The 72,089-nt window shown below is 35.1% G+C and overlaps 4 protein-coding genes across 5 annotated transcripts in view; 2 read left to right on the forward strand and 2 right to left on the reverse strand.

The window, feature by feature from the left end:
- Nucleotides 1–11,208: 11,208 nt before the first annotated feature.
- Nucleotides 11,209–33,723, reverse strand: LOC108989707. 2 transcript variants are annotated; one of them, XM_018963423.2, is made up of 13 exons: nt 33,553–33,723; nt 32,874–33,045; nt 32,706–32,768; nt 32,466–32,571; nt 32,229–32,333; nt 32,075–32,151; nt 31,835–31,940; nt 18,684–18,756; nt 18,319–18,510; nt 13,657–13,777; nt 12,551–12,775; nt 12,424–12,475; nt 11,209–11,506 (listed from the first exon to the last, which is right to left on the reverse strand). In XM_018963423.2, exons 1-12 carry the CDS (start codon nt 33,618–33,620, stop codon nt 12,428–12,430), a joined length of 1,356 nt encoding a protein of 451 aa, XP_018818968.1. In that variant the 5' UTR covers nt 33,621–33,723; the 3' UTR covers nt 11,209–11,506; nt 12,424–12,427. The 2 variants fall into 2 exon arrangements, with proteins under 2 accessions (XP_018818968.1, XP_018818967.1); XM_018963422.2 differs by having other exon boundaries at nt 12,386–12,475; nt 33,553–33,722.
- Nucleotides 33,724–38,410: 4,687 nt separating this feature from the next.
- LOC108989685 lies at nt 38,411–39,397 on the forward strand. The gene has a single exon (XM_018963382.1). The coding sequence runs from the start codon at nt 38,411–38,413 to the stop codon at nt 39,395–39,397; it is 987 nt and encodes a 328-aa protein (XP_018818927.1).
- A 15,579-nt stretch (nt 39,398–54,976) lies between these two features.
- On the reverse strand, nt 54,977–57,244 carry LOC108989701 (protein NUCLEAR FUSION DEFECTIVE 4). Its single transcript, XM_018963414.2, has one exon. The coding sequence runs from the start codon at nt 56,860–56,862 to the stop codon at nt 55,105–55,107; it is 1,758 nt and encodes a 585-aa protein (XP_018818959.1). The 5' UTR covers nt 56,863–57,244; the 3' UTR covers nt 54,977–55,104.
- A 13,776-nt stretch (nt 57,245–71,020) lies between these two features.
- LOC108989698 (probable glucuronoxylan glucuronosyltransferase IRX7) overlaps nt 71,021–72,089 on the forward strand; it is a 2,303-nt gene continuing 1,234 nt past the window's right edge. The window contains exons 1-2 of the mRNA XM_018963407.2: nt 71,021–71,620; nt 71,710–72,074. Of these exons, the coding sequence (XP_018818952.1) occupies nt 71,320–71,620; nt 71,710–72,074 (666 nt within the window). The 5' untranslated portion in view covers nt 71,021–71,319. The remainder of the gene's footprint in view (nt 71,621–71,709; nt 72,075–72,089) is intronic.

Raw genomic sequence — 72,089 nt, forward strand, 5'->3', positions numbered from 1 at the left:
AAATAAAAAATCATGCTCTATGCTTAAGCTTGAAAATAAATCTTCACAAAATGATTCCGCTCAACTACTCCACCAAGATGCTCAGTTTTCACAAAATACTAGAAATAGAGTGTGTCAATCATATGTGTATCAATGCACATCACATTAATGCAAATTTTTTGTTTTTTATTTTTTATTTTTTATTTTTTGTTTTTGTTTTTTATTTTTTAATTCTGTGCACACACGCTACCCCCAACTAGTGAGAGACATGGTCCTCAATGAATCGAACAAAAGAAAACAAAGTGCATAGGAATAAGCAAGCAAAACAAAAAAATCAACATGAATATAAAATCAAAGCAAAACAACAAATAAAAAAAAAAAACAAAATGCAGGTAAAGAAAGTTGTAAAGAGTGAAAAGATCAAAACACTCCCCTGGAATCTTGCACAAGCAAGATCTCTTCGTGTGGATCAAAGACCTTCAGAAACGGCTTTAGATGTTGTCCATTGACAGTGAAGCAATTGCCATTCTTCAGATTGACAATGTCTACTGCGTCATGTTGATGAACCTCTTTTACAATATACGACCCCTTCCATCAAGATTTCGGTTTCCTCAGAAAAGGATGCAGTCTTGAATTGTAGATGAGCACTTTCTGATCAGGGACAAGATGTTTGTCTTGAATCTTCTTGTCATGCAAGGCCTTCATTCGCTCCTTCGCCAAGCAGGAATTATCATAGGCCTCTCTCTTTATTTCTTCAAGTTCTGAAATCACTTCAACAGCATCACCTCTGACTCGTCGCAATCACCAGGCATCTTGCAAATATTGAACACATTTATTTCCAATGTCATATTCCCGAATATGAGTTTCAGCACTCCACTTCGACAATTTATCAGTGCATTGGAGGTAGCGAGGAATGGGCACCCAAGGATGACAAGGGTCTGGTAAATAGTAGTGTCTGGCTGCTGCATATCAAGAACTACAAAATCCACTGGGTAGTAAAATTTGTCCACCTGAACTAGCACATTCTCAACAATACCCCTCGGCACCTTGATTGATCTGTCAGCTAACTATAGCTTGATGGAGGTCTTTTTTAGCTCATCTAATCCCAACTGCTCATACACTGAGAACGGTAACAAGTTCACACTACTCCCCAAATCAAGTAGAGCTCTCCCAATGCGTGACTCACCAATCATAATAGAAATGTGGGGAGAGCTGGGATCTCTAAACTTCTGAGGAGTCTCGTTCAATATCAATGCGCTGACTTGCTCCGTTAGGAAAGCTTTCTTCTTTACATTCAGCTTCATCTTCACTGTACACAAGTCCTTCAAAAATTTTGCATACGAAAGAACTTGTTGTATGACATCCAAGAGTGGAATATTAATCTTTACTTGCTTGAAAATCTCTTGAATCTCAGTGTGGTATTTGTTCTTTTGGCCAGCTGTCAATCTCTGAGGATAGGGAACCACAGGTTGGTACTCCTTACTAGTTTCAGCATCTGCACTCACAGGCTTCTTCAGCTCTGGTCTCACTACATCTGGTTCTTTTTCAGCTTCATCAGTCTCAGTTACATCTTTAGGTGTAGGAGCAACTACCTGTCTGTCAATGGTCATATCTGGTTGGAGAACTTTCTTTCCACTTCTCAAAGTAAGAACGGTCTTCACTATCTCAAAAACCTCCCCTGAGACATTATGCACTTGTTGTTGTTGTTGGTATACTTGAGGATTAGGTTGAGGTTGTGCTGAAAATTTTCCTTTCTCTTGAGTGCTCAATGTTATGTTTATTTTATTGATGGTGCCCAGCAAGTCATTTATGGCCTGAGTGTTCTGATTGTTTGTGGTGGCCTGAATCTGCATGGATTGCTGAAGTGTATTGGCCATTTGCGCTATACTGTCATCTAGAGACTTCTTCGCAGATGCTGGCTGCGAATTTTGTGCAGCTACATGAGGCTAAAATCTTGGAGGTGCTACAAAATGATAGCTATGAGAACTCTGATATGGCTGATACTGGTGCTGAAGAGCAGCCTGATGAAATAGTTGCTGAGAAGGTGGTGGAGACCGGCCATGCTGATCATTCCTCCATGAGAAATTTGGGTGATTCCTCAACCCTAGATTATATGTATTGGAGAAAGGCTAATTTTGTGTTCTGTTAACCCCGTTTGCTGATTGCATCTACTCAGAGCCACTCTCCTGAAATACCGGCATAATCGGGCAATCTTGGGTCTTGTGGTTTGAATCAACGCATATAGAGCATGTCTCTACTATTTTCACGGCCTTCACCTTTTCCATCTCCATGACCTCTAATCTTCTAGTCAATGCAGCTATTCGGGCTTGAACGTCAGTGTCCTCCTTAACCTCATATCTGCCCCCACTAGCAATAGCCCTCAGTGGCTGTGCTGTCAATGAAACTCAATCAGTGCGAGTGTTCCATTGTTGTGCGCTCTCAGCAAGATTGTCAAAAAATTACAATGCTTCATCAGGTTCATTGCTAAAGAATTCTCCATTGCATACAGTTTGAACAAACTGCTTACATTGTGGAGTGACACCAGTATGAAAATAATTTACCAACCTCCACGATTCAAAACCGTGATGTGGACAGATGTTCACCAGATCCTTAAACCTTTCCCAGCTGGCCTGGAAAGTCTAGTCAGATTTTTGATTGAATTGGCTAATCTGCTCTTGTAAATACTGAGTTCTCTGAAAATGAAAAAAATTGTGTGAGAACTCACGCTGCATATCAGACCAACTAGAGATCGAATTTGGCCTCAAAGAAGTAAACAAAATCTTCGTTTTATCCTTCAAAGAGAAAGGAAATAAACGAAGTCTAATAAATTCATTAGTAGTGGCTCTATTGATAAAAGTAGTACAGACCAACTCAAAATCTGTCAAGTGCTGATAAGGACTCTCAGAATCCATCTCGTGGAACTGAGGTATCACTGACATCATGCCATGCTTAATGGAAAAATTAGGTACATCATCATGTAAAATAATGCATTATGGTGTAATGGTGCGAGTGGGCTGCAAATAATCCCTAAGAGTGCGTGGTGCAGGTGTAGCCATAGTTTGTTCAATTTCAATGTCCTCGTCTGTAGAAAAAACAGAAGAGCTATCTATCTCTGGGTTGTGTATACTACTCTCAGTGCTCGATGTAACTCTAACCAACCTATTTGAATTGTACCTCATCCATAACATGAAACATCAGTCCAAATAGCACAAGTAAAGTTCAAGTGACTGAGTAGTAGGCGACAAGTGAAACATGTAATCAGATATAAGATAGTGACAGAAACATTTGAGATAAAAAAAAATAAAAAAAATAACGAGTCTAAATTTACGTCAAGCAACTATTCCCCCGCAACGATGCCAAAAACTTGACTCACTAAAAAATGAGTAGCACAAAGGCTATCCCAAGTGCAGGAGGATCTCGCGTAATAATTAAGAATAAATTCCTAGATCGTCTCCTCAGGAAAAGTTACTTAAAATCAAACCCGTCTAAAATGGTGAAAATATTCACAAAGAGAAAATAAAAATGATGATATGTGCAATGGATGGAAGAGTGCAACAATAATGAAAAGGGCACTAGTCATGGACTAGATTCATATTTTTAAATTTTTGAGTGTCGAATTGGAATGTAAAAGACTAACAAATTGAAATTAACAATCAAAGAATGAACTAAACTGAACAATCTTAATTAATCTGAAAATTAAACAATAAAACTAAAATTATTTAAGTCCTACTTAAACTTTAATCAATCTAATATGCAATGGAACTAAGAGATTAATAAAACTAAGCTAAGAATTAAACTAGATTAGAAAGTAATTGACAAAATACGAACTGAAAATTGAAAAGCTCCAAAATCAAGAATCTAGGGTTTGTCCTTGTATTTAAATCACAAATTCTCAAAATTAATCCATAGCAATTGTAATCACTGTTCAATGAAAGGTTAAAAAATTAAGAAAAATAAATAACACAAAGTAAATAAACAGCAAATAAAATACCCAAAATTCTAAGCCAAATATCTCAAAAATATTCCATAAACTTTAAAGTGAAATTAAATAAAAAGTAGGGAATGAAAAGAACAAGCCAAATGAATGGAGATGGAGGTGGTAGGTAATGGAGGAGGCGGCTGGAGCGGCAATTGGACCCTGGAAGAGTTCTTCAAATGCGCGGCCTTGCTCTGCAAAAGTCCCCAATATCGTGCTAATGATTTGCTTAAATATGGTAGAAAAGAAACCCTAAGGTCTTCATATTCCCGCACACAAAATCACTTAAATTTTAGAACTCAACTTGGCAGTCACGTACGCACTTCAGGAGTTCAAATTTGGAAATCCTTATTAAAGACAACTTTGTAGCCCTTTAAAATAGCTTTCCAACAGATCAAGAATCATATCAATCCGAGTGGAAAGTTATGATTAAAATACTAAAGTATGTCCATTCTGTCTCCTAACGCATTTTGGACTCTGATCCGAATTACTCTCAAACCCCATCATTTTCCTTATTTGAAGAGTCCTACACTCGTTGAAAGTTCTTAGGTTGTTCCAACGTCTTACCCACTTGAAAGTCTTTTCAATTTGAAATTAGAAATAAAATAATAGAAATTAGAAATAAAATAAAATAAGAATAATAGAATATTAAAAATATGTTGTGCATGTGAACGAATATTGTCCAATTAAATCACAAGTTATAAAATTAAGCATAAATCATGCTATTAACCAATTTAAATTAGAACTCGGATTTATTCATCTTAACCATTTTTTCATCTAAAACTAATAATAATATAATGAAATAAATAAAATATATTGGTTCTAAATGTATAAAATATACAAGAATTCAGCTCAATCACCTCCTACCTTTGTGTGAATCTTGTTGTTGACTGTTGACCGCTTATGTTAGCCCTAGCACTGAGCTTTCCGTAAACACTCAGCTTAGGTTCGGTGGGAGAAGGACTTGATCGCACGGGCAAGGATCGACACCCATAAGGAAGTGGTGTCATCTGTGGAGATTAGTTGGGTACGAGTGTAGTGTCCACTCAACTTAGATTCGGCGGGAGACAGACTTGACTACAATGGTGAGGATCAACACCCTTAAGAAAGTAGTGTCTGTGGAGATTCACCGGGTGTGAGTATAGCGACTACTCAGCTTAGATTCACTAGGAGATAGACTCGACCGAACTGGTGAGGATCAACACTCTTAAGAAAGTGGTGTCATCTTTGGAGATCCACCGAGTGCGAGTTTAGCAACCACTCGGCTTAGGTTTAATGGGAGACAGACTTGACCACACTTACGAGGACCGACACCCTTAAGAAATTGGTGTCATCTGTGGAGATTCATTTGGTGCGAGAGTAGTGACCACTCAGCTTAGATTGGGCGGGAGACAAACTCAACCGCATTGGCAAGGATTGACACCCTTAAAAAAGTGGTTTCATCCAAAGAGAATCTCCAAATGCAAGTGTAGCGACCACTCGGTTTAAATTTAGCAAGAGTAGGCATCCATGAAACTTAACATTCAGTAGAATTGACTATCAACTCACTGCAGAGTAGAGGGAAGTTGTCCTTTGAGCATGCTTTGTTTAGATCGGTGAAGTCGATGGACATCCTCCATTTTTCAGTTGATTTCTTCACTAGGACAACATTGGAAAGTCATTTTGGGATGTGGGCCTCCCTGATGAACTCTGCAGTCAAGAGGCGTTCGACCTCTTTTGTTATTGCTTCGTATTTCTTTATAGGGGTGGGCAGCGGGTCACTGCCCCCGCTGCCCCGCTCCGCTTCCGCCTCGCCCCCGCTTGGCGGGGCGGGCAACCCCTCTCCGCCCATGCAGGGGCAGGGCCCCCCGCCCCGCATCTAGGACCTCTAGCGGGGGCGGGTGGCGGAGAGGGCCCAACCCCGCCCAGCGTTTCCCCCACCCCGCCCCCACCCCCATTTTTTTTATATATATATTATTAAATATATATTTATATTTTAAAAATTGTGTATATATAAATATATATTACAATTTGTTAGACTTTTTTACGAAATATGTATTGACAAATTTAAAAACTACTTAGTTTAAAAATTAATACACTACAATTTACACAAAATATGTATTGAAAAATTTAAAAACTACCTAGTTTAAAAATTAATATAATACAATTTACACAAAATATGCATTAGCAAATTTAAAAATTACATAGTTTTTAAATTATAGTCATATTTACAAAATTTAAATTTATAATTTGGATCTAAAAATGTATTTTTAATTACTTTTGCACTTATAAATAATTTTTAAATAAAATAAAAAGTGTTTTTTTAAAATGAAAAGAGGCGGGGCGGATTGGGAATCCGCCCCGCACCCCGACCCTGCATCCCGGGGGCAGGGGACGGGGGTAAAAACCCCACCCCCAGCCCCATGCGGGGCGGGGTACGGGGAAGGGGTGCCCTCGCCCCGTAGGGGGCGGGTAGCACCCCTATTTCTTTATGCTAAAGCACTTTTGCTTCTTCAAACCTTCTTGGCCTTTGGGACAACACAGAGGCTATGCTCGATGATTTCGACGTCAATGCCAGGTATATCCTCATGATTCCATGTGAAGACATCCTTGTGCTTGACTAAGAATTGCTTTAGTCAGCACCTAACTTCAACCTTCATTCTTGTTCCTATTCTTGTTGTTGGGGCTGCGTCCAGGTGTATGATCGGTCTCCAAGTGCTCATCGACTCCTCCCTACATTATTTTGTTCATCTCACACCTTAACCTCCTGCTCAATAAGTTCGAGGATGGTGGTCGTATAATCTCTCCAATTCTTGCTCTCGTCACCATCTCTGCCACGTGCATCTCCTTTCCTCCATCCTTAAGTTCTTGCACGTAACACTTGTGTGCCAGTGCCTGCTGTCCACAAACTTCGCCGATGCCAACCTTTGTCTTGAACTTCATTTTTAAATGCTAGGTGGAGGTGAAGGCTTTCAAACCATTCAAATCCGATCTCCCTATATTCGCGTTGCAGGAGGAATAGGTCTTAACCACCACAAAGTTCGCCATGATGGTGCCTACGCATGGCTTTGTGTCCCAAGGATAGTGGTAGGGCAATAGCTCCTATGGGTTGAACCATATCTCATGATAAACCCTTTAATGGCTTGGGCAACAGGTGTGAACAACCTAGTTCAATTCCCATTTTTGCAAAAACGCCTAAGAATAGGACGTCGGCTGAGCTCCTGTTGTCGATTAGAATCCTACGTGTGGTGTAGTTAGCAACCAATATCGACACCACCAAGGCATCTTCATTCGAGTACTATATTCCCACACAGTCTTCATTGTTGAAAGAGAAGGCGATGAGTCTCCGATCTTTTGTTTGCCCCGATGGTTTCTCAAAGGTGAAGATTTCTTCGTATCTTGCCCTTTAAGCGTACACCTTTCTGCTGGAGGATTTTTTCCCACCCCTGACAAACCCTCAAGCTATCGCTTGAATCTCGCTGTGAGGCGTGAGGTTCTGGTTGGGTCTTTGGCTTGTATTCCTTCCAGCGTTTCCCGTATTATCTTCCTTTGATTTGGACTTTTGCTTCTCTGGGATTCCTAAGCCCGTCTTGACCATTTGACTGCTGGTTGTCCCGAGAGTGAGGCTTTTCAAGTGACCAACTATTCTAGTTCCCCACTCTCCTGCATTGCCTCTACCCTTCGCTTGAGGTAGATGCAATCTTCAGTCTTGTGCCCCTCCTCATTGTGATAGGCACAAAAGCGGGGAAGTCTCCCATTATACTCGTTTTGTTCACGAACCCTTCGTGGGCGTTCTCTATTTACCGCCTGCATGTTCAAGCTAGGTTGCGCTGGGGCCTCACCCCCAGGAGGTCACTTCCCTTTCTTTCCCCCCTTCGTATGGATATTTCCTTGCCTTTCACTCCTTCCCGCGGTTCTTGTTGCCTTTTGGAACTCGCTTAGGGTACTTAGGAATTTTAGGGTGTCCTCTACATTGACAAAGTCATCAGCCTAGCCCTATCCATGAATTCTTGCAACGTTGTTGGAGTTCTCCTTACTAACTTTGCCATGAATGGACTCCTGGCCAGATGCCTCCTAGAAGTGCTGCCAGCGTAATCTTCTCATCTTGATCATCTGCTATCATACACTCCTATTGAACCTAGTAAGGTACACCTTAAGACTTTCATTCTCCCACTTCTTCACCGTAAGGAGATAGGTAGCTGGTTGTCTCCTTCGCCTGCTCGCCATGCATTTGGTTACAAAGTTTTGAACTAGTTCTTCAAAGTTGTCGATGGAATTCGATTGAAAACCTCCAAACCAATCTCTTGCCACTCCCTTGAGGATCAAGGGGAAAGTCAGGCATGCGATTTCTCTTCAAAAATCGTGGAGTGTCATGTGTGCCTTAAACGTCTCCAAGTGCTCGACAAGATCCCAAGACTCTTCATGGCTCAATTTGGGGAACCTTGAACTTAGGCAGGGTGTCGTCCTGATGTCTACGCTATAGGGCAAGTACGTTGTACAGAGTAAGTGTTCAACTGGCGAGAATGAGCCTATCCTTCTAGCCATCTCCTCATACTTACCCATGAGGATTGTAATTCTCTTCATCAGTGAAGGTGGGTCTACCTAGACCCTAGGACTGTGCTTCATTCTTCCTTTACAAGTAAACCCCACATCTTTCCATTTTAAAGCCTAGTTATCCTTCCGAAGGTTCTCCATTTCTAAGGCCATCATTCTTAGCCTCTTGTCCATCTTTGCAAACCTCCTGTCCATGTTGTCGTTCGTTTGCTCGACCCCAACAACAGTTTGCTGATCGTGGGTTGCTTGAGAGTGAGTCGTCACAGGCATGCGAAAGGCATGTTGAAATTCTCCCTATCCCACAGACGGTGCCAAATTGTTAAGGACGTGTTTCACACCCCCACGACTGCTCCACTCTGTTCTAGCCACCTGTCCACTCTTGAAATTAAGAAGCCTAGCTTGCCTCTCTGATCGGGGGATACCTACGAAGCCTAAGTTAGTACGTATTAGATGTGTGGTAATCGATTACGCAAAAAAGAGAAAAGCAACAGATATTAGTCAACATACCTCTTCTTCCCCTTTTTGTTTAGTATTTTTATCTCTCTCCTAGGGGGGATCTCATCTCTTGTTGGTCAATAGTTCGATGGTTGATCATTTCTAGAGGGGACATAGCTCCAAGACCATTCTGATCTATCTTGGGCTAGTTCTCCTACAGGTCCTTCCCTGACGGAAGTGCTACTGCATTTAATGCCTCTTGCCCTTTAAGGATCTTGATGGGGTAGGTTTGGTTTGCAAGTTGGCCAGGGCACTCCTCTCGCCGTGGGCTTTCGTTTGCCCTCGGTGGTCTCGTCCTCCTTGTCGAATGACAAACCCTCTGGCCCTTTGCCAGACTAGGCCTTTGTAGGGCTCAGCCTGGTGGGCTTGTTTAGTAGGTTGGGCCCTTATTTCTAGGGGTACATCTTGGATTCAACAAAGAAGATCAAACCAGTCTTAGCCTCGACGATGGCCTCGTGGAAGACGACCATGATGACCACCTCCTCTCCAGATTGCTCTCTCAAGTTAATTTCCTCTTTCTCAATTAATTGATGAATTTAATCGAACCACATTATCGCTATAGAAAGATGATGGCTGGAAGCCGTAATATCGCTACAAAATCCATCATTAATGTTGTCCAAAGGAAATGGATTGGTGGATGGCAGGTTTGCTCTGTTATGGCTTAAAGTGACCCAAGAATTTGCACAAATTATTTGAGAATGCAAGAATTTATTTGAAGTACAAGAAAAATGAATAAGCTGTGTTAACATTTTTATTCTTTCAAAAGTGGTAGCAGTCGATCGAAAATAAGGAGTAAGAAACCCAACTTGTATCTTGTTCTCTACATCCATATAGGCATTACTGTAATATTGCTGAAGAGTTCTGAAGAATTCTTGAGACTGCGTTGTTGCTTTCCACTAACCCTTTCTCTCGGAGAATATCTATGGTGTCAGAAGTTGAAGAGTTAACAAATGAAGCAGGATAGTAAAAATCTAGATGATTAGATAGGCAACATAGTGGGAGAGGAGAAGAAGCTGCATCTTCTATTCAGCAATGGAAGTCATATGCTCTGCCTAACACCCATAGGAGTTGTCAATGGGTCGATTAAATAACACCGCAACCATATCAAATAACACTGCATAGTTCACCACCAAACCCCCAAAAGCTAATGTTTCAGTCTAAATTTAATTTAAACTTACAAGGAGCATGGCTATTAGTGTTATATGTGCGCACCCGTGTCCTAACTTCCTAACAGCTCATGCATGCTTTTGTGACTAATAGTTTGCCATCATATCGTAGTTTAGTTATTCTTTGGTTTTGAAGTCTTGGACCTTCCTTCAATAACTTCTTCTGTTTTACACATGCAACACCACATTCAATTTAAATTTTGATAGTCTAGTTATAGTCTACTGACTCATGTTTTGAAGTATTTGCTTTTCATGTTATTCATTGAGGATTTACTTCCTTTAATTTTGTTTCTCTCACTTATTTTTGTAAGGGTGCTTTTTTTAATGCAGATTCGGCTGAGGAACGGCTCTCGATCATTTGCTGAAGCTCGTGCTGCAGGAATCACTGAGGAGACAATCTAGGTGATATTTGGAAAACTGTAGCAGGCATCTTGTGTTGTTACTTCTATCCGATGCAGCACAGGAGAGAGCACAAAGCATAGCATTTTCATTTGGCTTTATATAATGGCCATTGATCATATAATAGCATAGCATTTATGGCTCCCAGTGTTTGAAAAGTGCAGAATCCATTTTGGTATTTTAGTCATAGCTAAGAATTACTTGTTCAGTATCATGCAAGTTTTCGGATGTAAGAGTGAAATTCTCTTGCAAGTTTATCTATTTGAAATTTTGAATTGTTTTCCATAGGTGCATGGCTATCATACATAGAGGTTTAATTGAGATCGCTTTCATGAACACGTTTTGCCCTTCAAAGAGGGCCACTTGCAATAAGCTTGTAAACATGGGTTCGTTACTAGACGTAATGGAGCTCTCAATTGCTTTCCAATTGGAGTTGCGTCTGGATAGCTTAATTTCTAGCCCACAAACAGCATGCTAATTTAGCTTGATAGTTGCTCGGAACAAGCAAATTCATTGGTTAACAGGTATGTAGCCTTAGTGAAAACTCACTACTGTTTATTATTTTATTATTATTTTTCAATACTATTCAATATTTTATCATTATTTTTTTTATTATTTTTTCACTACTATTCATAGAATACTTGAGAATACCTCATTACCGAAACGCAACCTTAGAAGTAGATTCTTTGTGAAGCAAAAAGCAGAAAAAGCAAGAGAGAGAGAGCATGCGTAGATATTAACAGGTATACACATCAAGTAGCTTCTGATTATACATTAACAGGTACAAATACAGCATCCCCTTCAAAATTCCAACACCATTAGAAGTGGAACTTCAACATTCTTCAAAACTGTCTACGAAAGAATATCGCCAACTCTTGCTATCCAAAAGAGAGAAAATTTCAACCCATCACAAAACTTTCATCTAGTGGATTCAAAATATTCACCCATCTGAAACTTCCTGCAAAAACCAAATCCAATAGTTAGCCAATTGTACATCGGTATAATGCAAGCAATGGGATGTTAACCAAAGGCAAAATTCAGTTATCGTTAGTGTTATTCAATACTCAAAAGTAATATAAAATATCAGAATGGCCCATAAACACAACCGATTAGATGGTAACCCCTGGTTCACCACCCGCAAGGCAATAAATTTATCCATAAAGATATGCATGCTCCATTTGATTCGACATTAAATGGAGAAAATAGCAATATTTTTGGTTTGAAATATTTTCTAGGAAACCCACCTGTTTACCATTGTTTGGTAAAACAATATCAAAAACTTTTTCAGATGTTTGGTTGGCATGAAAAATCCTTATATCCCAATGCCAATACCCATCCAATTTGGCAAAAAAACAACATATTGAAAAGTGTTGGTGTTTGCGACTTTGTTACGGGGGTTGAGGTGGGGGATTTTTGGGTGCTGTGGTAGGGAGCTAGCAGCAGTAAAAAGGAGGGAAAAGAGGCCGGGAGGCAACCGGGCTAATAGCCAAAAGAACACAATCTAGATTATGTCATACTCCCGAATAAAAGCCCACACTTGCTTTGTCAATGCAAATTGTTTAAAAGCATGGCACAATTATTGGATCGAACTTCCCCAGTCATTGCTCTACGTATTTCATAGCAGACTTACTCAATATGTCAATGATTAATGTCACATACAATAGAAAAAGTGCTCCTGAATTTAGCAACCGACTATTATTATCAAGATGCTTCTTTCTTTCTGCAACTCTCCAGAATAAGAATGTCCCTTTGTTATAATGTACTCACAAGAAATGCACAGCTGATTGGTATCAAGCATCTATACAGATTAAAAGAAGGTACTGGGTCAATGGCATACTTTTTTACGCGTTTGGTGGACAGCATTCATACTCTTACCACATTATTTGGTGACAGTGCCTTGCAGAAGATATGAAGCCTTATTACGGACCTGCAACATTAAAAAATAGTTTTTTTATCAAAATCACCAAACAATATGGAGATAAGAAGCAGTGTGATTACATACCTTTGATGCAAAGGACCTCAAGTCTGTGCTGGAAATTTGGCAAGAACAGTTTCGAAGATAAAGACCCCACATTTCATTAATTACTGGCTTATGTTCCAACATTTGATTAACCAAGAGCCAATTCTCTGCCAAAACCAAGTAAATGTACATCTTGAAAAGATCACAACCTTTTTCTTTCACATTAATTGCGATAAGCAATCGCATGATCTCTTCTTCATCAGTAGCCTGAGGTGAAAAATCACAAAATATGACTTGTAAGACAAATTGACTGAGCTTGAAAGATGTGAAACCTTAAGATCAAAAAGAAGTTTAGTGGGCTCAAGCAATCAGTTGACTATTGTTTAAAGATATCTTATTTGATAGAGCTTCCATTCAGCCATGAAGCACTAAAGTCCTTTGATTGCATGAACTCATGTTTTTTGCAGATATGGTAATGGCTTTTCAGACATGCTTTTCAGACATGACCATGAAGCTGCCGCTCTCTTGTAAACAATAATGAAATAAGAAGATAAATGGTCTAAGTTTTTAAACTCATTAACACAGTGCTACTTCTTATACTCAAACAGTCACTCCCAACCTGTGAAATTTTCCGTTGCCAATGGAATAGATTTTGGGGAAAAAAACTAGAATCAACAATGGGCAGGAAATCAATGTATAGAGAACCAAAAAGCAAAAGCTCACAATCAAAACGGAACCAGAAAAGGATGTTGAACTAATAGATGCCATGGAGGAGGGCACTTGAATAAAGCATTATCCAGCAAAGCAAAAGGAAGCCTTTTTTTATGAGACGGATCTTTTTCTTGAAAATTTTGTTGCAAGATTCAAGGCATCTGCCTTGAAAATCTGACTTCCATTAGCTGTTGCATTAGCGATTTGGGGTGGTAACATTGCTGGAACTTTCAAGATTTATCTATAGCTTTCAAACTGGCCAAGTTCATATTAGCATGGACGTATTACTGATATATGAATTAATCTAGCATCTACAAAAAACCAAATACACAAAAAAAAAAAGGCTTTTGCCTCATCAGCATTAGCATAAAGGTAAGAGAATGAATGGATATACAAGAAACATACATGAGCTAAATTGTAAAGAGAATATAGCCTACCTTATTATCAAAACAAACAAGAAGAATTTGATAGGCAACTGAACTTCTAAGTTGCTTACTACAGGTATCGTATCCTGAAATGCATTCCACAGCTCGCAAGCAGTTTAAGTCCCTAGGAACTCTGCATTTACAACATGCAATCAGCATTATCAAAGGGGAAATTTTGAGCAGCAGAAGGTAAGTAAACAATATTTTTTAGCTTGACTATTTACTAGGAATCACCAATCAATTATTCCACCAATGAAAGGCTGTACAAAAATTTAAGCACAGGATTGAATCTCAGTTATCAGCAACTTACTTATTAATGTAGCAGCTACCACCTCGACCTTTAATCAAATATATCAAAAGCAATATAAAGAATGCCTTTTACTATAATCCATATAATCTTTTGCCACTTCCGTCATATATCTTATTACCACAAGCGCACTACAATATGCTATTACCATCACCAATAGCCTCTATCATTCTTGGAACCATTACAACTTAAGATGCCATCACAAAGCTCTGAGGCCACTAATAGCATCATCAGTATCACACAATTCATGTACCAGCCCTCACCCAGCAAGCCACCTCTCCAAAGTTAGTCCCTAGACTGATCACCCCACGATCATTGGAGGTCATGTGAATACTTATTTCATGTCAAAACACAAAAGCCCAGACTTAACTCTAGAAATATTATATCCATTCTTCTCCTAATAATGAATAGCTTAAGTTCAAAACTTTTCTTTTTGCCATATGGGTGCTCTCACACCCTCCCAATGACATTACCCTCTGCCTTCTTCTCATGTAGCAGGCATTCAAGGTGCCCTGGGATTGTTCAGAAAACACATATGACACATTCAGGACATGCTTGGGTAATGAGATGAGATGAGAATTCTGTGAATAGTAGTGAAATGGTTTGAGTTAAAATGTTTTATTCAGTTTTGTGAAATGAGAGAAAAAAAGTTGAATAAATATAATAACGTTAAAATCTTGTTTGAATATAATTTTTTTAATATAATTTTTGTTTTGAAATTTGAAAAAATTGTATTATTTTTAATGTTTTGTTTGGAAGTTTGAGAAAGTTGTAATGATTAGGTAATGATTAGATGAAAAAGTTGAAGTTTTGAAATTGAAAAATGTTGTGTTTGAGTGATGTTTGGAAATGAAATTATGAAATTTTTTTACAATCTCATCTCATCTCATCTAAGTGTCCAAACATGGCCTTAATCATCCCTTTCCAGTTGTCAAGATTATTTTATTTTTCTTTTCCTTTTTTCCAAAGTGCTGAAATCACCCTGCATATGTTGCCTACAGTGTTTGATGCTGACTTGAAAGCAGTTCGATATTAATCATTTTTCTAATCCTAATAACTCTAAACATTTGAAAAGTTTAAATAACGAAGCTTGGCCAAAATGAAGGTCTTGAAATAAAATGCATGAGATGAAAAATACCTATATTTCAGGGGGGAAATGCTCAAATGTGTTAAACCCGACAATATTTCTGAACGAAAATAAATGGAAATTTTTTTTTTCTTTTGATAGGTAATCAATAAATGGAAAAAACTTTTAAACTGATGAAATGATTAAACTTATATTTTTTTAAAATTTTCTTACCAAAATGCAAGGCGTACATGTGATGCATGAACTGTAGACATAAACATGCACTGATTCTGGGGGAGAATTGATCTATTTAAAGCTTCAGTTGAGTTCATAAACTATGCATCACCTAAGGCACTGATAACCAGGACCTTTACTAAACGTGTTTCAATGTTACTTCCGTTTCCTTTCCCCCTTTTTCTAATGCTGTCATCAAAAAGACTATATACAGAAATAATACAATATTTTCTAAATTCATAGCATTCTGTTTTGTTGCTCCCCCATTTCTTTTCATTGATAGCCCACATAACAATATGATATTTCCACACCTACCAATACCGAAGGAATTTGACAATTGCACATTTTTTCCATATATCTTAGTCCCATCTAGATAAATAAATAAATAAAAAACATGTAGTAGACCAACTTAAATATTCAAAACTGAATCACTTTTCTGGCTCATGCGGACCCAAATTCATAATAATGCCTCTAGCATGTCAATTCTTCTGGTAACTGGAAGAAATTGGTAGCTTGATACAGAAAAACAAGATAAATCCATCCTTCTATTAATAACCATATTGCCGGCATCCTTGCTGTGGGCCGTCCGGCATCGGTCCTCGCCGGCAAACTGGCTCTTTCGATTTTCTTCATTATCGGAAGTGTCAAACTGTCGCCGTCATCTTCGACACCGCCACAGACCTGAACGACAGACTCAGGTGACTCAGTTGTGGGGCCTCCGACGTTGTCCTTCTCCGGCGACTGGGAGTTTTGCTACTTTTCTTCTGTTCCTCTTTCGTGCATTCTCGACAGAATGAAGACATGCAGCTTGGGATGCTCTTGCAACTAAAGTCTTAGGTTTGATGTTAGTATGGGTCAGGTGCTGCGCTTTTAGGTGGAATCGATGGCTTTTGAGCTTTTGCCAGAAACATGGAGGTCTTCCTTAAAAATTGTGGAGAGGAGTAGAAGGGTTTGGAGATTTGTAGTGATGGGTCGTAGTGGTATAGAATGGTTGATGGCTACGGTGGAAGCAGTAGTACAGGCGGGGAGAAATTTGGATTTCACAAAACACTTGGTGTGAAGGAAACAGAACATTCATGGCTCAACGATGCTCCAATGAGCATGGTAGGTTTCTAACGGTCACCGAATATGGTGGAGGAGGCTGGCGGAGTGTTGTAGTCATTCCCGAAGGGTATGAAGGTCTGGGTTGGGAGAAATTTGCGGCAGAATTACGCAAAACTGCGGATATGCTTTTTGCTAATGGGTCAAAGAAGGAAAACCAAAAATGGGTCAAAGAAGGAAAACCAAAAGAAGAATGAGAACAACTTAGAGCACTCTCATTGGATTAGCTAAAATTAAAGTACATTTTTAATGAATGTAAGATGAATTTAGCATTTAGCTATTACATTCACATAAATTTCTACATTGGAATAGCCATTTTTTCATTATATGACAATAAAATAATATACGATGAATTTAACTTTGACTATTCACATCAAATCTCCACATTAGATTATCCATTTATTCATTATATAGTAATAAGTAATTAATAATTTTGAAAATTTTTTAATTTTTTTAATTATGAATTTATTTTATTTTATCATATTTTACTATTCATAATATTATATATTAATTAGTAATTGTATTCTAATTATATTTTTTCAATTGTCATTTAAAATTGAGAGATAAATAATTGATATTAAAAGGAGAGAGAAAAAAAGAATATAAAATAGATTTGATGAATGAATAGTTCCTTTCAAATTTGGAAATTACTTTAAATATTACTGTAGCTATATTCCAAATATTTGGAATATAGCTATTTCAATGTGAGTTATTTTATGACTTAATAGCTAAATTCTCATTGGATTTATAACTTTTAGCTAATCCAATGAGAATGCTCTTAGAGGTGAATCATAAAGACCCAAGTACATCCACGGTAGCGAGGCGATCATATGAGGCAGCTCTGAAGACCAGTCATGCTTCGGGGGTTCATAGTTAGGGGATTGATGGAAATGGTTTGCAGATCACGAAACAGAACCAGCTTGTCGCGATGCATAATTCCTTAAAGGAGATGGAAACCCAACTTCTCGAATTGAAGGCAGCGATAGCTTTTTTGTCTACAAAATAGATCTGCTTTCAGCTAAAGGCAATAGGGTTGTAATGAACAAGACTAAGATAGGTCCGAATCCTTTAAACTCAGATAAAGGAAAATGGAAAATCGAATTCGGCCCTGTTCCTATACCCAGATCCAGAAGAGTATGGCGGGTCAAAAGGAAGTCTGGGTTATTTGAAGTGGGTTCTACGTCGGGTATCGGCGTAGAGACGTTTGCAATGGAATGTCATTCGCCTCAGGTGACTTCTGTACTCGAAGAGACTATGGCTCCCTCGTCGGAGTTAAAGGAAAATGGTCTACCATTGGAGAGAACCAATGGAGTTGCTGAGGAGGTACAGGATTTGAATATGGATTTGGCGTTGGTGCAGTTGGATACTGTGTCTGGAGATATTGTGGCTCCCTTGGTCTCTCTTCCTCCAATAGCGGATTGGATTTTGCGTGAGAATTTCACATGGAGGATGTGAAGACCAATTTAAAGAACTATTTATGGCGATCGAGGCAAGCCACGCGCTTGAAATCAAAGCAAGTTTCAAGAAAATCAGGGAGCTACAATGTCTTTTTTCGGGAATCAACTACGACGCTAAGGGTGGTAGCTCATCTAGAGGGAAGTCTAAAAGGAGGGCATTGTGAAGATGGGAAAACAAGGGGTTGGGGTGGGGTTTTTGGGTAGAGTTTTAGTTCTATTGAAAGCAAGGGGTTGGGGTCGGGCTTGGTGTATTTTTGGTTGTTTTTCATGAGCTTTTTGGGTTATTAGGGGCTTTCTATTATGGGCAAGGTGTTCTCTTGTATACATTCAGTGTATTTGGTTACTCCTTTTGATATATATATATAATATTTTTACTTATCAAAAAATAAATAAATACATACCAAAAAAGGGATATAGATAAACACTTATATGATAATAAAAAAGACAGCATATTTAGTCAGATTACGGAGATACGGATCCAAACCAATCGAGTAGTATAAGTTAATAACCTGCAAGCAAGTGATTTTGCTATCTTGTTACAGCTGTTCTTCCATTCTTTCTCTGTGAAGTAACTGATAAGTGATTGCATACATTCGTATAAAAGCACCGCCAGACCATGAAGCTGGTGATCCAAGAACAGAAAAATAATGACTTCAACTAACTCTTCGGCTTCTGAGGTTGAAAGGATAGAGAGTTTATTCCTACAACGAAAATAAAAACCAAGAAAAATCAACCATGTGCTAAACCTTACATCATCCACAGCATCTGGGTATCAACTATGCAGTACCAATATGCAAACAATAGTGTTTGCAAATAGATCAGCAGCCTCAAAGCCGATGGTTCCCAAAAAAAAGTAGATCCATTTGTCAATTACCTTACATGACTACAAGCAGCAACAAATCTGACCCAAGATCTAATATTTTGAGGTGGCCCTCCACAATTAGAACCTGTAAGGCAAGACCATTAAAAACAATAGAGACAAATTTTTACTACCAATTGTGGATATTTTATGTAAATGAAAATCTTGAAAAGAACACAATTTATAAATAAATATATCCAAGAGAATCTACATATATTCTTCTTACTAATTTTTTCTCTCCGTACATTGAAAAAAAATGTTGTTTCATTTCGTTGGTGCTACTTTCCTGTTAATGGTGGTCGAGTCCAGTGGTGTTTAGCTTAGTATTCTTCATCGCGTTATAAGTGTTTGCGTCGTGATGGGGTCAAGTAGGAATGTTATCATTGATCAAAAGTGTTTTGAGTTTAAGAAGGTTAATGAAAGGTGGTGGAGAATCACGGAGAGTAAGTGCCGTGCGGTGAATCACATTTCCATTGATCAAGTATTGTTGGGTGGTTGGCTGCCATGGTGAAGGAAGGTGTAGCCTTTGGGGGTCCTATTTTTCTTAGGCCTCGTTTGGTTACACAGTTTAGATGAGATGTTTTGAATAGTAATGAGATGAGATGAAATGAGTTAAGTTAATATGAAATGAGATAGTTTGTAAAAAAATATATGTTTTGATAGTGAGATGAGATGAGATAGTTTTGACTTTTTGAAATTTGATAAAGTGGTGGGTCCCACCATTGATTGGATATGATTTAATAATTATTGATTATATAATAATGAATATATTAATAAAAAAGTAATATTTTTTTTTATAAGTTAATTTGAAAAAGTAACATTACCTGGCCCATGCAGGTCTCGAACTTGTGACCTTCGCATTATTAGCAAAAATTAAAAAATAAAAAAAAGTAATATTGATGAGTAATATTAAAATAATGTATAAAAATTCTATTTAAATCCCAAAATGGACGAAATTATGCTATATATCCCAAAAACAAATTCTCTTGTATTATACTAGTCTAATTATGACCTATTTATTTTTCAAAGATATAGGAAATCGAAATTTGTGTTTCTAATTATAAATTAGAATATTATTCAAAAATGGCGTTCGGTGTGGATTCAAAATGAGAAGGAAAAACAAAAAAAAAAAAAAACAAAAGAATGCCAAAGGAGGACAATGAGCTCAGTGAAGACAGTGCCTATTCACTGTTTAGACTTTATTTTTATTGTTCTTATGTTAGGTATTCTTTTCTTAGTTGAAAACGTTAGAGAAGGTTGAGATGAAATAAAGATGCCCAACATCAATGTTTGGTTACGCAAAACTTGCTTCCGTACAGCTTTAGATGAGATGAAAACATCTCGTTCCAGTATCCAAACTGGGCCTTAGAACGCGAAGAAATAGGTCTCAAGTCTGGGTGGTGTAGAGGTAGCTTAACTCCCATGGGAGTTTTTTCTCCTTATCGGAGTTCGGTCAAGCAAGGCGGCATGGGTTGCTAGTGATACTGGAAGGGAGGAATGGGGTAGGATGAAGAAATTTTGGAGATTTGCTGGAGGAGCTCTCTGCAAAATCCTCTGTTTTGGGAGGGAATAACAAAGGGACTTGCCCATGGATGCCTTCTCCTCCCTCGCAAAGCCACCAAGCTTCCTCTTTGTACAGAGAGCCTTGTCTCGAGCCCCAAAACATCCATAGAGGGCAAACGTTTCTTCTTCTTTGGTGAAGGCGCATCTCTGTGAAGGGAATGGTAGGAGTGTGTCAAGGTCGAATTTGGCATCTCTGCTACATGCCTTGACTAAAATGGAGAAGCAAAGGGGTTGCTTGCAGACTAATATAGAGATACTGAAATGATGCGTTGAAGAGGGGTGAAGAAGGACTGGGGTATGGGCTAGAAAGAAGGCCCTCGTAACGGGCTGGGTAAGGGAAAGGCAGTGGCCCAATGGCCTTTCATGCGGGCCCGTGAGGAGCACCAGGCCCAGCCTATCTCCTAGGCCTAGGTAGTTAAGCCAGTCTAGAGGAAGAAGCCACAAGACCTTGGTGGCCAGTCAACGTGTCGGCCCGCACCACCTTCATTGGCGATACCTCTGACAACATCCTTGAAGGCCGCAGAAGCTCCAACGGAGGTCCTGGCGCCAAAGTTTGTTTTATTGGAGGCTGGAGGAGGGCTTTAATGCTACCTCGCTTGTTCACGATGACTTGATACCTGCTCAGACCATCTCACCGGAGCCCACCAATGCACAGACAACTGCGAAGAGGTCAAAGAAGGTGTCTACGAGCAGCGGCAAGGTTGTTGTCCCCGAGCTTGCTATGGCCAGTTCCCACGATGATGTTTTGGCCACTATTCCCGAGTCTTTGATTTCACCTCAGGCACAGAAAGTCCCGACAGCCTTAGAGGAAGTCTTGGGAGGGTTAGAGATGATGTCCTATGCTCCGGTAATGGAGGAAGGGGAAATTGTAGACCAATTGAGGTCAGTGGATGAGGGGACTAGCCTGTGGAAGCAATCCTTGATTTTTGAAGACAGTGAGGAGGAGGAGATGGGTAGTTTGTCTCCTCTACAAACACTTCCCCCTCAGATCACACCTAGAGTATCAGATTGGGTGTTCAAAAAAGTCGGGGAGCTTCAAGGTTGGGTGGGATTGACATGTAATGGATATGAAGAACAATTCATGGCTCTCCTAATAGCCATTGAAGTTGGCCGCTCCACGGCCATGAAGTCAGCTGTTAGAAAGGAGAGAGAGTTGAAACGATTACAATGTTCTATCAATTATGATAACAAAGAGAGAACTTCGGGGAGAGATAGAACAAAAGGGAAGGACTCTATTTTTGTTAATGAAGCCTAAAATACTGTCTTGGAACGTAAGGGGGATCAATGATGTAAATAAACATCTTCGCATTAGATCTCTTCTCCATAGTTGAAAAGTTGATATTGTTTGTCTACAAGAGACTAAAGTGTGTGGTGTTGATAGAAGTATAATCCGCAGTTTGTAGGGTTGTTCCTATGTGGGGTGGTGTTATTTAGCTTCGTCGGGGGCTTGGGTAGGTGTGTTGGTGATGTGGGACATGAGAGTGGTGGAGATGGCAGAAGATTGCATCGGGTCCTTTTCTATGGCTGTGTCTTTTAGGAATACTGAGGATGGGTGGAAGTGGGCTTTTGTAGGTGTGTATGGGCCCAATATGCTTATTGTGGGAGGAATTGGCAGGTCTATATTCTTTATGGGATTTACCTTGGATTTTTTGTGGTGATTTCAATATTGTTCAGTTCCCTAGTGAGAGAGCAAGGACATCTACGTCGACAAGAGCAATGGAAAACTTTTCAGAGTTGATTTTTGAGTTGAATCTCATGGATCTTCCTTTGGTGGGGGGGGGGCTATTCTTAGTCCAACAATTGAGGGTGGGTTGGATAGATTTCTAGTATCCCCTTTGTGGGAGACACTTTCTGGAACATGTCAAAAAAGGTTGTCACGGGTATGTTCCGATCATTTTTCAATTTTGCTTAATTGTGGTGGCATTCATGGGGTAGGTGTCTATTCAAATTTGAGAATATGGGATTGGAAGTTGATGGATTTGGAAAAAGAGATACAAATGGAGAGGAATAACCAATCGATGAAGGAACATGAAACCATTCTGTTTCAATAGGGTACGAGAAAGGGTTGGGGGCAATGAAGTAGGTGAAGTGGTTGGATTTTGCGAGCTGTTCCAACCACTGCTGGATGTGATTCCAAGAGCCGAACGAGAATGAATACCACACAGAAGAGTCAAGACCGGGCTCCCTAATGGAATGTTTAATCGATCCATTCCGAATCGGCCGAATGGGTACGGAAGTTGTAACATGGGAAAACCACGGAAAACACAACTTCTTTGAATAACCCAGTGACCTACCAATTGTAGAAGTTGGATCTTTGGCAAGCAATAAGCACTTAAATAATACAATTCGAGTGTACCATCTTCTTTCTCATTTCGAGGAAAAGGTGCGCGCGAGGGGGGGGGGTATTCTTAGTCCAACAATTGAGGGTGGGTTGGATAGATTTCTAGTATCCCCTTCGTGGGAGACACTTTCCAGAACATGTCAGAAAAGGTTGTCACGGGTATGTTCCGATCATTTTTCAATTTTGCTTAATTGTGGTGGCATTCATGGGGGTAGGTGTCCATTCAAATTTGAGAATATGTGATTGGAAGTTGATGGATTTGTGGAGAAGGTAAGGGCCTAGTGGAAAGCTTATTCCTTTGAAGGAACGCCTAGTTTCATAGTGGCAGGCAAACTTAAAGCTCTAAAGGTTGACTTAAAGAAGTGGAATGAAGAAGTATTTCGACATACAGAAGTACAGAAAAATATTCTTTGGGATGAGCTGCAAGTATTGGAGGAAGGAGAGGTGAATGAGGACTCTTTGTCAAGAAATAAAGTGGTGCTAACCGAAATTGAGAAAGTTTTGTTGATGGAAGAAATATCTTGGAGGCAAAAATCAAGGGTGCTTTGGTTGAAGGAGGGAGATAAATGCACTAAGTTCTTTCACAAGGTAGCAAATTCTCATAGGCGCCACAACGCTATTAAAGTCCTTCATTCAGGCTCAAATGTGTTACAGTCTCCTGAAGAGATCCAAGACCATGTAGTGCAGTACTACGAGGAGTTCCTAGCTGAAAAAGTAGAGTGGCGCCCCAAACTAGATGGTTTATTTTTTGACCAACTCAATTCAAAGGTAGCAAGTTGGTTGGAGAGGCCGTTTGTCGAAGAGGAGGTGAATCTAGTGGTGAGAGGTATGTACAAAGATAAAACCCCGAGCTCGGATGGTTTTTCTATGGCTTTTTTTCAAGAATGTTAGGAGATAGTAAATGAGGAAGTGATGTAGATTTTTCATACTTTTCATTCTAATCTTAAGTTTGAGAAGTCATTAAATGCTACTTTTATTGCTCTTATCCCAAAGATAGTTGGTGCCCATAATTTGAAAGACTTCCGGCCTATTAGCTTGGTTGGTGAGATTTACAAAATCATTTCAAAGGTGTTAGCTAATCGCATGAGTTTGATGATGGACGCTCATTTCCAAACCTCAAAATGCTTTCGTTTGGGGTCGGCAAATTTTGAACTCCGTTTTGATATTGAATGAGTATTTGGACAGCCAGTTAAGAGAAGGCACTCCAGAGGTCCTTTGCAAGTTAGACATAAAAAATGCATATGATCATGTATGTTGGGATTTCCTATTTTATATGTTGAGAAGATAGTGGTTTTGGAAACAAGTGGTGCGAATGGATTAAACATTGTGTTTCGACCACTGCGTTTTCGGTTTTAGTCAACGGAAAATCTTGTGATTTTTTTCAGCCTTTGAGGGTTTGCGACAAGGGGATCCACTATCATCATTCCTCTTTGTTTTAGTAATGGAGGCTTTGAGCCACATGGTGGAGGCTGCCGTTAGGGGGGTGGATTTATTGCTTTTTCAGTGGGAAACAATAGTAATGGTGTCAATTTCATTTCTCACTTATTATTTTCAGATGATATGCTTATCTTTTGTGATGCTTTTAGTGACCAGATTCAAGCTCTAAGGGCGGTTTTGTTGTGTTTTGAAGCTGTTTTGATTCTTAAGGTGAACTTGGGGAAGTCGGAATTGGTACCAGTGGAGATTGTGAGTAATATTGCTTCTCTAGCAGAGTTGTTGGGCTGTAAAATTGCTTCACTTCCTATGAAATATCTTGAACTCCCCTTGGGGGCATCATTTAAAGTAAAGAGCATTTGGGATAAGGTGGTAGAAAAGATTATCAGGATAGAAGCGGCTATATCTATCAAAAGGAGGGAGGTTAACACTTGGGCCTTGTTTGTATTCAAAACCCACCCCAACTCATCTCAATTTATTTCATCTCATCACATCATTACAATTTTCTTAAATTCTCACACAAAATATAATAAACAATTCAACTTTTTCAAATTCCAAAATAATTTTTCCAAATTTCTACACAAAATATAACAAATAATTCAACTTTTATTCTACTATTCACAAACCATCTCAACCCATCTCTGAATTCAAACCACTCCCTATTAAAAGTACCATTTCCAACCTTCCTACTTGCTATCTTTCCCTCTTTCCATTACCGGTGGGAGTGGCTAACCGTATGGAAAAGTTGTTTAAAGCTTTCTTATGGGGTGGCATGGGGGAGGAAATCAGATTTCACCTTGTAAGTTGGCAAAGGGTGTGTTGTCCAATTGGGAATGGGGGATTAGGGGTGCGAAACTTAAGCATCTTCAACATGGTAAGTGGTTGTGAAGAAAGGTAATTGAACACAAGTATGGTAGTGATTGGGGGGATGGTGTTCTAAGGAGAGTAGGGGGTCATATGGAGTAAGCCTATAGAAATTTATTAGAAAGGAGTGGAACACCTTTGAAAAACATATTAGGTTTGGAGTGGGTGATGGAGCAAGACTCTGCTTCTGGTTCGATGCTTGGAGTGGGAAGAGACATCTTTCCATTGTCTTTCCAGTCGCATTTAACATGGCTGGAAATCAGCAAGCGGCAGTTTCAGATTTGTTGTATTGTGCCAATGGAACGGTAACTTGGAATGTCACTTTTACTAGAAATGCTCAGGATTGGAAACTTGATGAGATGGCAACCTTTTTTAGTTACTTCTATTCAGCAAAGATAGGAGGAAATGGGGGTGACCGTTGTTGGGTTTGCTCATTTCCCGAGTCCCACATCGATGGGGAGTGAGGGAAAAGCCAAGGCCCATAGCCTATAAATAAGAGGGCTTAGCCTCCAGATAAAGTACACCAAGTTATAAGCTTAATTAGTAATTTGTGATTCTAAGAAAATTCTTCTATTAGCCTTTTCTTATTAAAAAGAAAGAGGTGAGAGTTAAAGTTTTGCTAGTGAGGAAGCTTTGTAGGTGTCATTTGGGGTGAGGAGAAAAATTGTACGATTGTAATAATTTTTTACATAGTGTATTTTATTCTCTGGGTCTGGTGGTTTTTTCTCCTGTTTTTGGGAGTTTCCAAGTAAATTTTTGTGTTGTTATTATTTCTCTTCTTCATATTTCATCAAAAAGTGGATCCTAGGGGTGAATTTGGTAGATCCAAATTCCTAACAAGTGATATCAGAGCCACTAGGTTCTTTTTGGTGAATGGTGGGTGGAGCTTTGGTGTGGTAGTGTGGATACGTATAATCTAAGGAGATTCTGTCTAGGAGACTGGTATTTAAGTGGTCCAGTGTGACTCTCCAATCTTTCCTGGGAACCTTGAAGTTCTGTCTAGGAAAGAATAATCTTTCATAGGAACTTACTTAGTGAGTATCATCCATTTCTACGGTAAAATTCATCGAGGCGATGTCAAGAAATAAGACTTCAAATTCTATCAGATATGAGGTGGAGAAATTTGACGGGAGAATCAATTTTGGCTTGTGGCAAGTTCAAGTCAATGATGTTTTGATTCAATCAGGATTACACAAGGCGTTGAATAGCAGACCAACCCCTGAAGTCAGCAGTGATACTAGAGTGTCTGATGAAACAAAGAGCAAATCTGTAATGAGCGATAAAGATTGAGAGGATCTAGATTTGAGAGCAGCAAGTGCGATACGTCTATCCTTGGCCAAGAATATTCTTACAAATGTACATGGAATATCTACGGCAAAGGAACTCTAGGAAAAGCTCGAAGAGTTGTATCAGACAAAGGGAGTCTCAAATCGGGTGTACCTGAAGGAGCAGTTTCATACACTGCAGATGAGTGAAGGTACGACTATTTCAGATCATTTAAGTATTCTCAATAGCATTGTCTCTGAGCTAGAATCTATTGGAGTTAAAATTGATGATGAGGATCAAGCCTTGAGGCTCATCTGGTCTCTTTCATCTTCCTATGAGCATATGAAGCCTATTTTGATACATGAGAAGGAGAAAATAATTTTTTCAGAGGTTACGAGTAAACTCTTTTCTGAAAAGAGAAGACTAGGTGGTGGAAGAAATGGTTCACCTGGAAATTTAGTATTGGTAGTAGCTGGTAATGAGAAGAAGAAGAACTCCATGAAGATGAAAGTAGTCTGCTAGGGGTGTGGACAATCTGGACACGTCAAGAAAAATTGTCCAAAGAGCAGGAGCAGGTTCAGCAAGTGGCTCCAAGTCAGTAAATGGAGATACTGGTAATGAAACTAACATTGTGTCTCTCTTCATGGAAGACGATGTCTGTTAAAGGGACATGTACATTTTCATGACATGCCGCTAATTCTCAAAGTTGCCATGATAGAGGATGTGTTAATATTAGCGGGTCCACAAGTTTGCACACAGCCATTGGTTTGGAATTAATGCAGGGTGTGGTGGAAATTTATGTCGATGGCTGATGAATTTCTAGGAAATCCAAACGTGGAAGTTGCACCATAATTTTTCAGCAAGGTTATTTTCGACACAGGCCAAAATTGAAATGCTTGGAATTGGTTTATTCTGAGTGGGTATGCTTTTATGGTGGAGCATGATAGCAGAAGCTATGAAGATTTTCATTGCGGTGGAGCGTGGTTGTGGGATCAGCCAAAGTCGCAAGGTGGAGATTGTTGGGTTTGCTCCTTTCCTGAGTTTCACATCGATGGGGAGTGAGGGAAGAGCCAAGGCCCATGGCCTATAAATAAGAGGGCTTAGCCTCTAGATAAAGTACACAAAGTCATAAGCTTAATTAGTAACTTGTGACTCTAAGAAAATTCCTCTATTAGCCTTTTCTTGTAAAAAGGAAAGAAGTGAGAGTTAAAGTTTTGCTAGTGGGGAAGCTTTGTGGGTGTCATTTGGGGTGAAAAAAAAAATTGTGCGATTGTAATAATTTTTCACATAGTGTATTTTCTTCTCTGGATCTGGTGCTTTTTTCTCCTGTTTTTGGGAGTTTCCACGTAAATTTTTATGTTGTTATTATTTCTCTATTTTTCTTCAGATTTCACCAAAAAGTGGATCCTAGGGATGAATTTGGTAGATCCAAATTCCTAACAACCGTATGTTGTGGATTCACACCGGGAGAAAAAAGTTTACTATTAGAACTTTTTACAAGACTTTGACAGTACAACAATCCACCTTTTTCCCATGGAAGAGTATTTGGAAAGCACAAGCTCCGTCTAAAATTGCGTTTTTTACTTGGACAGCTACGCTTAGAAAGATTTTGACGGTTAATAATTTAAGGAAGCAGGGTATGGAGATCATAGAGTGGTGCTACAGGTGCAAAAGGAATGGAGAATCAATAAATCATTTGCTTTTTTACATTGTGAGGTGGTGGGGGAATTATGGGCTGATATCCTTGATAGAGCCGAACAGAATTGGGTAATGCCTAAGAGTGTGGTGGAATTACTAGCGTGCTGGAACAAGAGGCATATCAGTGCACAATTGGCAGCAGTATGGTGTATGATACCTTTGTGCTTAATGTGGTGTCTATGGTCAAAAAGGAATGATAGGTGTTTTAATAACAAGGAGCATGCAGTTAGGGAAATCTGAAATTTTTTTATATTCTCTCTTTTACAGTGGTTTTCTGCTATTGTATTGAAGGGTGGGAATGTCCATGAGTTTCTATCTTCTTTTCAGTTCACTAGAATGTAATTAGGTGTCTCACTTTGTATACTTCCTGTGTATTTGAGCATTGCCTAGTTTCATTCTATTCGATAAAGCTACTTATTTACTTATCCAAGAAAAGAATCTACATATGGTCAACCACTACATGCATTACCGAATAGAAAAAGATGGCACCCTGATAACAAAACTAAATAAACTATCAATTGTTAGACTGATATGAGAGCGCGAAACCAACATATAAACAGGACCACTAATAACCAGACCAAGAAGACTACTGCAGTGACAAATACCAGCATACAAAAGCTTCTCAAGTTAGATTATTAATTTATTAACACATTCCTTTTTTTGTGTTCCTTTTCCTCCTATTAATTTTTTTTTCACGGCCACAGATGGTTGACTTGCATTTGAAGTCAAGGACGGTCTTCTTGAATTCAAGCAAAAGTAAAGTATCATGTGAATGAGATACAATCATTTTGAATCGCGTAATGTAGCTACCCATAACTGACATGCCAAACAAGTCAAAACAACATGAATAACATTCAGGTATTTATAGCGGAATGGCTTTGGACACAAAAGAAACTGCATGTTTGTTATAGAGTTAAAAATTAGAATTTAATTTATCAAACTCATTATAATTAAATTCTTTATTGCCAAACAATAGAATTGATTATTCATTGGCCAACCCAGTTTCATAATGAAAGGACCAATTTAGCATGCCACAAATTGCACATAAGACTTTCGATTACTTTTGCAGAGAATGCCAGGCACCAAAACCCCCACAAATATCCTTATCACTAGTATAGACTAAGAAAGATCCATGACTTCTGTACAATGTAAATTACACGATTGATACACATTAACACATACAATCATCTACATTGTATTTATCACCAAATAGTCTGTAAAAATGGCAAGGCAGGTGCTGATAGATACCTAGTATGGAAGCTCAGGAGGTGCTTGGTGTTCAAATGAGGTAAGTGGGTCTTTTGGGGTTGGTCTTTGGAATAACATTAGAAGAAGTTAGGATGACTTGTCCAAGATTCGCTTTTGGTAGGATTTGCAGTGTGGAAATTGATCCCTAAGAAGTACCTTCCCAGAGTTGCTCAGAATGGCTCGTGATAAGGAGACTTATTTGGCAGATCATTGTCACATGGTGCTCAGATCTACCAAATGGTGTTTATCTTTTGTTTAAAAAAGCTAATGATTGGGAGGTAGACCTGTTCTCATCATTCTTTGACCAATTGTATTTGTGTAGGGTGGGACTTCATGGCAAAAAGGGTTTGGGACCCATCTAAGACAACAGCTTTTGGAAAGATTCTTACACTAGACAATGTGAGAAACCAAAGCATATTAGTGGTTAATTGTTGTTCCATGTGCAAGAAGACTGGGAATCAGCAGATCACCTTCTGTTGCATTGTGAGGCTCCTGGCCTTCTTTGGAACATGGTTTTTGGCCTATTTGCAGTGTCGAAATTGATCCCTGAGAAGTACCTTCCCAGAGTTGTTCAGAATGGCTCGTGATAAGGAGACCTATGTGGTAGATCATTGTCACATGGTGCTCAGCTCTACCCAATGGTGTTTATCTTTTGTTAGGGAAGCTAATGATTGGGAGGTAGACCTATTCTCATCATTCTTTGACCAGTTGTATTTGTGTAGGATGGGACTTCATGGGACCCATCTAAGACAACAGCTTTTGGAAAGATTCTTATATTGGACAATGTGAGAAATCAAAGCATATTAGGGGTTAACAGTAGTTACATGTGCAAGAAGAGTGGGAATCAGGGGATCACCTTCTGTTCCATTTGAGGTTCCTGGCCTTCTTTGGAACATGGTTTTTGGCCTCTTTGGACGGATTGGGTTATGCCTTCTCATGTGGTGGATCTCTTAACAGGCTGGAAATGGTAATTTCGTAGCCATCAATGTGCAGTGCTATAGAGTATGACTCTGTTGTGTTTATTGTGGTGTCTTCGGAGGGAATGAAACAACCATAGTTTCGAGGATTGCTTCAAAGCAGTGCCAGAGCTCAAGTCCTTTCGTAATAACCTTTTTCATTGGATTGTGAAGAAGTAAAACAGAGAATTTTAGGAACCAGAAAAACCATTCTAGGCTGATTCAAGATGGGGACGAGGGAAAAAAGGGAAGACAAAGAATTGAGAACCCAAAAATTAATATGCCTAGTTGCTGTGACACCATATCCACAAATATATCCGTAGTGACAAAATCACAGAGTTGATACAGGAAGCATGTCATCAATACTATTTACTCCACTATGAATTCTTCCTAACTTCCATAGATAATATCACGAGGTTTTTGGACCTGGACCACACTCTAAAGAAGAGAAGATAAACAAAAGGGAAAAATACACAAAGCCCACTTAAACTGCCACTCAATTTGCAATCACTACCTAAACTATCAAAATTAGCAGTCACCCTCTAAATTTACAAAAAATTTCAATGTACCCCCTCTACCCTTAAACAGATGATATTACCCTTGAAAATTCTCAACCAAAAAATAGAAGACAAAATACCCTATTAACAAATAGACAATATATTTTTAAGAAAACATAAATAAATTTTAAATATATTTGTTTTCTTAAATTTTCAGATTTTTTATTTTTTCAAATTTTGAAAGGGTATTTATGCCAATTTTTTGACTGAGGGATTGCACTGATTTTTTGGTTGTTTGGGGAGTGATTGCCAAAATTGATAGTTTTGGGGGTTTTTGTATTTTACCCTAAACTAGGGTTGTAATCGAGCTGAGCCGAGCCGGTCTTTGGCTTGCCGAGCTCAGCTCAACTCAAAATACTCAACCTCGAGCCCGAGCTCAATATTTTTATTTATTCTTTGTTTGATCTCGACTCGGTAAACTAAATTCTCAACTCCAGCTCGAGTTGAGCTTGGCTCGAATTGTTTATTTTTTTAATAAGATTTAATAATTAATAAATTAGATAAATAAAAATAAAAATAAAAAATCTAATATTGAATTTGTACAATTAACAGGTAGAACCTCTATTGAATTATAAGATTTTAAAAATTTATAAATAATTAATATCTAACTAGTTGAAATTTATCCATAATCACAATATATTAATACATACACATAATATAATAGCATATATCTATTTCATATATGGTTCCCACATACTAGTATATGAAATTATTAAATCTTATCGAATAATTATTGTACAAATTATAAAATATAACTATGAAGTATATTCAATATATATATAGACATAAGTAATTAATTAGGTTAGATATTATATATTTAATTATAAGTGTTATGCTTATATTATTAGCTAATACATATACACATATATATGTATATATATGTAGGTCTATGTATATATTTATTAATATATGAATGAGTTTTAATCGAGTCAAGCTAATAAGTCAACTTAGGCATAAACAAGCGGGCCTTAACGAGCCTTAGTCGAGTCGAGTCAAGTTTTGTCAAGCATGTGTCATTTACTAATCGAACGGGTATCTATTTTCACGGGCGATCTTTTTTTTTTTCACAAGTTGAATTCAATTCAAGTTTAACCGATTCAAGTTTAACCAAGCAAGTACCGAGCAGGCTATCGAACAAACTGGTTTATTTACAACCCTACCCTGAACAAATCTATCATGTAAATGTGGATAATCTGCATTGTGCATGAGAAAAACTGGTAAACAGTCAAAAAAGCTTACCAGCAGGCAAAGAGTCTCTGTTGAATGAAAACTTATATTCAAATCCATAAATTTCAAGAGCCCCTTTTAATTCCAAATAGCTAGGAAGCCAATCAATCAGGACAGGCTGTAGATCAACCAGGTCAAAAGTTAGAGTAGATAAGCTCAGAGAATGCCAATAAAAAAATTACCCTCTGAACTTCTCCAATATATATAACAATCAAACTTGGCTCCCAAGAAACAAAATAAGATTAATATTACCTCATCTTTTGATGACAAAATAGCACACCAGAAGTCACATGCAGATGTTCTCAATTCTTCTTTTGACGAATATAACACTATAAGCCAAAAGATAAGCACATCAAAGAAAACTTGCAATGGTTTAATGCACAAGCTAAGTAACCAATAAACTTACTCAAATTAAATGTCCACACGGCCATTGATTTTTCTACATGACCGCATATAAATGCCAATTTTGAAAGCCAGCCATTTGCTAACAATCCTTCCAGGAACAGGTCTCCTGCAAAAGCATGTCAAAGTGGTGAACAGGCATAATATTTACAGAACATACGTATAATATGAACTCAGTGGACATGTATATAAGATAAGCATGATTAGCGAAAAAACCAAATATATAGAAAACATTAACCACCTTTATCTGAATCGAGTTCAAACAGGGAATTGAGCTCATTCTTCATGAAAAACTGCAAGAGGGCACAACTTCCAAGCCCAGGAAAAGCTAGAGGTGGTGGAACTTTCTGCAATTCATGGAGAGGGAGAGAAAATAAAGAACTATCAGTTATCCCAAGTAGGGTTATTATCAAACACTTCAGAAAATTATGCATGTAACAAGTTAGGCAGCACTAAGATTTCATTCATGGATTGAGGAAACCTGATTCCCAAATACACGCATGCCCCACATGGACATATCTTCCTCACCGCTAATTTCTTTCATCTACAAAAAAAAGGTTCATATTTACAGTATGAAAAGCAGACAAAAAGTGAAGACATTCTAAAAATAAGATTAGTAATATCAATACTATTGGAAAAGTCATTGTACCTGATTTTGGCATTGATCGATCACTTCAGAAAGTGAAGCTTCTTTGGTATTGACATCGTCATCTGAGTTGTAGGCTTTTTTGGCCTTTTCTTGTATAGACTCCCTCTCGACAAGTTTGCTTTTCTCTTTGTAGTAATCACTCAAAAGATCATCCAATCCAATAACCTTCTTCCTGGTTGACATTGAAAAGAGTTATTCCAATGCAAAACAATGGCTTTTCACCAATTACCAAACAACATATAAACTCAAAATACAGACAGTGCCCCACAAATGAGTTCATTTTTAAGGCTAAATTAACTCTTGTCCATTACAAAATGGGAAGATAGAGCACGCCCTCAATAAACTCAAAAGATAATTACACAGATGATAGGAATTTTGAAAAAAAAAATATAAATCATTTTCAATTTTATTTTTCTGCAATCAGCATCAAAGTTCCATTTAAACAAGAGAATCAAAACAGAACTTGATGAGTGAAATTATTACATAACCAAAAAAACGTTGCAAAACATGGTTCTAGTGCAGACTACTAATAACCCGGACGCAGGGTTTCCGTAACAGTGACAACGAATAAGATAAACTCTTACTGACAGGAAAAAAAATCTAACAAAATGTGCTGAAAACCAATATCGTAAATAAAACAAGAAATTAAAAGATGGGAAAGTGTTTTTAGTGAAGAAACCTTTTCTTGGTAACAACAGGGGAACTGAGAAGTGGGTCTTCAAACTCAAAATCTAGAGAACCATCCATATCTGCTATTTCTCCCTCCCTCCCTCAAAGTTTCTTCTGGGGTCCAACTTCTATAGCAAGGGAAGCGCCCAAATGTTACGGGCACATTTATTTTCAAAAATTAAATATAATACCTTTGACAGCGTGCCGCGTCAAAAAGGGTAAGAGAGGTAATACAAGGAAGCAGTTGAAAGATGCTGCCAAGTAATGTCAAATATAGTAACAGGTTGTACAAACGTTAGGTATTCTTTTAAAAAAGTGTGAAGTTTATTATTAAAAAATTAATTTTTTTATATAAATTCTATATTAACTTATTTTTTAAAAGATATGTGCGATATTTATGTACTTTTTGACTATAAATATTATTTCTCATATTGAAAATTAGACAAAATTTTAGTGGGATCATAGAAGTATCTAGAGGTGGGTTCCGACTCCGACAGAGTCGGAATGCCCACCTCCGACCTCGGAGGCAATCGTGTATTCTGACTTCGACTCCGATCGGAGGTCGGAGCTCTTATCAGAATGTGCTTGGGCCAAGGCCCAATTCTGAATCTCTGGGCCCACTTCCGAACCCCAAAACCCAATTCCAAATCCCTTGGCCATTTCCAAAGGCCCAAGGCCTATTATGATATTTGGGCTTCTGAAATACTGTAAAAATATATATATACACACCCTAGTGGGTTTCCAAAAAATTCTATAAAAATCAATTAAAAAATTTAAATATAATGATTAAATTACATACATTACAAAATCAAAAAGAAGTAAATGCACAATGACAAGCACAATATAAATAAAAAATGCAAAGCAGCCCTCCAAACAACCAGCATAATCACAACCAAACATTAACTAAACAACCAAAGTCCTCAACCAATTTACATTGTACAATGTAATAATGTATCAAAATAAAACAAAAAATACATTAACTAAACAACCAAAGTCAGCTCCACAAGTAATTCACTCAACATCTTCTCACTGTATTGAGCGATTAACAATTTCTTAATCTGTGTACCATTATTGGTCATAGAAGTTTCGTAACTGAATTTGGTTTGATCAATGGCCACCAATCTCTTGTGTATCTTATACCGTTGGCAACAATTAATATGTGTTATTAACATAGAGGTGCCTTGTTTTTTTGAATGACATTCACAAAGTTGCCCACAGTGGTGGCATCTCAACTGCAGGTTCACACGATCACCAGAAATTTTGGAGAAATGTTCTCATGTCCACGACCTTTTTTTGGTAGGTCGTGGTGGTCGATCGTACTCAATATGCATCTTCTCATCTTCATTAAATATATCATTATCTTCTACATTTATTGGGACTCAACTATTTGCATAGGAAGTAACTGCTCTAGATATACGTCTAGGGTTGGAAGTACCGATCGATGTAGAAACTGTGACATCCCATTGTGGACGATCGTCCCCACTAGGTGTAGCATCCATATCTATTTCAATTATGCTAAAAAAAATAAATTAGAAGCAAACAAATTAAAAAAAAAATTACACCATGTTATGTATATGTATATGATGCATTGTATGTAGTCGATTTTATAATTAAAAAAGAAGAAGATAATTTATGAATGAAAAGTATAACAGTATAATCTTACTTACTTATCATTTAATTAACATAAATCTTGAATTCATGTCATTCACCCAAATACAAGTCTTATAAAAGAATTAAAACTGATGAATATGTCAAAAGACTCATCAATGGGGGAGATAGAATTGCAAAAGGTGGTGGTGGTCTGTGGATCCCAAATTGGTGTTTCTCTCATAGTCTCATGGTATTTATTTAATTAAAAAAAGCTCAATACTTGACTGTATTAATTAATTAGCATGATGTTAATACTTTTCCTCAAGGTTTTATATATTTTTCCGGTAACATTAATTAGAGACAAAATTGAAAAATGAATAGATTAAGTTATATTGTATTTTATTGATGAGTGTATGAAAATGCACTCTAAATATCCTATTATTAGACTAAAATGCTAAAGTGTGAATAGAAATCATATGAATTAATGTGTATTCTTGAATTGAGTTTCTATTTATCTTGGGATACTCATGAACAGATTTTTATGTTTAATTTCAGAGTCTATAAAAGAGCAAGTCCAAACCCAGTCAAATTCAAATGACTTTCAAGTAGGCAAAACGTTGTAACAACTTAAGAACTTCCACGAGTGTAGGAATCTTCAAATAAGGATAATAATGGGATTTGAGAGTAATTCGGATAAAGAGAAAAAGTCAATTTGAAATTCGCTAGAAGATAGCCTGTATATATTTTAGTATTTTGATCATAACTTTCCGCTCTAATAACGGATTGATGCAATTTTTGATGTGTTGGAAAGCTATCTTAAAGGGCTACAAAGTTGTGGCTTATAAGGATTTCTAAATTTGAACTCCTGAGGGGCGTACGTGGCTTCCAAGATGAGTCCTAAAATTTAGGCGATTTTATATGCCGGAATATAAAAGACATTAGGATTTTTTTCCTACTCTATATAACCATTTCATTAGTACAAAATTTAAGTTTTTTAGAGAGGAGGCATAGTTTTAGAGAAGAGAAAAATTCTATTTTTATTATTTATTCCTTCTATGGAGAACTAAATATTGGGTAAAGTCTAGGGTGGAAATTGATTGGTGAAAATACTTTGACTTTATTTCAATTCATATATTAAGATCTATTGTGTAAGATTCTATAATTCAATTTTCCATTTGTTTTGAATATTATAAGTTTGAGACAATTATATTAAATCTTGTTATGATTTGATTTTGTTGAGGTGTAAGATTATGAATATATGATTGTGACTTAAACAAGCTTTTCATACTATTGATGTGATCTTCTGATGTACTATTGTTTATGAACATAGGGTTGTCTTTAGATCTGATATTTATTTTTATATATGAAAATCGTGATTTGTAAAGGGAGAATAGATTCTAGAATTAAATTTGAGAAATTAAATGAATATAATGTCATATCTTACAATTAGGAATTTGGTACTATAATTCTTAATTGTGTATATCGTTTGGATTGAAAAAATCATAGTATTGGATCTGGTTTATAGAAGCCCAAAGTTTTACTTGCCTTCTTATCCGTGTCCTAATCTCATTTTAATTATGTGCTTTAAGTAGAATTTCTAGATTATTGTCATACTATAATTTGATCTTTTCTTTTAAGCTTACGTCTTCTTGTCTTTCTTTCGACTCTCTGTGGATCGACATTTTGAACTATACTATAACACCGCGTATTAGTTTGGACGTAATCAAATTTTGGCGCCGTTGCCGGAGAGACGGTAAAATAATTGCTAAATAATTTTTCTTTTCAACAGTTTATAAAGGGAGTAACTTCGTTCCTTCTTTTAGCTTGCTATATTATTTTTTTTTCTTTTGTTACCTTGCATGCACAGATATAGAGACACATTGGGTAGATTTGCTTGTAGGCCTGTGCTAGTGTCAGAATCAAACTTTTTAAATATTTTATTTGACAATCCACCTAGTCCCGAAGAAATGAGTGAACACGAAAATCAACTCACCAGAACTCTTGAGGATTACCTCTACCCTACACGCACAGTCACACCATCATATATCATGTTTCCAACTAATACTCGCCAACTGGATTTTAAAACAGGGATGATACAGTTACTTCCTACTTTTCATGACTTGGAAAATGAAAATACATGTGTGCACATTAAGGAGTTTGAGGAAGTAGTTGAGACTTTTCATAGTCAAAATGCAACCGACGACATTGTGAGACTTAATTTCTTTCATTTCTCTTTAAATGATTGAACTAAGAGTTGGCTATACTCGCTGAGACCACGATCTATTGGGTCATGGAATAAGATGACTCAGATCTTCTTTAATAAATAATTTCCCCAACATAAGACCAATGCTTTGAAAAGGTAAATCTCTACATTTGCACAAAAGAACAGTGAGACTTTGTATCAGTCTTAAGAGAGATTTAAGGAGTTGTTAAGTATGTGTTCTCACCATGGGTATGAGAATTGACGCTTAGTGAACTATTTTTATGAGGGACTTACACCTAGAGAGTGCCAATTTGTGGAGATGATATGTAATGATCAGTTCTTACAAAAAGATCCTGATGAGGCCATAAAATATTTCAATGAGCTTGCTGAAAAAGCTCACACTTAGACTAGATCTAGTGTTATTGAGAGCACAAATAAGTCACGACTTGCAGGAAACTCAAATAGTGGTGGAATTTACCATTTCTGGGAAGATGATAGCTTAAAGGCTAAGGTTGAGATGCTCATTAAGGAGGTAGATGTGTTAAAGACTAAGGACTTAAAGCCAACACATGTAACTAATCATGCAAAGTATTTTGGACCATGTTTTGTGTGTGGCGAGGTAGATCACCTTGCCCAAGAGTGTCCTACACTTGCTGAGATGGGAGGGATGTATGAGGAACAACGTAATGTCTTAGGTATGTACAAGAAGTCTTTTACACCTTAGTTTGATACCTATAATCCGGGGTGGCGCAATCACCTAAATTTTAGCTGGAAGTCTAAAAACCAACTGCCTGCACAACTCCCTAGATCATATCTTGAATCATATGCACTTTCATCTTCTACGAATCATTTAGAAAACACTTTGCATGATTTTATTGAGGCACAGGGTAAGACTAACCAAAAATTTGAATATTTGATTATGCAAGTTGTTGAAGAAAATAAGGAGATAAAGAGTCAAGTGTCCAAAATGATGAGCTCCTTGAGTGTGAATGAGCGAGGTAAGTTCCCTTCTCAAACTCAGTCCGCACCCCATGGTCAGCACATGGTGCAAGATAAGTCATTACACATCCTAACAATGAACAAATCAGAGGATGTGGAAAATGGTCAAGATAGTAGTGATGCCGAGCTGTCCAAAGAACTTGAGGTGACAAAGAGTCTAGTTAAAATACCATTCTCTCAAGCTTTAAAATCAAGCAAGCAAACTCTGAATCCTAACAATAAAATCCTAGAGAATATAAGGCAAGTAAAAATCAATTTTCTTCTTTTACATGTTACTAAACAAGTTCCTACTTATGCAAAAGTTATCAAAGATTTGTGTACAGTTAAAAGGAAGTACCATGTTAAGAAGACGACATTCCTAACAGAGCATGTTAGTGCTCTAATTGAGCACCGAATTCCTTCTAAGTTTAAGGATCCTAATTGTCCAGTCATTGCATGTAATATTGGAAATCAAGAGTTTGGACAAGCGTTTCTAGATTTAGGAGCTAATGTAAATTTGATGCTTTATTCCATTTATTTGCAACTTGGTTTGGGTGAAATTAAGACCACTTATATTGTGTTTCAATTGGCTGACCATTCAATTAAGAAATCGAGAGGAATAGTTAATGATGTTTTAATCCAAATTGACAAGTTTTATTACCTTGTTGATTTCTTAATCTTTGATACTAGTTCTGTTGTTGACTCTAATTCTAAAACCCCCTTAATTTTAGGTAGATCTTTCCTCGCTACTGTTAATGCTCTTATTAATTGCAGGAATGGTCTAATGAAGCTTTCTTTTAGGAATATGACTCTTGAGGTGAATATTTTCCATATTGAAAAACAGTCAATGGAGGATGACGAGTACCACCAAATGTATATGATTGACACACTCATAGATAAGGGAATTCAAACAACTCATGATTCTGATTCCATTAAATATTTTTTTGTTAATTCTGAGTTTGATACTATGAATGATTCATCTGATGTTGTTGATGTTTGTGCTATTTTTTATGAACCTCAGGATTATGGCCCACATATTTGGCAACTGAAATTTGAAGAGTTGTCTAAGAAAAGAAAAAAGTAGATTCTTTCAAGCGTGGATAGTCCCAAATTGGAATTGAAGCCACTGCCCTCAGGTCTTAAGCATACATTTCTCTATCGAGGTGACATTTTTCCTGTTAGTATTTTTTTGAAATTGAATGTTAGTAAGTTTAGGAAATTTCAATTGACTGAGTTGGAGGAGTTGAGAAATGATGTTTATGAGAACTCTAAAATCTATAAGGTTAAAATAAAAGCGTTCCATGATAAAAATATTGGTAGGAAGACGTTTAGCCTAATGACCTAGTATACTTATATGATTCTAGACTTTACAAGCACTCAGAAAAACTTCGGTCTAGGTAGACCGGCCTTTTTGTAGTGAAGCATTTTTTTGAAAATGGAGCGGTAGAAATAGAGGACCCTAAGGATGACCATGTCTTTAAAGTAAATGGTCCACGCCTTAAAGTATTAATTAATAGGCAAATTTCGGAAGTGGAAGACATTCCACATGTGGATCCGATCTATCAACCTTGACCTCACCATGTAGGTATGGTTTTCTTGATTTGTTTTGTTTTGTTTTTATTTTCTCTCATTTTCTTTCTTTTCCATTTTGTTTGCTGTTGTTTTCTCTTTTTTGTTTGCAATTTAGTTTCATTTTGTCATTTCAGGTTACCATCTTTGGGGCTTAGCGAGCTACCCACGTCACTCATTAGGTGTATTCTACCTTTTTTAGTTACTCATCATTCAAATTTGATTCTTAAACATTAAGGACAATGTTTCATTTAAGTTGGGGGTGGTGGTGCAAATTTAGTATTTAAAATGCTTGTTGGAACTCTGTGGCATATTTTTAAGTGTAAAATTTTTTTTAATTTGCATCAAGCGTGCATCATTTTCACATGTGTACTCATTCTTATTCATAGCCATCTTTGTGAATTTATCAAACCCACCATAATCTTTTTTTTTTACAATCACAGAACCCCTAATGCACTTTGTGGTAAGATGGTGATTTGACACATGTAGCTAGAGAACTCTTTTGCTTAAGTATTCATGTGAGTCTTGGAGAGGATTGAGAGCCTACAAATGCAGTAAATTGTGATAAGTGTTCATTGATCTGTTGAATTTGGCACTTCTTTTGAGAATATCATTACATGGTTTGTGGAAAGATGATGAATATACTTAAGATATGACGAATGTTAACTTAGGATCAACGTTTGAGCCTTTCAAGCTAATTGTTTCTATCATAGACCTATAGTAGCCAACTTTGAGCCAATAAACATATATAACTTTTTTCTTTTTATATGCCCACATCATTCATGCCTCTCCACATTGGAGTATAGTCTATACGTTGATTTTTCTAACCTTTTTAGTTCCAAGTGTATATTAGGTGTGGAATTTACATTTTCTTTCTTTTGTGTTGAGTTTTTCAATTAAAAAAAAAAGTCAAGGTTAGGTAGAAATGCAAGAATACCAAAGTGGCGTGTGTTTGTTCATCAAATTATTATGAATAATAAAGAGAGAGAGAGAGAGAGAGAGAAGAGGAAGAATAAGGAAAAACATTATTATTCGATGATCTGAAAAGTTGGAGAGTACATCAAGTGAGAAGTGTGGTCTATTGAGATATTTAATAAGATTCCCCTTGTATGTATTTAGAAGTTTTTTAATCATTTTCATTTTTTTTTTTTTTATATAACCTCGAACCTAAGTCACATTAAACCTTTTGTGTTGACAGTTCTGATCCTAAGTAAACTTTTGGAAAGAGTGGTGGAAGTCTCATTTGTTAATGTTGCTCTTATCATAAGATTAATATTCGTTTGTTGCTTGTAGATAATTGCCTAATTCTCCATCAGAGTGTGTGTACACCTATTGTCAACTCCATAGAGAGAATCTTCACATGAAACACTTTTATACCCCTGAGTTATGGAGTTGAACCTTTCGCTTTAGATGTTCTTGATATTGCATGCGTCAAGACTTCTGGTTAGATGGATATAGTTTGGAACACACACACTCTATGGATTGCTTGTGATAGGGTTACTGAATTCCTAAAATTGCTTTGATACGTGAATTTGGAAAGTGTGACATGGTGGCCTTTGTGTGTGATTTTCTTAGGTCTACTTCGTTGTTTTGGCATGAAAATTGCTAAGGACTCGCAATAAGCAATTTGTGGGGTGTGATGAGTGTACGAAAAATGTACTTTAAATACTCTATTATTGGACTAGAATGCTAAAATGTGAATATAAATCATATCAATTAATGTGTATTCTTGAATTGAGTTTCTATTAACTTTGGGATACTGCTTAGCAGATTTTTATGTTTAATTTCAGAGTTTATAAAAGAGCAAGTCCAAACCCAGTCAAATTCAAAAGACTTTCAAGTGGGCAAAATGTTGGAATAACCTAAGAACTTTCAATGAGTGTAGGGCCCTTCAAATAAGGATAATGATGGGGTTTGAGAGTAATTCAGATCAAGAGAAAAAGTTAGTCTGAAATTCGCTAGAAGACAGCATGTATATACTTTAGTATTTTGATCATAACTTTCTACTCAAATATCGAATTCATGCGATTATTGTTGCGTTGACAATCTATCTTAAAGGGCTACAAAGTTGACTCTAATAAGGATTTTTAAATTCGAACTCCTGAAGTGCGTACGTGACTACCAAGATGAGTCCTAAAATTTAGGCAATTTTGTATGCAGGAATATGAAAGACATTAGGGTTTCTTTCCTACCCCATATAAGCATTTCATTAGCACGAAATTGTATTTTTTAGAGAAGAGGAGGCACAGTTCTAGAGAAGAAAAAAACTTCATTTTTATTATTTAGTTCTTCTATGGAGAACTAAATAACCTAGGGTGAAAATTGATTAGTGAAAATATTTTGACTTTATTTCAATTCATATGTTAAGCTTTATTGTTCAATTCTCCATTTGTTTTGGATATTATAAACTTGAGGCAATTATATTAAATTTTGCTATGGTTTGATTTTGTTGAGCTATAGGATTATGAATGTATAATTGTGACTTAAACAAGCTTTTCATACCATTGATGTGATCTTCTGTTGTACTATTGTTTATGAACATAGGGTCGCCTTTAGATCTGATATTCATTTTTATATATGAAAATCGTGGTTTGTAAAGGGAGAATAGATTCTAGAATTAAATTTGAGAAAGTAGATGAATATAATGTCATATCTTCCAATTAGAAGTTTGGTACTATAATTCTTAATTGTGTATATCGTTTGGATTGAAAAAGTCATAGTATTGGATTCGGTTGATTGAAACCCAAAGCTTTACTTGCTTTCTTATCTGTGCTCTAATCTCATTTTAATTATGTGCTTTAGGTAGAATTTTCAGATTCTTATCATACTATAATTTGATATTTTCTTTTAAACTTGCGTCTTGTTGTCTTTCTTCCGACTTCCTATGGATCGACATCCTAAACTATACTATAACACCGCGTACTAGTTTAGGCATAATCAATCACGATCTGCTTAAATTTTTATGCGAACTAGAGGGTTTCAAGTTCTTGCTTAAACTTGAAGACTTCATGTAAAAAAATAGACACATTAAATAAGTTCTAAACATATATTATAGCCCGTATAAATATTTTTAGTAATATTTGTTAATGTAAAAATGAGTGTGTTAGCATATTCTTGTGAAAACCTTTGTTAAATTGTGTTGTAACAAGTGTTGAAATGTGTTAAAGTGAAAATGGGTCAAAGTGAGCTCAATATGGCTCGAACAAAACTCATACAGAGAGTTCGCTCAATAGGCGCTCAACATAGCACTTGAGCGAAACTAATATAAAGAGTTCGCTTGATAGGTGCTAGTCGTGGAGTTCAAGCGGAAGTCAGATAAGATAGTTCACTCAACCCACGCTAGACATGGAGCTCGAGCGGTAACCCAGACAGAGAGTTAGCTCAACACTCGCACGACATGGAGCTCGAGCGACTTCTGAAGTATATCGTGTGCTCGACACATGCTCGACACGTAGCTCGAGTGAATGTTCAAAAATTCTTAGTGACATTTCCACAAACACCTTTTGTTCACTGTCTTATTTATGCTTCCGTGGGTAAAATTTGATTGCAACCATTTCCTCAATACACATATTTCTACACACTCCAAAATCAAGAACTATAACAATATATATGCTTGTTGAATATTCCATGGTAACAAAATTTTCAAAATTGAAAACTTTAAAATTTGAAAATCATAAAAAATAAATACCAATTGCGAATCAAATGAGGAGCAGAGGAGGTGTAATATACCAATTGATGCTGACAGGAAGTATTCTACGGTGGCCCTGGGCTTGTGATGACAGCAGGACGATGGCAAATGGCATGGTGTGAAGAAAATGATGGGAGAAATAGAGAGAACAATAGAAGAGAAAGGGGGAAGAAGAAAACAACGTGTGAAGAAAACGACGTAGTTCCACTTGAAATGGAACGGCATCGTTTAGTTAGGTTTTTTAAAAAATTTCAGATGTAAAACAACGTAGTTTTATATCTTAATTTTTTTTAAAAAAAAAGTTAAGAGTTCAAAGTCGGAGTTCCGAGACGCTGAAGCCTCCGAACTCTGACTTCGATTGCGACTGCATTCTCGGAAGAACTCTGACTCTGAATTTGAATTTTGAATACTCCGACTCCGTCAGAGTTGGAATCGGAGCGAAGGTCAGATGAAGTCGGAGCTGGCGGAGTATTTGCACTGCCCTAGCAGTATCCTATTATCTAGGGACTGAACAGGAGGAATCTTGATGACAGAACTCAAGTCGAAATATTGAGTTGGCCAATTTGAGCTCAAATAGTATATATTCGATTTGTTTAATAATTGAGTTGATTTTTTATATTAAAAATCTCATTTATATTAACAAAATACATGAAATTCGTTATATGAGGGTTGTAATCTGAATAGGTTACAATTCAAATCTAACTCAATTAAAGCGATTCGAGCTCATTTCTTTTATTAAATGAGCTCGTTTGTGAATATGAAATTATGATAAATTACTAAATAATTCAACTCAAATGGAATCAGTTAATTTTTGCAAACAAGCTGATACATAGATCAACTTGACTTGTAAGCTAACTTGTATATATTAGAGCTGTCGATTTTTTATACAATTTGTTAATTTGACACAAACTCGCAGAATATTAGGGTTATGGTTGAGCAAAATTTGACTTGAGCCAATGTGGCATGAATCCAGTTGGCCCAACTATTAGGCTACGTTTGGAAGTTAAGTTGAGTTGAGTTGAGTTGAGTTATCTATGAATAATATTGAATTGAAATGGTTGAGTAAATTCTGTGAAGCCCAACTAAGATGAGTTTAGGTATGTTTAGATGTTAAGATAAGTTTAGATATATTTATGGGAAGTTGAAAAAGGTTGTGAGTCCCACGTGTAAAGAGGTTTTGACTTGATATGAGTTTAGTGATTTGAGAGTTGGGTATTTAGATGTTAGAAGAGGTCTAAATCTGAACCAGTCAATGAACCAAACATAGCCTTAATCATGTCATCTTGGGTCAACTAGGGTAACTTTTTTTTTTTTTTTTTTAAATTTTATAACAAATAAAACCTTTATTCATCAAGCAAAGCATTACATAAGTGTATCAATCCAAATAGCATTTGCAATACATTCTGGAATCAAATACCACCAAGTTACCAAGTCATCTAAATTCCAAGCAAGCCATGCCAAAAAGTGTGTTGCACCATTTGTTGTCTTGCATTTGTAATGAACAGACCAACTTGGCCATCTCTGCAAAATACTCCTGATTTCATGGACTATATTACCCCAACTAGACAATGAAGGACCCTCCTTATTCAACTCTTGCACCACAAGAAGGGAATCACTCTCTATGTGCAGATCCATAAGTCCCATAGGAATACGTAATTGCAACCCAAGCAGCTCTATCTCAAATGGATCAGTGATGGAATGTTTTGGTTTACTAGCTGCAAAAATAACTTGGGCCTTCTCATCATGCAGTACCATGCCAACTCCTGATCTACACAAATCACTAAAAATGGCTCTATCAACATTTAGTTTTAAGACCCCCAGTGGTGGTGCCACCCATCTGCAAGGAGATTTTAGAGTTGGTTTGTTGGTAGCTGCAAGCCTGCAGCAGAAGCTTGCTCATTAAAAAGTAAAAAGTGCATGCTCAATAACCTGTTGCACCATGATAACTTGTTGCCTGACATGACTGCTGGTTTATTTAATACATTATTTTTCATAATACATTATTTTGTCCAGTATAGTCTCATCATATTCATAGCACAATTTTCTAAGTCTTTAATAATACATGAATTAATTTTTAGTGGCGGTTAGATGCAAAATATTAATGAAATGGCAAAAATTTCTCATATTTCTACTATGATAATTGAGTCAAACTTTGCAATCGGTAAGAAGGGAAAAACTTTACAACCGGTAAGAAGGGAAAACCCTTAAGGGTATGTTTGGATCCTCAATTCCTCTCAATTCATTATTACAATTTTTTTTAAATTTTAATACAAACTATAATAAACAATTCAATTTTTTTAAATATTAAAATAATAATATTATAAAATAATATTATAACAATATTTTATCATCTCATCTCAACTCAACTTAACTCAGTTCAATATCCAAATGCAGCCTAAATCGTTAATACTTCTTCGACTTTTGTATTATAAAAAATATAAGATGAGAAATGATATTTTCAATCGTGCAGTACGCAAGTATCGCGCAATCTTTCTTAAAAAAAGTGAATAATATGGAACCCACATAAAAAATCTAATTTTTTAATAGTAAGCTCCACTTTCCAACATCAAAATCCGAAATATTCAGGTTTGTTTGGATGCTTAGACTATTTCAATATATTACTGAATAGTAATAAAATAGTTTGATTTAAGATTTTATATTGGATTTCGAAAAATGAGAGAAAAAAAATTGAATAAAAATATTATAAAGTTAAAAAGTATTTGAAATTATTTTTTAATATTATTTTTATTTTAAAATTTGAAAAAGTAGTATTATTTTTTGTATTTTGTTTGAGATTTTAGAAAAGTTGTAATGATTAGATAAAAAATTAAAGATATGAAATTGAAAATATTTTGTATTTGAGTGATGTTTAGAAATGAAATATCTTAGAATACTTGAGAACAATTATATTGATCACCCTCAAGTTTTCAAAACTCACTCCAGTCACTAGTGTGTATCACACCCAATAAATAAGAATCTCAAGAGCTGAAATATACTCCTTTTCCTTTTCGTTTTTTTTAGTTTTGTTAGAAACTTCTTGGTTTTTCGAATTTATAACATAACTTACTTATTTTTAGTACCTAATATATATTTAAATTCATGTAGTTTAAAACATTTTAAATTTGTTGTCGCAGTTTCAGATTAGTGACATTGCAAATAAGAAAGGAATTCCTAAAAAATACATATAATAATTATATAATTAAATAAATCTATTATAAAATGTTTCTATACTACTTCTAAGGAGTAGAAAAAAATATAGTTGACTCATCACCCAACACGTAACTCGACTCGAACCCAAATGACCCGAATTTGACTCGAATACAACCCTAATTACATCTATGAATCCACAATAACATTTTATTTAATGGCATGAGTTGGTATATAATGCCACCAAATGTATATATCTTCAATTCCTCTACAATGCCAAGTTAGTTTCTCTTCCAATATGATGAACTTCAAAGATGCTGGCCGTTATAAAGCTTTTTAGCCAATGGTGAATTTTAGCTAGGAATGCTCTTGTAATGACATTATTAGATTAGGCATTTTCAGTTGATCTACAAGTAACTTGGAGTCATTTTCAATAAAAGGTATTGGTAAACCCACATAACATGAGATGAATTGTAGACTCGCAACATAGCCAAAGCTTTTACATTATCCACTTCTACCTCTCCATAATAGCCAATCTTTGCAAGCTACGGCCTGCAGAACAACACCACACGTGTCATCTCTTAGGATAACCCTGCCCTATATTTAACTCAGAGATTGTTCTCTGCCAAGATCATATTGTCTTTTCCTTAATTGTCAAGATCCTATTGCATGTCGATTGGGTTTGCAGCTTCCTGAACTTTTGGCCATATGATTTGGATATGTTCACATGTAATCAAAGCATGCTGACTATCTTCGATCTCTTCTCCTATTGCACATGTTGCTTATATATTGTATCATCCCTTGAGATATTCCTCTTCACTAGAAACTTATACTATTTTGTTGAGAGGATATTATTACAAACTTTCCAAGCAAAGTTTCTTATCTTTTTTTGGTTTTTAAATTCCAAACTTCCATCTAGAACTACATCCAACTTCTTGAATATGAACATGATTCACCTTTGTCAAATTTTTTTTTTTTTTAGTTTGGAAGTAGAACTCAAAGATGCACTTTTCAATGAAATAAATTAACCTAGATTTATTATCATCCCGGCCGGCCACGCGATTCTACCTTCCATGGAAAGAAGAACCTTCAAATATTACCATCTTCATTTTCAAAGAACATCTTATACATTTTGATTTGCCCATTACAACAATTTTTATCATCGTCAATAAAGTGATCTGACACTTTTTGCTTCAGAAATAGAGCTGCCATTTAGCTCACCATCCAAGATACGTAACGGAATGGATAACCATTTATCTTTCCATATTCGTATATGCTGTCCATTCCCAACTGATCTCCATTACTATAACATATTTTATTTATTGTGACAGACAAAACTATCACAAAAAATAAGCAAATCGTTACAGAAATTTTTTGGTAATGGTCTGAAATCGTCCCACCACTGTCACCAAAAAGGGCATCATAGAAAGTATTTTGTGGTAATTTACTGTATAACCGTTACTAAAAATATTTTTTGTGACAGTTGAAAGTCTACCGTGAGTTGCAACATTCGAATGTGAAGAGATTTTATGACAACTGAATTCTATCACAGATAGTACGTTCGAACGTCGATAATAACGTTCAAATGAAAAATATCTAACGTTTGATATTTTTCATTCGCATGTCCGATTTTTACGTTTGAACGTACACACGTTTGAACGTTCGTGATATGACGTTTGAATTTTACATTCGCACGTTGTTGGGCAGTTGTTCGAACGTCAAAGATTAAACGTTCAGATGGTTAATAAATACGTTCGAACTCATCTTCTTTAATCATTTAAACATTAAAAAATATTCATTCAAACGTAACAGAATAAGTTCAAAAGTTTTAGGAGTATTTACATTCGAATGTATGAATCGCATGTTCGTGTAGTTACGTTCGAACGTTGTTTCGAATGTAAAGGTAGGTTCGAACGTTTTTTGTTTACATTCAAATGTACTGATCAAAACTAACAATTTCATAAAATTAAAAAAGCATACAAATTGTGTCATATTACATCACAAATAATATCATCTCATGAAAATGTTTTAGAGAGTTGCGAAATTAGACGACAAAAGCTTTGAACAATGATAGAATTTATTTCTTCTTCTTTCCTCGCCCGCCGCAATCCAGCTGTAGTGACATAACACGTTCCATCTAAACTAGCAATATCTTCCTCTGTACTTGTTCTTGAACTTCAATGCATATTCTTTCCTCATGGTTTCTTTGTCGCCCTTACAAATGCATCTCTAAATTAGATTGTTATGATAAGAGAGCCTCCAACTCCTACTATCTCGACTTCATTGACTCAATTTCTTGGCATACGGCATCCAAATCTTTAATAAAATTATTAACTTCTGAAGTTGAGGCCGCCGAGGATGAACTGACACCCTTAAAAGAACGTCTCATATCTTTAACCAAACCAGATATGTTCTCGAGGACCTGTATAAATATGTCGATGTCACTAGGAGAAGATCCTCAGAGGCAGCCTACATCTCAATCATTTTTTTCTACAAGAATTGGGAAGGAAACCAGACAATAAGTAACATATTAAAAATAATAGTAAAAAACATAATATTCATTCACATGTTGACATAATTTATTCACACAAAATGAATGCTATGTACATAATTATATATGGCGAAAAGATCAATCCACTCACTGTGCGCACCATTCGAACACAACATTTCTATAGTTTGGACGTTTAGGTATACACTCGAACTGTATACATCAAACGTTCGAATGTAATATCTTGTGGGACATTTTAGTCCTAACATTCAAACGTAGAACTGCGATAGTTTGAACCAATGTTTTAAATTCAGTTCCGGTGATCATTTCATTTTAAGTATTGGAACATAATATTTAGTACCAGTGTATTCCGGTGTACTATTTCGGGATTAATTATATATTATATATAAATATTTATATGTATATATAAACTAACAACTAATAGAATAAATACACACACACACACACACACACACACACACATATATATATATATGTAAGTGTGTATTGTGTGTGTGTGTATATATGAAAAAATTGAAGATTTATAAAATGAATATACATTGAAAAAATCACAAACGTGAGTTGAGACATAAAAACAAATAAAGAAAATAAAAAAAATAGAGAAATTATTAAAAATAATGATATTAAAAAAAAAAAGAGAATGAGGGAACATTTTTAAAGTTACAAAAAAATTAAAATGATATAAATACATTTTATTTCTAGAATTAATTAAATACCTTTTGAATTTAAAATTTACAAAAATGTCATTCAAGTACAAGAAAATTACAAAAATAGTCCGAAACGGAATAGAGACCAAAATGCCAATTCCAGCTAGAGTGGCCAGAATTTGACCGAAATGGTTGGAACGGACCAGAACGGGCCGAAATTTAGAGTGAAACAAAATGAGTTGGTATAGTGTACCGGATACTACACTGGAATGAAACGAAAATTCAGTCAAATATGCTCGAATGCACTAGCACGTTCAAACGTATTTACATAAAACGTTCGAATGTAACGTTTCATGAGTCTTTTGACTCCTAACGTTCAAACGTGATTACCTACACGTTCGAATGTTATAATTTTACATTCAAATGTTAAGTTATACGTTTGAACGTATTTCAGAATAGTTTTAATTTGTTTCCCTTTATATATATGTATACTCATGTTTTTCTTTCTGCAGGATATGACTCATCCTTTGACAACTAGGAAACAGGGTAGGGAAAGAACCCAAGACACTTTTCAGATAGACATTAGAACTGTTATGGTCAAATGCAAAATGTATATCAATGAGTTCAACGAGCTGACATGGGAGGAGAAGAGTCTAAGGTCTGTCTTTATTTCCAAAGGTTGGACCAACATCTGCACACTGAGGGAGAGAATATACCCCTCCATAGTCCACGAGTTTTACATGGAGATATTGTCCATGCCTCAGGATGCATCATCTCACACCGTAACAGTATGCAGTGTTCAGTTAGAGTAATCGACATGGTCGGCTCAATAGGTTCCGGGGCCTGAGGCTAAAATTTTGATTGAGGCTTTTTTTTTAAAGTAAAATTAATATTTTAATTTTAATTTTTACATTATATTTTTATTTAAAAATAATTCCTATCGTTTTGAAAAGTAAAATTACTGATTAAGATTTTATACCACTTTTTCAACTAATAACTGACTTAATCTTTATTAGAAAATTTTCGATTTAGAGAGGATTTCATCAAATCTAGTTTTTACAAGACGCGCTTTAGACTCTTGGAGCCCTTGGAAATATAACTGTTGTTAGCTACTCTCAGATGTTCTCAAATTCTAATTTTTCTCTCTCATTTCTCAAAATCCAATAAAATATCTTAACTCAAACTATTTCACTATTATTAACAAACTATTTCATTAGTATTCATTGATATTATGATATATTCTTAGTATCCAAATAAGTCATAGAAGCAATTATAATCATTATTGTCAATAAAATAAATAACTTACACATTTGGGGTCTTCTTCCACTAGGGGTCTTAGCCTATTGCCTAACTTACCAAATGGAAGAGTCAGCCCTGGGTATCGGTGGATGTCATTGAGCTACTTAGGATCCGTCGCGTATCTGAGGCATCGACGATAGTGGATATTCAATTTGAGGATGCACTAGATGTAGGCATATCTGCATCATCTACTAGCCCAGTCAAGAGTATGACTAGAGATGTAGACCGGTCGGAAGGAGAGGGGACTGATTAGCCTCATGATGACGATCGCAATGAGGATTTCTTCGTTCTCACTTGGAGATACCGCACACTGTTTGATAAGAAGAACATATTCTCCCAAACGTTGATGCTTCCATTTTCCCGCATGCTACATGTCATAGTTACAACAAACGTGGAACCTATAGCACATAAGGCTACCTTCAGTCAAACTCGCGCACAGACTCACAGTTCCTCCTACGAGTGGCACGTAGACAACCCATCGACTTGCCACAGCAAATATTTGAAAAGATCCGTTACGATGCGATCATCATCTCCACTGACAACCTAACATATATGGTGATTAACTTAATGACTTCATTTAATAGGATGCATTTGATCAACTTAATGACTTCATTAATAGGATGCATCCGATGAGCATTTTATGATGATATAACGAGAACTGGCTTCATCCATTAATGTTGTGCCAGCGACATCTACATACGTACCTAATTAACTTGGACCAACCCATTAGGGAGCTAGGCCCACTCTCTCACTAGAGTCTCTCTACACCTCATAGTGCTTTCATCCATTCCTCATGAAGTAAACAACAGCCCAGGTCAGTAAACCCAACACCAATAACAATTCACCAATAGAAAAAGCAAATGGACTTTCATCATTCTACAATTTTACGTACATTAGTTAGGCTTTGTTGGGAAGTTGAGTTCATCTCAATTTATCATTATAATTTTTTTAAATTCTAACATAAAATATAATAAACAATTTAATTTTTTTAAATTTTAAAATAATAATAATAATAAATAATAATATTCTAATAATATTTTATCATCTCAACTCAATTCAACTCAATTCACTTCAACATTCAAACCCACCATGTGGTGTGTAAAAAAAGTGGATGTGCAAGCAAAAGACTTTCACCATTCTACAATTTTATAAAGCAATCATCTTAAACTCTTGATCTTTTAAGTGTGAAATCATTTTTCTTCTCTTGCTTGGACTCATCTTAATATATTGCATTCTAGTGCCTTTCTTCTCACACATTATCTCATGCAATTACTCGACGAAAAAAGGACTGGTGTACGTGTAACGGTGTAACCTAACGCGCTACCTAACCGAAAATTGGACTCAACACACTAACGCATCTTGTCATCATCCGGTGACACAACACAAGTGGTACCACCAAATCAAATTTGTTAGGTCTGATACGCCCCCACCCCATCCTCTCGAACCGAGGACGTCACCTGTCGATGCAATTGCAGCCACAAGATGGTCGTTTTGGCCGCTAACAACTCAAACTATACGAAACAAGTTAGCTATTCTCAGCTTCAAGATTAAGGGTACCCTTTCGAGCTTAAAATCATCTCAATTTATTATTATAATTTTTTTAAATTTTAATATAAAATATAATAAACAATTTAATTTTTTTAAATCTTAAAATAATAATAATATTAAAAAATAATATTCTAACAATATTTTATCATCTCAATTCAATTTAACTTAATTCAATTCAACATTCAAAAGTAGCTTAAGAGTAATTTTATATACAATCATGAGTACGTAAATATATAATTATTTAAAAAAAAAAAAATATTATCAAAAATTTAATTTTTTTATTATTATAAATATCATTTCTCTCATGGAAAATGCTAAATGCCCCGCGGGGGGCTCTCGTTGGGCTCTAGCATTTTTTTATATGTATTTTTTTTAATTTTTTTATATAGATATTTTTTATAATTTTAAATATTTTAAAAAAATAAAATAAAAATTACAATATTATTTTAAAAAAATAAAATAAAAATTACAATATTTTTTAATGATTTTTTTTTACTTTCTCGTTAAGGAAGTGTTTTTTAATGATATTTTAAATTTATTTTATTTTTTAAAAATATTTAAAAGTATAAAAAAAATCTATATAAAAAATAAATTAAAAAAATACACATAGAAAAGTACATGCTAAGCTCAATAGGAGCCCCAGCGGGGCTGTAGCAAGATCCTTTTAAATATTTTTTTAAAAGAAAAAGCATAATATTATTAAAAAATATTTTCTTAATCACGAAGTAAAATAAAAAAATTATTTTTATAATTTTTTATTTTACTTCATTATTAAGAAAATATTTTTTAATATATATATATTTTTTTACTTTTTGATTAAAAAAATATTTTCTTAATGATATTTTAAATTTATTTTAAATATTTTAAAATATTAAAAGATCTATATAAAAAATTATTTAAATAAAATACATGTAAAATAATACGCTGGGGCTGTAGCATCACCCTTCTCTCATATGTCGCTGCATTTTAGATATCAAGAATCTTCAAAAGTAAAGAAAGCGAGTCGTCGTCAATCTAGAATACTAAAGTAGTGCATGCCTTTCAGCAATTGTCGTGTTGATCTTCTTCTTGTTAGATCGAGCTGATTATCCGGAACCCCCACCATTAGTTTAATGATCTTATATCTTTTAAATTTTAATTAAAGGTAATATTATATATAATCGTAAAATATATAAATATTATATAATTATTTTAAAAAATAATAAAATTAATTATTAAAAATTTAATTTTCTTCTCATTTAAATTTTATATTTATTTATTTATTTTAAAATAATTATGCAATACTTTGAACACTCGTTATTATAACTATCGACAAAATTTGACAAATACACGTACGAGATGCCATCCCGGCAAGGGTGCCCGTGATTCCTTACACCTAACCCATGGTTGTGTTTGGATGTTGAAATGAGTTGAGTTGAGTTGAGTTGAGATGATAAAATATTATTAGAATATTATTTTTTAATATTATTATTATTTTAAAATTTAAAAAAGTTGAATTGTTTATTATATTTTATATTGAAATTTAAAAAAATTATAATGATAAATTGAGATGAGTTGAGATGAATTTTATAATAAAGATATCTCTTTAAACCAGTCAGTGGGCAGGCTTTATTTATAATTTTGTTATGTCACTTGCGTTGGGCACTACTCTCTGAATTTGTTCGTATCCAAGAAATATGTCTAGATCGAGGCTATGTTTAGAAAGTAAATTCTTCTTAATACTCTTTAAATATTTTCGTATTTATGAAAATATTTTATATATCAAACAATTTAAAATATTTTTAATCAGACTCACAAACTCACTTCAATCTCTACTCATAATTATTTATAAACATTTTATAATATTTATTATTATTATATATAAATAAAAAATAAAATTACTATAATATTTATTACTATTATATATATAATATTTATCACTATTATATATAAATAAAAAATAAAATCACTATAATATTTATCACTATTATATATAAATAAAATTATCATTAAAAAAAATCAATCATTGGTGAGACTTACATATTTTTCAATTATTTATTTAAAAGTCAACAACTCAACATATTCTATACATCCAAATAACTTAAAATACTCTCAATAAAATCCATAAACTTATTTCAATCTCTACTCATAACTATTCATAAATATTCTAAACACTTCTCAAATATTTCCATTACCCAATCGTAGCCTGAGTCATGTTTAGTCAAAGCACGCCCCCCTGCCCCCCAAAAAAAGTAATAATAAAAATAAAACACTATGTTATCGAGTCATCAAGCAAATAAATAAATAAAACCAGCTAGATTTGGAAGCAAGCATGACGTATTAGTTCATAGCTAAAAAACCGACACAAATACAACCAGTTTTTTCAGCTTTCCGGCCACCCTCTATCAGTTTTTAGCTTTTGGATTACTATCGGCATCAGTGCCTGTAGTGGTCACCAATGCTACCTCTCTGAACTTCTTATATATGTCACCCTTGTAAAATGTACGCGTTCTCACGACCAAGATCAACGAAACAAGAGCTCCAAAGAATGTAACAGCTGCCAAAATAATGAAAGACATCCTATAACACTGAGAACCAAGGCAAGTGAGCTCCTTCACCGATGACCGATTCATACCCTTCACTGCTAGCTGTTTCAATGCCTCTCTATCGTAAAGCAACCCAGTTACCCTTACATTCAGAATATACGACCCAAGTGGGCTTGCCATTTGTCCACAATTGAACAATGTAGAGTAGTATTTGAGGCCAAAGAGCTCGGAAATTATTGCAAAAAGCAAAGGCAACTGCGCCCCAAAGGAGAACCCTATGATGACTGATGCTACATAGACAGAGCCGGGGACCGGAAAGGCGATGAGAAGGTGGCCGGCGCATGACAAAAGAAGCACCATTGTCATCATAAGTGGACGGGGAATTTTGTATCTTACAAGGAGGCTTTCAGAAACAAACCCAGAGAACACTCTGCCGAAGTAATTCCATATGCTAACAAGTGATACAAAAGAGCTTATTGTTCGAGTTGGGTATCCCAAAGACTCCCCAATCTGTCCCAAGTTGTCCACAGCTGTTAAACTTGCCCCCAGCCCACATAGGGTTGCGAGGAAGAGAATCAGCATGTCTATGCTCAATAGGGCTTGTAGAATACCGTAGTCTTCTCCCCTTTCTGGTTTGTTGAATATGTTCGCGAAGCAATTAGAGGTCTCCTGCTTCTTTTCTTGGTTTAAAGAAGAATTAGGTGGTGATTCTACCTGCTTTGGCTGAATTGCTTCTGGTGTTTGGACAGTAACCTCAGATGGGGGCAGTTTCTTGAGGTTCCAGGTTGCCACTTCTTCTCTAGCTGCAATAAACAAGGGAACGAAGAGCATAAACCAGATCACGGTGGAACATCCAGCGTAGGCAGTGCGGGAGAAAACAATCTGTTTCTCAAGTATAGTTACGACCATGAGAAACAAAGCAATAACGATTGACACATAGAGGAAATGATAGAAGACTCGGAGCTCGTTTGGTTGCCTAACAAGCTTCATCGTCCGGATCGTGTACACGAACACAACGGATAACGCTGCCGGAAACCATGCGATGAGAAGAATAAGAGATTCGGCATCGTTTCCATAGATGGCTAAGTAAAGTTGGGTCATGACAGCTCCACTCAGCCCCACAAAACCCTTCAACAGCCCCAACATAACGCCTCTGCTTTCTGGGAAGTTCTTGACACATGTGACAAGAGCTCCGGTATTCGCAAAGTTCTGCGAATTGGCTCCAATGCAAATATACATGCACATCTGCCATACCTTGGGCTTGGCTATTTTGCCCGTGACGGCAAGCCATATCATGAAGTATCCTGCAAAATTCATAGCCGAGCCAACCAGCAGCACGAACCAAGTTGGGGTAACCTCAGCAATGAGACCGGAGAGAACCCCAACGTTTGCTCCAAGGTCTTTGAAAAATCCCATCAGATTGAGCGTGGTTTGGTCATAACCAAGGGAAGCTTTTATCTGTTTGGAGTAGATTCCGAAAAGGTAAGTGGCACCAGCCCCGGTCATGATCAGGAAGGAGGCGAAGACAGTGAACCATCGTCCTCGAAGCACATGTAGAGCAAAAGGGAACAATTCATGGCATTGTACGCCTCCACCGCTGGGGGAGGTACCGACCATGGCTGGAGCTTGTCTCTTCTTATTTTTTTCAACTGTGATTAAGGGCTTGTTTTGAAAGAAGATATCAGAAAAGAGACTTTTATGGATACATCCATTAACGACAGAAAAAGATAGTTATTTTGGAGATTATCGTCTGTCAACTTACCCTACAAAAAAAGAGAGAGGTTGGATGAGGGAGGAGGGGAGTAGAGCGAACCTCGGAGACTGAAGCGGCCAACTTAATTCCCTTGAATTGAATTAAGACGGTGGCATGAATTCTAATGTGCTATAGCCTATAAATAAATAAATTAAAGGGAACAACCGAACAAACATGTGGTGGTGAGTTTGCTAACGGCTTGGGTGCACAAGCTGTGAAGATCGAATATTCATCTTCTTATCTTCAAACCATGATTGACTCTTGAAGACAAAGTTGTCAAAGTCGGTCACGGATCAAAATCATCATGTCCAGATAGCTAGCGATGATCCCGTGATTTATTTTCATTATCCTTATTTCAATTTCTGATCTTTTAAATTTAAACAGATCAATACACGCAGTGACGCAACATATAATTAGCTTCTATCTTTTTGGAAATCAAACTTTTGTTCTTACCGGGGTTGTCCGCTAGCTATATGATTATCTTTTTAAGCGGATAAGACAAAGATTATATATTAATAATTAAATAATTATTTATGATAAATTATTTATGATGATAACGATTATTTATAATAAAATAGATTTTTTTTAATAAAAAATAATTATTTTCGTTGAAAATAACTGGTCACAAATAAACAGTTTTTTTAAATATATATTATATATAAAGTAATTTTACATATAATCGTAAAGTGTGTAAATACTTTATAATCGTTTTAAAAAATAATAGTCTACTATTAAAAAATTATTATTTTTATATAAATATTATATTTTCTTCATTTTTTTCAAAACAATTTTGAAACGATTATACAATTAAGAGTTACAAATATATTTTCTCTTTTTTGTATCAGTTATTCTTATAAATATGTGTTAAGATATATATATATATATATATATATATATAAACAAATTAAAAACGAGACTGATCATGTCGCATTATTAGTTATCTATTATATATATAAGAAGTCTGGTTTGATTATTTCTGATACCGGAACATAGTATTAATTAGATAAAGAAAATAATTTATTAAGCCGTAGATTGTGAACATCCTGTGTGCTTTTTAAAAAAAAAAAAATACTAAAAATTTATGACCTACGTGAAAAAATTAAAATTTTAATATTTAATTTCTTTTAATAGTGTTAAAATCACGGGTGACAATAATCTTAATTAAAATGACAGATGGGTGACAATAATATTGCCTAAATGATTGAGTAATTAACAGAATGAAATAGGAAAAATAAAAAGGTCCCATGGTAACATTTGAATAATATACAAAAGAAGAGAACGCCATAGATTTGAGCGTCCAAGATCAAAGGTGACAAAAATGGAAATGTAATGTGAAAGCACTTTGATGCAATGAATATCTATAGGTCGATGTCAAAGAATAGGATGATCAGGTTCCACTAGCTGATAAAAGAAAGAACATAAAATAAAATGATGAGCACTGCATTATATATATTATTTTAATTTTAATTTTAATTTTAATAAATTTATTAAATTATTCTATTTATCATTCTTATTTTATATATTTAAATAATTAAAAAAATTAAAAATTAAAATAAATGTATAATATAAAGAATAAAATTATTATAAAGTAAGTGGAGGCCAACCAAAATCCTCAATCAGTCTCTGTCAACTGCATGTGCAATGGTAATGATGGAGCACCCTTGCACAGTTTATAACGCCTTTTATAATATATTTTTTAATAGGTATTGTAAAATAAGGATTTTTTCATAAATTGATATTAGTTTTATAAAGTATTTAATTTATAAAAATATATCTTATTTTAATATATTATTATATAAAATATTGTAAAAAATTACGTGTGTTTATGATAATGTTACTTGATTTTTCAGATATATTCATAATTTTTTAAGGATAATGATACACTTTTAATTTATTTATAACTATTGTACAATTCATGTCATTTAATTAAAAATAATTTTTAATATTATAAAATTATCCTTAATTTTATGTAGAATTGTAAAGTAGTTACAAAATAGTTGTAAGTCTATTATTTTTTAAACTTGATATTTTCAATCTAATTATTATTTAATTATTATTCAAACAGAAAATTTAATATAATTTTATACTTCTAAATAAAACACAAAAAATTTTACAACTTTTTAAATTTCAAAATAAAAATTATATTCATGTTATAATATTTTTTATTCAAATTTTTTTCTTTTATTTTTCAAAACTTACAAAAAATGTTAACTCAGACCATTTTCTTACTATTTATAAAATTTTAAGATATTCTAATGGGATGCTTGAGGAATGAGATGATATTAGAATTATTTAAATAGTAGTAAAATAGTTAGAGTTAAAATGTTTTATTAGATTTTGAAAAAAGAAAGAAAAAAAATTGTTATAATATTATTTTTATTTTAAAATTAAAAAAATTGTATTATTTCTTATTTAGAAGTTTTGAAAAATAATTAGATAATGATGAAATAAAAAAAATAAAAAATTATAATTTAAAATAATTGTGTTTTAGTGATGAATGAAAAAACAATTATTAAAACGAGACGTGATGAATTTTACAAGTAAGTGTGAAAACACACTAGTTAAAGTGAGTGGGAGAAGGTGCGAGGCAGGCGCCCAAAACTCTCGGAAATTTGGCAGCCTCCTCTCCTAGACCATTCCCTAAAAAAAATACTAGTCACCAATAGAAAAATGTCACCTGTCACAATAAGAATAAATTATAAAAATTAAAATAAATAATAGTAAATAATTAACAATTAAAATAAATTCCGATAAATTAAAATTGGGAAGTGCCATCCCTAGCTTCTCAATCAATGAGGGTGGCCCCTTAGAGAGATAGGGGCACTCCCATGAAGATTGGCCACCCCCGAGTGCATGATCTGCACAGCGATCCCCATGATGAGATATTTTGAGTATTATGTATTTGGTGAAAATGATCTTTTAAGAGTTTGATGATAGGGAGAGGTTTCTTGAGAATGTGAAATCATTTTGTGAAGACATGATATTGAATTTTCTAATACGAGTGTTGTATACACATTTGGTTGAGATAGTGAGAAAGCAATGAAAAATTCTTCTTCTTAATTAGCTCAACCTTAGACACTAAAAATGAATAAAAGTCCGCTTCAACATTGTTAAAAGACGATAAAGTCAAGAATCCATCATTTTATTGACAAATTGGTTGTTCTTTTTTTTTTTTGCTAACTTTTTCTGTTAAAAAATCACCATAGAAAGAGCATTCTTGAGTACTGTTGAAATAAAGGGTTTTCAACAATATGGATGATGAAAAGAAGGGATTAGGTGGACAGTAGGTGATGAGAGAGATCAAGATCTGGGGTTCCAAGTGGCTTCCTAGACCTTCTTCCAATGCTGTTCAATCTCCAGTCTACTTGCTGCAAGAAGACTCAAGGGTTGAAGCTTTAATTGATAAACAAAAGGGTGAGTGAGATGAAGAACATATTAGAACCATTTTTCACAATGAAGAGACTGAGAAGTTTCTTAGCATACATGTTAGTAGAGGTAGAGCTAAAGATAAGATTTTTTGAGATCCCTAAAAAAAGAAACTTTTTTGTGTGAAGTGCATATTTTCTACATGTGCACAGAGGGGAGAGGAATAAATGAGAGAGCTCAAAAGAAGTTAAAGAGGATGAAAGGTGGAGAAATGTATGGGACTTGGATGTGCCAAAAGTAATAAAATTGTTTATATGGAAAGTTGGAAATGACTTGCTACCTACTAAAGTGAATCTGTATAAGAGGGGAGTGGTGAATGATAAAAGGTGCCCTATGTGTGAAGTTGAAGAAGAGACCCATATGAATGTGTTGTGGGAGTGTCATGCAGCAAATGATATATGGGGAAGTGATAAAAGTTGTGTTAAAAAATGGGGCAGATATGAAGGAGATTTTCTGTTGTTGTGAGAGAAAATCATGTCCTCTCTTAATAAGAGCCAACTGGAGGAGATGGCAGTGATATTTAGAAAGGTATGGCTGCGTAGAAATGGATTTGTTTTTTAAAAAAGAGTGGAATGTCCTAAGAATTTAATCATATCTGCAAAGGCTACCCTAAAAGACTATCATGCTGCTCTGAATTCTATTAAACTTGGTGGACAAGTGTAGATTTGTGTGGAAAACATTATGTGGTGGGAAAAGTAAAGGTCAATTGGGATGCTTCTTTGGATCTAAAAAGGAAGAGAATGTGAATTGGTATCATGATTAGAGATGAGGAAGGGGAGACCTTGGTTGCTGTGTGTGATTAGAAAACAAATGTAGAAGAAGCAGCTATGGCAGACTGCCACGCTTTGAGAAAAACAGTGGAGTTGTGTTGTGATCTTAATATTCAAAAAGCAAAACTCCAAGGGGATTCAAGGGAAGTCATCTTGGCAGTGTGCAGTAATGAAGAAGTATTGAACCTATTATGGCTCTATAGCAGAGGATGTTAGATTCTATTTCAAGAACAGTATAAATTGGACTATACAGTTTGCTCATAGAGAAAAGAACATGGTTGCTCATACTTTAGCAAAAAAGGCATTGGTTATAGATGAAGAAAAAATGTGGATAGAGGATGTCCCAGATTTTATTGTGAGATGTCTGAATAGAGATAACAATTGTATTACTTGATTTTTCAATGAAATGCAAAGTAATCCCTCCATTAGTCCCCCCCAAGACAGAAATATTTCATTGCTTGCTGCTGCATGTCAATTCAAAGTAACATGATGCAATGAATGTACTTGTCCTTCTCCGCAAATATCGTAAGATATATCCTTTGAAAAAAACCATACGCGAGCAAAACTATTGCAAATGATAAAGTTTCAACTACTAAGACACGAAAACCTTCTTATCTTGTAGTTTTGCAATGCATGCGTTAGCAACCTAAGCAGAATGGAAATCATATCAAAACGACAAAAAAATAAGAGGCAAGAAAGTCTAAAATGCAACATTAATAGAAGACTCCATTCCTCCAAGTATTTGACTTCCTACTTACCAAGTCAATACATCATCTCCCTTCGAAGACGAAACTTAATTACCCCTCAACAATTCTAATACCCTCCTGAAATGCAAAAATGCTAAGGTCTGATTTGGTTTCATAAACTTTTAAGCCCTTCTCGTCCCGTCTCAATATCTAAACACTATTTAAATATAAATATTTTTTAATTTCAAATTTTTTAATTTTTTATTTAATCATTACCTAATATCATTACAATTTTTTCAAACTTCCAAACAAAATACTAAAAATAATTTAATTTTTTTAAATCTCAAAATAAAAATAATATTCAAAATTATCTTCTAACACTCTTTTAACATTATGATTTTTTATTTAATTTTTCTCTCCCAAAATCCTATAAAAATATTAACTCAAACTATTTCATTATTATTAACAAATTATCTCAATTTTATTAACAAATTTTCCATCTCATCTTATTTGTGTAACGAACTGAGGCCAAACTCAAACTAACCCTATAAACTAATATATGGTTAAAAAAAAAAAACACAAATTCATCTATAGCTTGGGGCGTACGAATTCATGTACTAGGTTGGAAAAAAAATGCCAATCTACAGATCTCATGTTGGATTGAGATATCCTGCTTTAGATAAGGATTTGACCATAGTGTCCCTGCTACATTTTCGGGTTTGGCTAAAATGTCCCTGCTACATACCTAAATGGACTAAAATACCCTTACAACATATCAAGCGAGACAAAAATATAATTAATTCAAATCAAACTTATCGATGGAATACAACCAAAAATCTCCAAAACTTCAACTTTGAATCTCCATCTCAAATCCCAAACAATCATAGAACAGACACAAATGTTCATCTTCATCTAAAAGATCAAGATCACATTAGTTTGATTATCATCGAGACCAAACCCATGGTGATATTTGTGGGTATGAGAACTAGTGACTCACAACTCTTGTCAATCAGTGCAATTAAAACCAGACAATCGACAATAACGTGTGTCAATAGTGACCCACAACACAGTCATGGATCCAAATCGACCCAAAGATGGACCACGCGGCGCCACGTGTCCAAATCGCCCAAGTGTAGATGGCGGCTTCGTAGAGGGTCCAGATTGACCAAGGGTTCTCATACCCACGACACTATCATGGTGCTCGCTCGGGGGGCGAGCACTTTCCCTTTCTACTATGCTCGTCAAGGTGGTGAGGTTCATGCTCTTTCAAGATGCTCACCGAGGTGACGAGCACCTTGCCTCCCATAATACTCACCATGGTTACAAATATTTTTTCTCTTCGTGATGCTCACTTTCGGGATGAGCACTTTTCCTCTCAACTTTCCATGAGCCAAGGTGGCAAACTTCATGCTCATTTACAATGCTCGTTGGGGTGAGTAGTATTGTGCGTCATCCAGGATGCTCATTGAGGTGACGAGCACTTTTGCTCCTGTAGTGCTCGCATGGGTGGCACTAACATTTTTACTCTCTATGGTACTTGCTTGGGGGGTGAGCACTTTTACTCTCATGAAGACCTTGACAAAATGTTTAAAATCAAATGGCTCTCGTGAGCAAAAATAAGTGATTGTGAGTTTTACCATCAACAAATTTAATTAAAGCAATCAGAAAAGGTATGTAATATCCTATATAAAATTGCATGTAACGATGGAAGTTAGTATCACCTCAGTAATATATGGGGCTAGGAGTTATATTCTACAAAATGTTGTTAATGAGGGTTAAAAAGAGAAAGGTAAAAAAAGGTAGTCGTCTTTCTTTCTGTTACATTCATTATGTTACTTTTCTTCTCTTGTTACTCAAAGAGGTTAACTACTTTGTTTAGGAAGTTGTCATATTTATAATGAAAGTTTTGAGACTATTTTATCTAATGGCAAGACAATCATATGCTTTAGAAGCGGCTAGTATGTCCTATGTCTAATTTAAGTCATTCAACCAAATTTTTACTACTGGTTTTTCTGTTTTTTTGTATTTTTGAAGTGATGCCATGTATCTATCTGAGTCGACTAATTCCGGAGTTGTATGTATAGAGACTCTGAGCAATGGCACTAGTCTTGTGCTTCGTTGGAGTAAGCCCTCAGCTCCTTCGTTGGGTTGACTGTTGTGCTTGTAATCAAGCTTGTCCAACTGCTTCGGCCTTACTACTTGAACGAATTGGACCCGAGCCTTACTACTAGGCTCGGGTCCAATTCGTTCAAGGGTAAAACTTTTCTTAGATATTGGTACATATTTCTTTTCTAAAAATCACTCAAATATAAATTGTTTTTTATTTTTTAATTTTTTTTAAATTATATTTAAATAAATTTTTAATATTTTTAATCAAATTTTCTCTTTCCTTTTCCAAAAATTAATAAAATATTTTAATTCAAAATATTTTATTATCATTTATAAATAATTTCATTACTATTTACAGATATTTTAAAATATCATAAGCGTCTCTTGATTCTTAAATGAATAGGGGCATTACCAAACAAGCGAACTCTCAATCTGTTGGACCAATCAAGGGCCTTGATTAGTGAATATGTTGCAACTAGTTTAGCTGCAGTGGAAAAGTCTGCTTCGGCCTTACAATCAATTTTAGGCTTCTAGCATTGGACTAACCCATAATTAGCACACAATGCAGCCCTAACATAGCATGGGAGGAGCGAGGCCCATCTCAGAACTAGTTGAGGATGTCAGAGGAGAGACATGAAGCAGTGAACCGTGTTAACATTGACTCAAGACAAACAAAGGGTATACCATTTCTAGTAGTGTTAGATACACTTGTAAAATATATAAAATAATTTTTAAAAAAAAGAGTATAATTTATTATTAAAAAATTAATTTTTATTATGTGAATCTCATATTTATTCACTCTTTTTTAATTTGATTCTTACAATATATGTCATTTATATTGTAAGAATCTATCCATAAGATCTAAATTTTTAAGTTTTTCTGGCAAATCAAGTTATATTGTGTTAACTATATAAAATATTTAGGTCTCATTTAAGATAAGATGATATGATATGATATGTGAATAGCAGTGAAATAATTTGAGTTAAGATGTTTTATGGAATTTTGAGAAATGAAAGAGAAAATGTTAAATAAAAATATTATAAAATTAAAATATTATTAGAATATAGTTTTTTTTAATATTATTTTTATTTTGAGATTTGAAAAAATTAAATTATTTTTTGTATTTTGTTCAGAAGTTTAGAAAAGTTGTAATGATTAAATAAAAAATTTAAAAATTTGAAATTAAAAAATATTTATATTTATAATATTTAGACGTTGAGATAAAATGAGATAAGATGCAATTGCTATTAGGCTAATCTCTCACCCTTGCAAATAAAACTCGGTTTTTTCTATCACATCCCTCTTTATATTATTGACCCGAGTGGACAATTTATTTTGAAGACGAAGGAAGGACTTTGGACTTGGTGGGCTCAAGAAGCCCCATGGATCAATTTTACCAAGTGATTATGGGTTGTGACAATCTCATTAAAACAGATTGGACCTGAGAAGTTGCAGCTAAAACATGCACAGACGCCGAAATTGTTCCTCACAACATCCAACATTAATGTAGTTCTGAATTCAAATTTCGTTTCCAATTTTGTCCAAAGAGACTCTTCGTATATTTGCACCATCTTATGGTTTTGAAACGTAGCTGTCAATACGAAAGAATACGAAAACAAAAAAAGAAAAGGAAATGGATTCCACTTTATCAGAAAGCAAAGCATGAATCATGATGACCCCATTCAATAATTTTTCTCTATCAAACTCATAGACACATCTAACAGTTTTCTCGCATTTTCTCAGAATCATGTGTAGGCTCGTTTGTATACATAAACTATCTTAAGTTATTTCATCTCATCATTATAATTTTTTTAAATTTTTACATAAAATATAATAAATAATTCAACTTTTTCAAATCTCAAAACAATAATAATATTTTAACAATTTTTTATTTAATTTATCTAAATTATCTCATCTCATTTCACTATCCAAACGAACTTTTATGTTTGCAATTAATATATTTAAATATAAGAGGGGGACATAAAGGCCCTTGGTCAGTTTATATGGAATATATTCCTCTCCATGTGAGCACCGATGAATTTATATGGAGGAAGGGTGACCCATCCAAAATCTTAAAAAGGTGGATGTGGGGGCTATGCCCTTCCCTCGAAGTCATTCAACCCTCCAAGTTGTAGGACTTTTGAACCCAAAAAGGGAGAGACATTTTTGGGGGGGGCATTTGAATTGACCCTACTGTTCTGTAAGTGTGAGCTGTAGAGGCACATGCTTAAGGGGAAAGGGTGATGAGGTTTTGAATTATTAGCACCCAAAAACAATTGTGAAGGGAATTGCACATGTTTGTTTGTTGCCTTTTTTTTTGGCAATGGGAACAAGTTTGAACTGTAAAGCTCATTAAGTGTAGACATGTGCAAAGTGACGGTGAGCAGACTGAGTTGGAGAATTTATTGCTTGCTTGCACCCATATTTTGATTCGTCTATATATTTACCAGCTTCGTGATTACAATTAGAATAATGCTAGATATAGTCATATGTTCGATATTGAGACGACGAGTAGTGAAGCATAATTAAAAAGAAACAAAGATTTTTGGAGCACAACTATTATCGGTATGAAAGTATTGCATTGTGATTGCGAAGGAACGAAAATGAGAGAGACTTTTAATTAACAAGATTCCAAAGTGAATTAGACTACAAACATGATGGAAAATCTCATCCAATAAAGTCGATCAATCCTAACTCAGCCTGTTTAATTGAATAGATTATAAACTAAAATTTAAATACGACTTATGTAAATAACGGTTGACACAACACGATCCGTATAATCTATTTAATAATCAACTCTTATTAAAGATATCTATATAAATATTTCAAAATTATAATGAGATTCATGATAAAATATTTTATAATAAATGTCCAAATCAATAATACTGAAAGAAGATTAATATATCCAAAAAATAAGCTTACATGTATACTAGATCTCTAAATAAAAGAGGCATGTGTTTTGAATTTCTATCCCCATTTTACCCTCACATTTGTGTTGAAATTATGGAGCTAGCCACCGGTATTAGCCATACAATTTTAACATGCCATTTAGGGGGTGTAATCAGCCTAATCCGGTCGGTCTTGGAGGAGAATTTTGTATCGGACCATTTTTCCGGTCCACCAAAAGTCCGAACCACTTTTGTTCGTTCCGATCGATCTTATCAAGGTGTTTCGGTCTGGGTCTTTTTTTTTTTTCCCCTTTTTTCAAGTTTATTAAGTGTTTTAATTAAGAAAAATAAATTAATAATGTTAATAGTATGTGTATTATCAATATTTAATAGTTAATATCCTATCTTAAAATTCTTAACCTTTAATATTTTATATAATCTAAGCATAAATAATTAGGTTAGAAGAAAATCATATAATTACTTATAATTAGTTAGAATAGAATTACATGACTACGTGCTTTCAAATATATAACTATCATATAAAAAATTATTTAAAATTTTATATAGCAAAGTTGGTCGTTCAGGAGTGAAAAAAAAACCCATATTGAGACTTGATCAAAAACTAAAATTTTCTACTTTCTTAGATTGAGACTGACTGATTCCATAATCAGTCTGGTTCAGACCAATCGAAATCGATCGATTTTTTTAGTCCAAATCGAAATTTTTTAGACCAAATCGAAATCGATCGATTGTTTATATTTTGGATCATGCTTGCATAAAAGTTGTTGTTTTTATCTATTCATTTTCTTTCAGCATGAGTTCATTTAGCATTTTCCCTATATTCTTATATTTATCAAAACAAAAAATAAAAAATAAATAAACAAGACTTGCAGCCTGCAGAAAGGGTAGGTAATGAAATCCAAGATGACCTACCTCCCTTGATCATCATCATCACACAAATCTAACCTCAAGCTTCGTAATTAAACCCATGATCATGATGAAAATGTTGCCTCTAATCCATACATTATTGCTTTCTGGTTGGTCCTGAGAAAAGCAATAATCAAAAATTAATTACGATTTGATTCTGGTCCAGCTTTTTAGATTGAATCTGAAAGAGAAAAGTGGAAAAACTTGATTCCATGAGATCTACTTATAACCTCATATTTTATGAGTCAGCTAAGCTTTGCAGGAATTGTAATGGCTCTTGATCGACGCGCGTAAAGTTGCAAATCGAATGATTGGGAGCAAGAAAGCTTTTAAGAGGGCCCCTTCCAATTTTTGTTCTTCCTGCAAATTTTACTGAAAAATCATACACATGTTCTGATATTAAAGAGATGAAATTTAAATAATTATCCACCAAATTCATGTATATATTTATAATTAAGTTCGCATATATATAATTATTTTTATAATCTTTTACACGACAATATATCCGATTGATTTACAAACAAAAAAAAAAAAAAAAAAGAAAAAGGAGGACGACTTTTGAAGAACAGACCAGGTGAAGTTATATCCATGATGATTACAATTCATTAGCTCTGCCCGAATTGGGGTGTGCATTCATTTTCAGCTGGGCTAGCCCTGCCCTTCCTTGATGTATAAGTGAAGGAGGAGGAGACAAAGTTTGAAGTTGATTTTGCCTACAAATTACTCGAAGAAAATGGTATATATGGGGGCCAGCCAGCTTGGAATAAATAAATAAATTATAAAATACTTTTAATTTATTATGGTGCATTGTCTCTTAAACATTCCTTTCCACGAAATACTCCACCCCTAGCTGAATTCCCACGTCTACCACTAATTATCTGCTCACCCGAGTATTCTTATTGTTTCTCTCACTTAATTATTATTCATCTCATACAATTCTTCCAATTAATAACTATATATATATAAATATATATATATAATATTCAACTAGAAGTGATTTTCTTTGGTTGCAATCTCATATATAAAGGACCACTATAGCCTTATTTTTGACTTGGTCAGATGATTCTTTTACATATACATATATATTTATATCATAATGGACTAGTTATATAAGTAATTAAAAGGGAAAATAATTTATACAGTTATATGATGTTTAAGATTCACGTACTCCCTAAAATATTCTTATGAAAAATATTTACATTTTAATGGTTAGCTCTACTTTTGTTAAAAAGAGTATACGATATTTATATATTTCATGACTGTATATGACATTACTCATATATTATTTATACTCATTAAATGCTAAGAGTTGATTAGAAAATTTTAGGATTTAAAATTTTATTTTTTATAAACTAAATTACATAAAAAATTTGTCTGCCACAACAATTAGAAAATAGAAGGTGCGTTTGAATGTTAAATTGAGTTAAGTTTAGTTGAGTTAAGATGATAAAATATTGTTAAAATATTATTGTTTATTATTATTATTATTATTTTAAGATTTAAAAAAATTGAATTATTTATCATATTTTATATTAAAATTTAAAAAAATTATAATAATGAATTAAGATGAATAGTTTAACTTCCCATCGAAGTTTACATCTTTAATTTACTGTATATACCAGCTAATTATCGAAGCAGTACTCTTGCCGTGCACGAGACTTCTTTGTACGAGTTGCCTTTCTCTGTCTTTTATCATAATCAAAGGCGTATGTTTTGTTAGGGTAATAATCGTGTGTTCTGCTAATGTTTCTTTAGCAGAATGGCCTCGAAGCTGTTAGTTGACTGTTGACTGTTGACTGTTGACTGGTGATGAATGTATGTATTGTAGTGCGCTTACCCACAAATTAAAACTCATAGTAAATACCAAACAATAGGTGTAGAATTCGAAGATGTTTTGGTACCTTCTTTATCTATGTATTTAGTCGTTTCTGATGGAAGGAAATATAGTTTGAAAAAATAATATTAGATACAGATTTAAAATTATTATTAATAAATATTTTTTAAAAAAAAGTTTTTCTATATAAATCAATCTCTTTAGACAAAATGCACCAACTTAATACACTAAGATTATGAGTAATACTATTAAGCTCTTTAATTTATATAATTTATTCTATTTTTTTTAAAATATGGTGTCACGTAATTTATTAAAAAGATATATATTTAAAATAAAATAACCTTCAAAAATATAAAAATATAAAATAAGTAGTATAAATTAGACAATATAATAAAATTGCTCTAAAGTATAGTATATATAATTTCTAAAATAAAAATAGTAATTAGCGCAAAGTACAAAATATCTTTAGGCTTAAAGACAAGTTTAAAAAGAAGAAAAAAAAACTTTCAAATGCGAATTGTCACTCTCATTAAAGGGCTCCATAATTATTCTCTTTAATGGACGTAGAAATCAATGTATTTTTTTGCCAGCTAGCCTTTACTTATGTGCATTCTTAACACCTTTGTAAGTGCCCCTTTTTCTTGGAGAACGAAGTTCTTTAATTAGCATTCAGAGTTTTTTTTTAACATCCTTTTACGTGCCCCTTTTTCTTGGAGAACGAGTTAAATTCAAAATTTTTAAATCTTTTATATTTGAAATTAGAAAAATATTAAATATATTTAAAAAAAATTACTTATTTTATATATTAATTATTGATATGTTAAAAATTTTAAATTTTAAATTTTAAATTTTAAAAAAATTAATAAAATAAATATTATAAATAAAAATGTGTCGCGTATTTTTTTTAAATAAATAAATTTAAAAGTTAAAAAACATAATTTTTTAGTAATAATTTTAATATTTACACAATTAGTAACTTGTACCAACTGCCCATCAAATGCAATTTAAAGCTCTTCAACTACGTAACCCAGCTCAGCTGTAATCCTCGCTGCTGTATTTTTCATTCATAATGCAAATAGACAGACTATGACACATTGATTGAACTGTTTGAAGAGACAAGCTCACCGGATATTACGAGTAACTACTCCGTTTTTACCAAACACTACTGCTCATAGCTCACTTTCTGGTGACATGATAAGGGTGTTTCCGTCATTCAACTCGTCTGGACTCCGAAAGGATCAAAACAAGCATAGAAAACGAGACCAGCTTCCCCATGTTTCGTTGTTTTTAATTTCTAATTTTGCTGCTGCTTCTGTTCTCCATGTGACCTTCTGAAACCCCACACAGACACTCTCTGTGTCTCTCTCCATGGGTGAACTGTTCCTGCAGAAATATAGTGATTTTTTATACATATTATTATCGAGAATCACCAGAACTGAACCAAACGCATATAGACATCCCAAACCAATCCATTTATCATTTTTTTAATGTTTTATTATTATACCTGTTTAGTTTTGGTCACAACAACGAAGTACCAACAACCTCTCTTGTTTCTTCTTCTTCAATCACTGTTCCTTCGTTTCCACTTCTTCGCAGACCAAGAACCGAAAGCCCTATCCCAACTGCTAAACTTTTCACTTGCCAAAGCGACGTCATGGGTTTTTTCTAGGTTTTAAATGAGATGGCGGAGCCGAAGAGACCCTCGAAGAACCGGGGTTTCTATGTGAGGATGAGGCTTTTGCACAACAAAAATGGCAGGCCCCAAGAAAGGAGCTTGTTTTACAGGTACTACAAATGGGTCCTCTGGTTCTCCCTCTCGCTCTATCTTTTCGGCTCCTATTTCGTCACCAACAATAACCCACAGAACAAACCTACCTCTCTATCCAAAACCCATGTCCTTAACTCCGAATCGACCCTCGCTTCTCGCGCTCTCTTCGAGTCCACCAACGCCACTCTCCTCCAACAAGCCACAAGTAATTCAGGTTTAATTGTTTTCCCTCACAGTTTTGATGAAATTTTTCACCTCTTTCGCCCATGTAACTGAAACTTTAACATATGTATATATTTTCAGCAATGTTCTTGAAGAATTTGAAGATTTTCGTCTATGATCTGCCGCCGAATTACAATATGAACTGGCTCTCAAACGAGCGGTGCAGCAAGCATTTGTTTGCGTCGGAGGTTGCCATTCACAGAGCTCTTTTGACCAGCCATGTGCGGACCTTCGATCCTTACGAAGCCGATTTTTTCTTCGTTCCCGTCTACGTCTCTTGCAACTTCAGCACCATCAATGGCTTCCCAGCAATCGGGCACGCGAGGAGTCTGTTAGCTTCTGCTGTCCAGCTTATCTCCACCGAGTACCCGTTCTGGAATCGTACAGGGGGGTCCGACCACGTCTTCGTCGCCTCCCACGACTACGGAGCCTGCTTCCACGCCATGGTATTTACCAAACCA

This window comes from Juglans regia, chromosome 14 (assembly GCF_001411555.2).
Source record: "Juglans regia cultivar Chandler chromosome 14, Walnut 2.0, whole genome shotgun sequence".
NCBI classification, from domain to species: domain Eukaryota; kingdom Viridiplantae; phylum Streptophyta; class Magnoliopsida; order Fagales; family Juglandaceae; genus Juglans; species Juglans regia.

What these genes read in the sequence shown, in the direction of transcription:
- LOC108989707 (XM_018963423.2), bottom strand. Translation starts at nt 33,620, where the DNA reads ATGGATGGTTCTCTAGATTTTGAGTTTGAAGACCCACTTCTCAGTTCC. An exon ending in CAGAGACTCTTTGCCTGCTG is followed by an intron (nt 18,757 to 31,834) that starts GTAAGCTTTTTT and finishes CTTGCCTTACAG; the next exon opens with GTTCTAATTGTGGAGGGCCA. An exon ending in GCAAAATCACTTGCTTGCAG is followed by an intron (nt 13,778 to 18,318) that starts GTTATTAACTTA and finishes TTGTAAATGCAG; the next exon opens with AGTTCCTAGGGACTTAAACT.
- LOC108989685 (XM_018963382.1), top strand. Translation starts at nt 38,411, where the DNA reads ATGAACAAATCAGAGGATGTGGAAAATGGTCAAGATAGTAGTGATGCC.
- LOC108989701 (XM_018963414.2), bottom strand. Translation starts at nt 56,862, where the DNA reads ATGGTCGGTACCTCCCCCAGCGGTGGAGGCGTACAATGCCATGAATTG.